Here is a 69,194-nt window from a genome sequence, read left to right as displayed (position 1 = left end):
CAGCCCCCCTGCCCCACGGCCCGCCCCATCCCATGGAACCCAGCCCCCCTGCCTCACGGCCCGCCCCATCCCATGGAACCCAGCCCCCCTGCCCCACGGCCCGCCCCATCCCACGGAACCCCACCCCACGGCCCGCCCCATCCCATGGAACCCAGCCCCCCTGCCCCACGGCCCGCCCCATCCCACGGAACCCCACCCCACGGCCCGCCCCATCCCATGGAACCCAGCCCCCCGGCCCCACGGCCCACCCCATCCCACGGAACCCCACCCCACGGCCCGCCCCATCCCATGGAACCCAGCCCCCCTGCCCCACGGCCCGCCCCATCCCATGGAACCCAGCCCCCTTGCCCCACGGCCCGCCCCATCCCACGGAACCCCACCCCACGGCCCGCCCTATCCCATGGAACCCAGCCCCCCTGCCCCACGGCCCGCCCCATCCCACGGAACCCCACCCCACGGCCCGCCCCATCCCATGGAACCCAGCCCCCCTGCCCCACGGCCCGCCCCATCCCACGGAACCCCACCCCACGGCCCGCCCCATCCCATGGAACCCAGCCCCCCTGCCCCACGGCCCGCCCCATCCCATGAAACCCAGCCCCCCTGCCTCACGGCCCGCCCCATCCCATGGAACCCAGCCCCCCGGGACCTGGCCCGCCCGCCTCACGGAACCCCACCCCACGGCCCGCCCTATCCCATGGAACCCTGCCCCCCGCGGCCCACCCCATGGCCAGCCCCATCCCATGAAACCTCGCCCCCTGGAACCCAGCCCCAACAGCCCGCCCCATGGAACCCAGCCCTGCCCTGTCCCACGATCCACCCGCCCCATAGCCAGCCCCATCCCATGGAACCCAGCCCGCACGGCCCGCCCCCATAGCCCGCCCCATGGAACCCAGCCTCCCTGCCCCACGGAACCCACCCCACGGCCCACCCCATGGAACCCTGTCCCATGGCCCACCCCATCCCATAGAACCCAGCCCCCTTGTCCCACGGCCCGCCCCATGGAACCCAGCCCCCACGGCCCACCCCATCCCATGGAAGCCCACCGCATAGAACCCCGCCCCCTTGTCCCACGGCCCACCCCATCCCATGGAACCCAGCCCTCCTGCCCCACGGAACCCCACCCCATGTCCCGCCCCATCCCATGGAACCCTGCCCCCCTGTCCCATGGCCTGTCCCCCCCATGGCCAGCCCCGCCTGCCTCACAGAACCCCTGCCCCATGGCCCGCCCCATCCCATAGAACCCAGCCCCCATGGCCCACCCCATGGAACCCCACCCATCCCATGGCCAGCCCCCCTGCCCCATGAAACCCCACCCCACGGCCTGCCTCATGGCTGGCCCCCTGCCCCATGGCATGCCCCATCCCACAGAACCGAGCCCCCCTGCCCCACAGAACCATGGCCCATGTGCCCGCTCCATGGCCCCCCACTGCCCCTCATTCTGCCACACCCACTGCCCCACAAAAGCAGCCAGACCTGGTGGGAGAGAGCACTCAGCATGGGCTGCCCCACAGCAGGGCTGGCCCTACATGGATCTCCTGCCCCATGGCCCCTCCTCCACCTGCTCCACTGCTGGCCCCATGGAACCACTACCTGCCCCACCCCATGGCCGCCCCCCACAGGCAGTCAGACCTAGGGAGGGACAGAACTCAGCACTGGCCAGCCCCACCAGCTGCAACAGCCCCACTCCTGTGCCAGCACCCACTGCCTGCCCCCCACCCCTGCCCCCAGTGTCAGCACCCACTGCCTTCCCCACCACCAGTGCCAGCACCCCTTGCCCCCACTGTGGGAGCACCACTGCCCCCTGGAACAGTACCCATCCCCCACCCTGACTGTGCCAGTGCCAGCATCCCCACTGCCACCCCACGGCATCAGTATGCCCCATGCTACCGCCCACACACCCTGCCCCACAGCATCATCCCCTTCCCCACACACATCCAGTCACCACCTCACCACACCCATGCTCCCAGCACCCCCAACAGCACATGCATCCGGCCCCACACAGCCCTGCCCCGGCCAGGATGAGATGTGAAGTTGCCCTTCCCATAGCCCTGCCACGGCTCCACTTGGCTCCCAGGGGTGGCTGAGGCTGAGCTGAACCCAACTAGACACACACACCCCATTCTGTCCCCCTGCATCCCCGCCAGGCCACCCCCCACCTCCCCCACTGTGCTAACGCTGCCTCCTGCTGTGCTAGTGTCTGCTGCTGTCACAGTCCTCTGGCTCGGCCCTTCCGCCCCCCAGAGCATGCAGCTCCCTGCCCCAGGGCCATGCACTCACCAGAAAGCAATCCCTTGCTAGTGCCTTTGCAGGCAGACAGGGAGCCCCGGGGCACTTCCCACCACTAAAAGGAGGGGGCCAGGACTGTGAGCAGTTTGGAGTGTGCAGCGCCTGGCACACAGAGCTGCAGCCTGGGCCTGCTGCAATACAGAGAATAAACAGCCAGGCAGGGAGTGGTGAAGTGAGCTTGCCTCTGTACGCAGCCCTGGTGAGGCTGTAACTGGGACTAGATGTCCGGTGCTGGTCACTGCACGTCAAGCAGGTGGGAGAAATACTGGAGAGAATTCCAAGGAGGGCCACAAAGCTGATCCGGGGGCTGGAAGAGCCTTGTGGCTTAAGGAGCTGGGAAAGGCTGGGAAGCACCTGGATCCAGTTCTCTAGCAGATCTGAGAGTCAGAGGTCTTCAGCCCTCCTGACAAAGGTACACAAGATCCTATGGTGGAAAGTTGGGTAAACTCAGCGTTGAAATGAGATGTGATTTCCTGGCAGTGAGAGTGATCAGACACTGAAACGGCTTTGAGGGGCAGTGGTGGACTCCCCACCGCTTGGAGTCTTTAAGAGAGAGTAGATAATTTTCGAAGGGTTGTGCTTTGATCCAGCTTCTGGGAGACACTCTACAGCTGGTGCATGTGGGAAGCTGGGCTGGGTGGTCACGGGGGTCTCTTCTGGCCTTGCCATCTGTGAGTGCCCCTGTTCAGCACCTTTCTTCCTAAGCTACGGAGAACAGGACCACCTGTCTTGCCCTCCACACCCTCCTAACACTCACAGCTTTGCACCAGACAATAACAATAACCTAATTTCAGGCTTCAGGTGGTCACCAGGAGGGGTCAGGAAGGAATTTTTGCCCCAACACACAACTGACCAGATTCTGTGTGTTCCCCCCTTCCTTCCTCTGCTGCATCAGAGTCTGTATGTACCTGGGGAACAAATCTTTAATAATGGGATTCAGTCGAGCAGAGGAAGGTCTAACATGAGCCAATGGCTGGAAGCTGAAACTAGACAAATTCAGATGGGAAATAAGGGTACATTTTCAGTGGTCTGAGTAATTAGCCACGGGGACAATTTACTTAGGCCAAGGTGGAGTCTCCCTCACGGAGCAGTTTAAATCAGGATTCTCCCAGCTCTTCTCCGGAAATTACTTTGGGAAGTTCTTGGGTCTGTGATACAGACTGAATGATCCATCACAAAGGCCCTGGCCCCATGGCCTGGCTGCCCAGCGTGTTCACAGCCCACCTGGGGGAGGATGAGCTGGGACTGCCCTTGCTGAGCCTTCCCCAGCAGCTCCAGTGATCCCACACCTAGTGTGGATGGAGGAGAGGTGCATGGCAGCCGCCTGCCCTACCCTCTCTGCACATGGGCAGGTTTCTGCCTCTTCCAGGACGGGCCCAGGAACTCCTGCCCTGCAGAAGCGTTCTTGCCGTTATGGCTAAGGGGGCCCAGAGCGCCACTGAAAGGTGCCAACAATGCCCCATGTGTCGGCCTGGTACTGCAGCACCAGCTCCCTGGGAACAGAGAGACGTCCTGCGCTGGCCTGTTCCAGTGGGCCCACATGGACGGGTTCCTTCACAGCCCCACTGGGGCTCCGCTCTGGGATAGCCCCTGGGCATGACAGCCACGACCCAACATCTGTGTCCCAGAGAGCCCTGGCTTTGAGCCCAGCTCGGTCCCGCCCTAGACAGGAGATGGATGCTGTCAGGGCCGGGGCCTAGACATTGGGCCCCTCAGCAAGTAAGGGTCAGGGCTCCCTCTTCAAACTGCTATGTGAGGTCTGGGCTCCCCTCCGGCAGGACAGGGGAAAGAATCAGCCCTCACCACTGTCACTGTGCCATGAGCCAGCTGCCCAGCCCTGCTGCAGCCATGTCACCTCCTTGGCTCCAGGCATGGGGGGCTGGGACTCACAGGCCCAGAAGGTGCTGGAGCGCAGCGGGGGAGAGGAGGGGAATGTGCAGGGGCCCTTTGGAGAACCACCTGGGTTGCCTCTGGAGGTTACCATGGCAACAAATTAGTATTGACAGTGACATTTTGCCATGGCAACATGAGTGAGAGAATCACCCCGATTTGTGGTTGCTAATTATTCCCGGGCTCGGGCTGGTACAAGGATCCCAGGCCCCAGCCCTGTGGGCTTAGGAGCTGGGCCAGAGGAGAGCAAAAGGCAGAGGAAAGACCAAGGTGCGAGTCCGAGGCTCCAGCCACAGGGCATGGGAGCTGGTGACTCAGTGGGCTGCACTGGGCTCATCTCTCAAGAGATCTGGGCTCATGGCTGGGGGGGTCATATCCTGCCTCAGCCACATGCCTACTGCAAAACTATCCCGAGAGCTGGACCTTGCGGCAGCCAGGCAGGACTGGACAGGCAGAGAAAGAGGTGGGGGGTTGGTCAGGGCTGAGACGCAGCAACAGGCTAGTGGGGGACAGGGCTGGGCTCGCAGGGGCTGCAGGTGGGCTGTGGGGGGCACTGGCAGAGCTGTGGGTGGGAGGAGCCAGGGCTGGGCTCGCAGGGGCTGCAGGTGGGTGCTGGGGGGCACCACAGAGCTGTGGGTGGGAGGAGCCAGCGCTGGGCTTGCAGAGGCTGCAGGTGGGTGCTGGGGGGCACCACAGAGCTGTGGGTGGGAGGATCCCAGGCTGGGCTCGCAGGGGCTGCAGGTGGGCTGTGGGGGGCACTGGCAGAGCTGTGGGTGGGAGGAGCCAGGGCTGGGCTCGCAGAGGCTGCAGGTCAATACTGGGGGGGCACCACAGAGCTGTGGGTGGGAGGATCCCAGGCTGGGCTCGCAGGGGCTGCAGGTGGGCTGTGGGGGGCACCGGCAGAGCTGTGGGTGGGAGGATCCCAGGCTGGGCTCGCAGGGGCTGCAGGTGGATGCTGGGGGCACTGGCAGAGCTGTGGGTGGGAGGATCCCAGGCTGGGCTCGCAGGGGCTGCAGGTGGGTGCTGGGGGCACTGGCAGAGCTGTGGGTGGGAAGATCCCAGGCTGGGCTTGAAGGGGCTGCAGGTGGGCTGTGGGGGGCACCGGCAGAGCTGTGGGTGGGAGGATCCCAGGCTGGGCTTGCAGGGGCTGCAGGTGGGTGCTGGGGGGCACCGGCAGAGCTGTGGGTGGGATGAGCCCAGGGCTGGGCTCGCAGAGGCTGCAGGGGATCAGGACACTGCTAGACCTCCCCTTGCCCTCTGACCCCTGCCCCACAAGTTTCCCCGTGCTCTCTGACCCCTTCCCCATGGGCCTCCCCTGGGGCTGGGGGACATTGGTCTGAAAGCAAGGGGAGGGGACTGGTGGGGGGGGCAAGAATTGGCAGGAGACAAAGATTGACAGGCGAGGGAGCCACTGCTGGCTTTGCCCAGGTGGAACAAATGCCCCGAGGGTACAAAGGACAGAACTGTCAGAGTGACACGTGGGGGCAGGGAAATCTCAGTCGCAGCCCGATTCCCAGCCCCCTGGAGAAGTACCTGGCACCTGGTGTTGCAGAGCACAGCCCACAGCCTTGGCCCCTGAAGCTGTGTGGCCAGTCCCGTCCTGTCCTTCCTGCAGCTCCTGCCTCAGATCTGGGCTCTTCCTCCCCCGGTCACCTGCTTTGTTTACTAAATAGCTATTTCTCTTCCTTCCTGAGCTCTACGCTCCTAGGAGACTGGCTACTCAGCCCCTCCCTGCCCCACCTGACGGGCCCATGGGAGCTCTGCACGGGGAGGGTGTTGCCTCAGCAGCGTCCTAGCGGGTGCTGATTCTGCAGGGACTGACTCCCCTGCAGTGGGGGCCTGGGTCCCAGCGCAGAGTTGAGGGGTGCTGCAGCAGAAGGGGTTGGGGCTGTGGCAGTGTTGCAGAGGAAGGGGGTGGTGTGGTGGGGGGTTCAGCTCTGAGCATGAGGCTGGAGTGAGGTCCAACCCCCAGGAGCCTGCGCAGCCCTTGGAGACGCCAGTCAGGGCAGGGCCGTGACCCTGGCACTGAATGGATTTCACGCTCAGCAACTCGGACCCGCCCCCCATTGTCACCCATGGCTGCTGTTAGTTTTTCCCCTCCCTTGATGGCATCATTATTAGAGAGAGCAAGAGCGGCCAGCCAGGAGGGAGTACCTCTGCCATGGGACCTGGGGACTGTGACATCACCACGCGTTGGTATGAGAGCGGGTGTGACATCACCACAGGTTGCTATGGGAGTGGGTGTGACATCATCATGCGCTGCTATGGGAGCGGGTGTGATATCATCACGCATGGCTATGGGAGCAGCTGGGGCATCACAGACACGGGTGTGCCTGGCCACTGTGGCCTGTTCAGCTGTCAGCCTCTGGAAGCTACAGGCCTCCCTGTGCCCTCTTCCCCCTCCCCCACAAACCTCCCCTTGCCCTCTGACCCCTTCCCCATGGGCCTCCCCTGGGGCTGGGGGACATTGGTCTGAAAGCAAGGGGAGGGGACTGGTGGGGGGGGGGCAAGAATTGGCAGGAGACAAAGATTGCCAGGAGAGGGAGCCAATGGGAAGGGGGGAGGGTGTTGACGGGACAGGGGAGGAAGCAAGGGGTTGCCTGCCCCTTCCCTCCCACGCTGGCTGCAGACCCTGTTCCTCCAGCCCAGGCCTGAGCACCGTGATGGGCAGCACCTGTGCATGGGAGGGGAACCATGTGCACTCCAGTAAAGATCTCACCCGAGCGGGCACAGGGGCCTACCCCCCAGAGCTCACTGCAGACTGCGGCACACTCCACGGAAGGCCCACCTCGAACTCGCTCCCTCTGAGCCCCGGCTGGTCCCATCCGCTGGCAGCCAGGCCTGCGTACCACAAGCTCCCATTTATCTCCTCCCCTGTGGTGCGGGGAGGCAGCGGGAGCAAGGGTTCCCAGTACAGATGCGGCACGCATGGCACAGGCCAGGCACTCTCACACATTTGCAAGGCCACATGTTTCTGCACAGTCTCACACATCTGGGCAGCGTAGGTAATGGTTTGTGGGTGTGCACCCAGCTACACTGCCCATCCTGTTTGCTGCAGCTTCCCCACCATGTGGGGTTGGTGTTAGCGGGGGTGGGGGAACATGTGCACACGCCGGGGACCCGTGTCCAGAGATGACATGCATGCACACATACATACACAGATGTGCACAGGCACACACACACTCAGCGCTAGATGTTCAGCATGAGGAATGCTTGATTTGAACAATTAAATGACCTTCCCTGGTGGAAAGGGACTTGCGGTGAAGGAGGAGAGGGGTGGGGAGAGCAGCCTCAGCTAATTTCCAGCCCCCAGCCCCTTGTCAGTCTGGGGCCCAGGAGGGATTTCCAGGCAGCTGGGTAAGAGGAGAGGAAACGCACTCTGAGCCAGGCCCCACAGAGGCTCGTGTTCAGATGGGCAGGGATGGCTGGATGCTGGGGCACTGCTCTCTCACCAGGCTCAGGGCACCGCCTGGGACACACTCACTTCCACTCATAAACAGCAGCTGCTGCTCTGGGGAGAGGCTAACATGGTAGCTGCATGTTGGAAGGGAGCCTGTTGGGAACATCACCCCACGCACCCCCAATACTGGCTCCACCCACAAAAACAAACACATAGAAACCCCTCTGGGATTGCACACGGAGACCGTCCCACGGGACCCTCCAGCACAGCCACATCCTGCCCTCCCCCCAGGGCCTCACATGGAGCCCGGGACCCTCCAGCCCAGCCACGTCCTGCCCTTGTTTTGGGGGTGTAGCCTCTCGCTCTCTGGTCTCCCCAATACCCATCAGATGCTCAGATCATGCCCCTTGCCTGTGTACCTGTGGCCGCCCCTCAAGTCCCCGCACTGGCTCCCTCTGACACAAAGGATGGGTTTGCGACTCTGTGTCAGCAACTCCTCAGGCCTGACGCACTCACTGCACCTCATGCTGTCATGTCCTGTGTCTAACCAGGGTCACGTACAAACTGGTAACACGCAGGTCCTGACAACTACTGTGTGTACGTCCAGGGCTCCCTGTGTCGGCTGGGGCTCCTGGCACCCCAGCCCCCCATTCAGACACGCTCCCCAGGACAAGGGGAGAGGGGATCAGGCTGCTGGGCCCTGGTACAGATGTGTGTGTGTCGGGGTGGGGGGTGTTCTGCACTGACACACTGGCATCTGGAATCAGTCCCACCCCTTTCCTCTCTGGCTGTCTCCATGGTTACCATCAGCTGAGTGCTGGGGGGTAAGTCCCGGGATCTCCCTGGACCTAGACAGACAGACACACCACAGGGCCCCACTGCAGGGTCACAGCTGCACCGAGAACACAGGGCAGGGGAACTCTTCCAGAGCCTGGACACTGCCCTCAGCCCCACAGTCAGAGGCCTCCATTACAAATACACCCCCAGGAGCTCCACCAGTGCCCTGCACACACAGCCCCCAGCACACACAGCCCCACATCCACACCAGCCCCACACACAGCCCCACAGTCAGAGCCCTCCATTACAAATACACCCCCAGGAGCTCCCCCAGTGCCCAGCACACACAGCCTCCAGCACACACAGCCCCACGTCCACACCCCAGCACATACAGCCCCACATCCACACCAGCCCCACATACAGCCCCCAGCACACACAGCCCCACATCCACACCAGCCCCACACACAGCCCTCCATTACAAATACACCCCCAGGAGCTCCCCCAGTGCCCTGCGCACACAGCCTCCAGCACACACAGCCCCACATCCACACCAGCCCCCTGCACACACAGCCCCACAGTCAGAGCCCTCCATTACAAATACACTCCCAGGAGCTCCCCCAGTGCCCTGCGCACACAGCCTCCAGCACACACAGCCCCACATCCACACACACAGCCTCCAGCACACACAGCCCCACGTCCACACCAGCCCCCTGCACACACAGCCCCTCCCCCCAGCGTTCCCCCAGTTCCCCGCACACACCGCGCCTTGCACATAGGGCTGCCCCCGCCCCCGGAGCACCCCCCGCCCGGGTCCTCACCAGCTCGGACGCCTTCGGCCCCGCTGCCCGGGCGGGAATGTCCCCGCTGAGCGCCCCCCCCCTCCGCTCGGCTCCGCACCCGCCTCCTGCCCAGCGGGGCGGGGTCTGCGCGGCCCCCCGCCCGAGAGCGAGGGGCGGCCGCGCTCGCTGCAGACCCCGCCCGGGCTCACCAGCCCCCCAACCTCGGCAGCTGGGGCCAGGCTGGGCCCCGGCCCGTGCTCAGGGGCTGGCCGGGCCGGGGGAGGCAGGGGTCACCCCGCAGGGCTCCGTCCCAAGCCCCTGCCCTGGGCAGCCCCAGCCAAGCTGGGCGGGGGGCGGCGCCCTGGAGCGCTGCCCCCGGGAACCTGGGGACAGGAGCTGGCAGAGCCGGACTGGATGGGCCCGTGTGTCCCGTGTGACGGATTCTCCATCCCGGGCCCTGGCCTGGGGGCTCTGTCCCGAACCTCCGCTCAGGGATCCCAGGGCAGACTCACTGGCTGGTTGGGGGGCTTTGTGTGCTGGGGCCAGGGTAACAAGGCAGAAGGGTGTTCACCCACTTTTAGCTGGGCACCGCCGCATTCCTCGGGTTTGTCCCTTGTCCCTGGCTTTGTTGGGGGTAGGACGGGGGAGGTCACCTCGCAGAGCGCCCCGTGGGTGTGACCTCGCACACACTGTGCACAAGAGGTCATGCGCCAGGCGTGGGATCGCACCGTTCCCAGCAGTACCGGAATGTCCCAGCGTTCTGGGGGTGCGTGAGCGACCCCCTGACAAAGGGGCGGGGAATGGTGGGGCCAGCAGCATTGCAGGCAAGAAGCGTGGGCTTGTCTGGGAGCCAGCAGCAAGTCAGAGCAGAAGGCCCCCAAACTTTCCCGCTCCTGGGACCCTGAGGCACAGAAAGCAGGCATCTCACGTCCAGGTGAGAGCCCAAAGAGGGGTTCTCCATGGCAGGATGTCATAGAATGATAGATTATTAGGAACCTCAGGAGATCATCTAGTCCAACCCCCTGCTCAAAGCAGGGCCAATCCCCAAATGGCCCCCTCAAGGATTGAGCTCACAACCCTGGGTTTAGCAGGCCAATGCTCAAACCACTGAGCTATCCCGCCATGTCACTCCATGACAGGTCCAGCAGCCCCATCGTCTACCTCCAGAGACATCTGGGGCTGCCTCTTCACCCCAGCCCACACCATGGGCCGCAGCTGGTGTTTGCAAGGAGGGGTCATTCTCCCTCTGCCCTTTTACAGTCTTCAACACCAACCCTCCGGTTCCACGTGGGGCCCCATGCCCATGGCACTCGCCCCCTGCAGCACAGTCAGCTCCAAAAACTCTTCAGCATTTCTAGCCCTTGTGGCTGCAAAGGAAAGTTAAAAAGCATGACCCACTTATAAGCAATAGAGGGAAGTCTGCCTGAGTCTGCAGAGAGCCTGAAACCATCTCTCTAACTGGGAAGCTTCTCCAGGCATCTCTACAGGTGCGAAGCCTGCGTGTGCCAGTGGGTGGTGCGTGCAGAAAGCTCCAAACCAGGGGCCAGTGTGAAATACTCTGATTGGAAGGTCATGAAGAACAGGGCAGAGTGACTGGCTTAGCAGGTCCCTCACTTCCATTCTGAGTTCAGTGAACACTCTGGCACTTGAACATCTCTCTGATGCTGCTGCAGCTCCAGGGGGCTCACCCTAGAGCCTGGCTCCAGCTTGCCGCACAGCCCCTTGGCCGTGTCACTCCCAGGCAGCGTCTGGCACGGGGGAAGGTTAGGGCAGGGGTGAGTTTTGCATGGACTCCCCGAGGTTGCAAGGCTCTGGCCCAGTCAGGTCTCCAATGGCAGGGAGTTCTACAGCTGCTTCTCCACCAAAAGCCCCCTGCCTTAGTGGTTCAGAAAGAGAGAGGCTGGGCTTCAGCTAGGCTTTTGACACAGTCCCACAGGACATTCTGATAAGTAAGCTGGAGAAATGCGGCTGGACAGAACTACCATTAAGTGGTCATGTAATTGTTTAAACAACCACAGACAAAGAGTGACTATTAATGGAATGACGTCAGGTTGGAGAGAGGCCTCAAGTGGGGTTCCACAGGGATCTGTTCTGGGTCTGATGTTATGTTAGATGTTTACTCATGATCTGGATGTAGGACTAGCGAGCACACTGATTAAGGCTGCAGGTGACACAAAGTGGGGAGAGAGTTGCCAATATTTTGGAGGCTAGAGCTAAAATTCAGAAAGATCTGGATAAAGTGGAGAACTGGGCTATTGACAACAACATGAAACGTAACAAAGACAAACGTGAGGTGCTCCACTTCGGGGGAAGAAAAACCCAACGCAGAAATACAGAATGGGGGATAACTGGCTTGGCTCAGATCTGGGAGTTGTGGTGGATCACAACCTCAACATGAGTCAGCAATGCGATGCTGTTGCAAAAAAAGCAAATGCAATTGTAGGTTGCTGTTAAGATAAGTTCCTGTCTGCATCCTAAAAACTTGCCCATACCGGTATTGCCCTGGCCTCTTCTTTTGTCATTCAGTGTTAAACGCATTCTGAACTATATGCATTTCCTTACCTTCTGGGGGCGAAGCCAGTCTTTTAGGCACCTGCTCCCCTACTTGGTGTAAACTTTGCTTGTACCTATCAGAAATGAAAACACACAGTTTTTGGGCCCCGTCCCCTATGACACTTCTATGATGTCATAGTGGGTATTTTAGGCTGGTCTGCCATGTGCAGGCAGAAGAGGAGAAAGAAAAACGAATCCTGTGTACCTTGTGCACACCCGTAACCGAGCCTGATCACCTCAAAGCCTCTCTCAGCTCACGTGTTTTAAGCAGAGTTTCTACGTTTGCCGGTCGTTATGAGTTGGTTTGTATTCGTAAGTATTGGTTATTACTAAATGCTGCATCTGTGTTTATAAATATTGTTTACTGCATCTTTGTTTATAAATATTGTTTAATAGTAAATACTTTAGCCATTGTATGTTTTAAGTTCCATTAACCCTATTAGCTAATCATACGCTGCTCCCCTACCCCTTGTAACTATCCCCAATAAAACTTTTAATTAATTAATTTTAGTTGTGTGCGTGCCTGCAGTTTGCATCGTGACCCAGACCCTCCTTGCATCCCTTACCTATACAGTCTATTGCCACGTGCAGCCTGGTAAATAACAGGTCTGCATTTTTCTTTCGCCCCTAAAAGTACGTGGCAATCTACAGTTGCATTAACAGAGGATAGCACACAAGTCACGGGAGGTGATCGTACCGCTTTAGTTGTCGCTGATTAGGCCTCAGCTGGAGAACTGTGTCCAACATTGGTCACCAATGTATAGAAAGGACGTGGAGAAACTGGAAAGGATCCAGAGGCAAGTGACAAAGATGACCAAAGGGACGGAATGCAGCCATGTGAGCAAAGGCTGAAGGAACTGGGTATGTTCAGCCTGGAAAAGAGGAGATTAAGGGGGAGAAATGACAGCAGTCTTCAGCTACTTGAAAGGCTGCCATGGAAAAGTGAGAAATGTGTTCTCTTTTGCCACAGAGGGCGGGACAAGAGGCAGTGGGTTCAAACTCCAGCAGAGCAGGTTTAGATCAAATCTCAGGGAAAACTTCCCCACTGTAAGAACAGTGGAACAATGGAACAGACGCCCAAGGAGGCTGTGGAAGCTCCTTCACTGGAGGTTTTCAAAAGGAGACGTCTGGAGCCACCTGTCTGGGATGGGTTAGAACCAACAAATCCTGCATCTTGACAGGGGCTAGACTAGATGACCCCATGGTCCCTTCTAACCCCATGGCTCTATGATTCTAGGTGTCTCAGGGGCAGCCAGCCCCGAGCCAGCGATGGCTCTAGAGATAGGAAGTGGGTTGGAGGATGGACAGGGAGCTGGGGGAGTGTGCAGAGGCAGGCCATGTGCTCTCTTCAGGCCTTCGCTCTTCCAGATTTACCCCACAGAGCCTGACCCTTCACTGAGCGTGTGGCCCAGTGCAGAGACCTGGAGCCAGAGCAGCACGTGGGGCTCTCTGAGGCAGATCTTGGAGCCAGGTCCATCCGTTGTCTCTTAGTGTCAGTGGTAAGGAAAACCGTCTACCTAAATCCTAAGACTATGAGCAGCCAGCAGCATGGAGGACAAAGCAGGGAGCAGCAGGGCAAAGGCAGCCCTGGGGCAGGGGATGCGGGGATATGAGGTAGGGTGAGGCTTCTGGCACTGGGCCACATGGGTGGTAAAGGGCTGAAGTGCCCACTCCAAGGGCAGCAATGGGAGCAAAGGTGTGCAGGGGGTTGTGTGCTCACGGGGGATATCGCTGAGGCCTGCGGGGTGAAGTCAGGGAGAACCTGTTCCTAGCAGGCACCGTTGGGTGCCTGTGACACTTGGTGTAGCTGGAGCAGGCCGGGCAGAGCTGGGAAATGAAGGAACTCTTCCAGGCGGCTGGCGGGGGAGCAGTTGGGCCAGATGTGCACAGCCCAGGCTCTGCTCTGGCTTAGGGTGATGGAGGGGCAAACCCTACAGGCTAGGCCCTCTCCTGGCACCAGTCACTGCAGTGCCAGGGCTCTGCCTGCAGATGGGCATGTCCATCACAGGGCAGTTGGGTGACCCCTCTGCAGAGCTGCCGGGTAAGAAACCCCAAGCGGCCCCAGCCTGCATGCTGCAGAGCAGCAGAGCCCAGGCCCAGCTCATCCGGCCCTTGGGGCTGGCAGGCAGCATCCCAAAGCCTCCCACTTGCCATGGCATGGGTAGGCTCCTCTGGGCTGACTGTAGTGCACAAGGCCTTATTGGAAATGCTGTGTGGCAGGGGGGCACAAGCTCACCTGCTTCTAAAGGCCCCTTCCCCAGTCTTGCAGGAGGGACCACTGGACTCGGGATCCAAATGAATACAGGGAACAACTAAGGAATAACAGGGAGGGGAGTGTAAGTCACAGGTTCAGAACTAGGGATCCAGAGGGGGACACTGAGCAGAGAACCCCACTGCTGGCTCCGGTCCCCCCACCCTTTGACATTTAAAGCTGGCAGGCACCCCCGGGGCCCTGTGCTAGTTCATGTTAATCCAGCCGCTGCTCTGCAGGCTGGGGCTCCCCTCTCCTACGGGCAGCTCCCTCCACAGGGGGGCTTGTTCCCAGCTAATTCATGTTCCAGCTCTGGTTCTCTGGCCTGCCCCTCACCTCTAGCAAATAGCTTTGCCTGCAGATCCCATTGGAGGCAGCACAGTCTAGTGGTTAGAGACAGGCCTCGTACCCAGGGATCCCACCATCCCTGACATTCCCTCTGCAGCCCTGGGGGGAGCCCTGCCTCCCAGAGGCCTGTGACTCAGAGTTCATGTTCGCTTGGGGTCAGGCAAGGTAAAGGACTGGTACGGAGATTCCTGCAGCTGCTCTGGAATGGCTCCCCGTCCCAGCCTGGCTCTGGCTTGGGGGGAGCGAGCAGCCAGCCAGCCCAGCTGCCCTGACTCATTTGCTGGCAATGTGCAGAATCCCTTGTTTCTATGTAGGGAAGGCTGAACCATCTCCAACCATTTGGCTGAGTTGGCAAGATCTCAGCCGAGATGTGCTGCAGGCTGCGTCCTGACTCCACGGGCCCAGTGCATGGTTGTGGGGGGGAGTGTGGTAATGGCGGCCGACAGGAGGCAGGGGGTGTTGCTGGGGCTCAGGGGGGATCTGGGTACTTATGATCTAAGGGGGCTGGGAGCCTCCTGCTGACATCCTGGCTCCTCAGACTTTGCAAAGAGTTACCCCACTTGCTGCCTGAACAGCCCCTCTGTAGGCCATCAGTCCTGCTCAGCATCACCCTCAGAGCAGCAAACTAGTCAGAGCAGTTCACAAGGCCCTTGTCTCCCCTGGGCTGGTGGGGGGGCTGAGGTTCCCTGGGAGGGGGAGAGATGGGCAATCCCCTGGGACAGGAGTGAGCAGGTGGGTCTGTCCCTGTGCTTTGCAAAGGGCAGGTCCTGGGTGTCATACTACAGCTATAATGCAAGGCCCTCAGTTCCGACAGAATGTTAAACAGCAGCGACTAAAGCTAACCATGCTGTGATCGGCAGGACTGGATACCCACGGCCCCTCTCTGAGCCAGGCTGGGAGGGACTTCACAAGCCCTGCAACACGGGAAGGGAGTGACTCTGCCAATATTTCAAAAGGGTGAACGGGACAAGCTGGGTAATTCTAGCCAGCCAGTGTGACAGTGATCCCAGAGCGTGGAACTGACACGGGACACACTCGGGATGGCAGCACAATGAATGCCACTCGACATGGTTTTATAGAGAACACGGCTTGTCAAAGAAACCCGCTGTTGTTTTCTGATGAGAGTACACATTGGACTAAAGGAGACTGTGCTGGCACAAGATTGCTTAGGGTTCCTTCAGGCATCTGTCTTGGTGCCACACAACACATTGAATACAAAATTAGCCTGGTACAAAATCAATACAGCCCATGTTAAGTGGAGTGAGAACTGGCTGACTTCTCAAGAAGTAATTGTAAGTGGGGACTCACCATCAGTCTGGTCGTGGCTAGCAGGGCTCTGCGGGGGGCTGGTCTTGGTCCAGGGCTAGTTACTATTTTTCTTGATGACCTGGAAGGAAACCTAAAACCACAGCTGGCAAAGTGTGCAGATGACAGGCTCTGGGCTGGGCGCAGGGCCCGCTGCATGGGGGTCTCTGGCCTGCAGAAGGCAGGTCACACTGGCTGAGAATGATGCTCCTGGCTGACGGGGGCGGTCCGGGCTCTGGCGAACACAGCTGTGGAGCTCTCGCTGCAGGGGCTGGCAAGGCAGCAGCTCAGGCGCTAGCCCCAGCTGTGGCTTCAGAAAGCTGCACAGCCCCCAGCCACAGAGAAGGTAACAGGCACGTGTCCCTTCCAGTGGCACTTGGCTGGGTGAGGCTGAGCAGGGAAGAAGGTTTCCCAGCAGCCCTGGGGAGGAGGGAGCTGGGGGTTTTATCCTTACACACCCACTGTCCGGCAGAGCGAGCAGAGCCCATGCTGGTGTGCACCCCTGGAACCTGCTTTCTCACCCCTTAGGGCTGCCTATTTAGCCTTAGTCCTTCCCTCTCTGCAGGGCAGGGGACTGGGGAGTTCAGCTCTGGGCCCCTCTGCCCAGGCAGGCACTGGTGTGGGTTGGGGGAGCATTAGGCAGTCTGCCCCCAAGCTCCTCCCTTTGTACTTGTCCTCCCCCTGCCAGTGCCCCATGCTGCCTGCAGCCTGCCTGGGAATGGGAGTGGAGCCTAGTCCTGGGCTTCTAATGTAACCCCCCAACACTGTACACCGACACACCATGCCCAGCCTCCTTAACCACCAGGTGTAACAACTTGAATATGGGGTGCAGACGTGGTTGCCCCATCTCAAAAAAGATGTATTGGTATTGGAAAAGGTTAGAAAAGGGCAGCAAAAATGATTAAGGGAATGGAACGGCTTCCATATGAGGAGAGATTAATAAGACTGGGACTTTTCAGCTTTGAAAAGAGATGACTAAGGGGGGATTTGATAGAGGTCTATAAAATCAGGACTCATGTAGAAATAGTAAATGAGGATGTGTTATTTACTCCTCATAACACAAGAACTAGGGATCATCAAATTAAATTAATAGACAGCAGGTTTAAAAGAAACAAAAGGAAGTATTTTTTCACACAATACACAGTCAACCTGTGGAACTCCTTGCCAGAGGATGTTGTGAAGGCCAAGACTATAACAGGGCTCATAAAAGAACTAGATAAATTCATGGAGGATAGATCCATCAATGGCTATTAGCAAGGATGGGCAGGGATGGTGTCCTTAGCATCTGTTTGCCAGAAGCTGGGAATGGGTGACAGGGGATGGATCACTTGATGATTATATGTTCTGCTCATTCCCTCCGGGGCACCTGACATTGGCCACTGTCGGCAGACAGGATACTGGGCTAGATGAACCTTTGGTCTGACCCAGTATGGTCATTCTTATGTTAACTATGTGGGGAAAGCAGCCAAAGCGAGGACTGTCTGCCACTCAGTCCTCAGCCACCCCCGAAACCTGCCCAACACTCTCCAAAGGCGAGCCTGGGGGCTCAAAGTCATCCCTTGGCGAGACACTGACAATTACTGACCGAACAGATCCTGGATTTATGGCTTCCGACCGTGATCTGTAGCCCACTGACCCCTCCTTTTTGTCCTCTGACTGCAGAGGTGTTAACAGGCCACAGTTTGCTAACTACTTCTGCAAACCCATCTTTTCCCAAGTGGGAGGCTGTGAGAACCTCTCCCCAGCCTGGAGAAGCACTGGATGGCTCCATAGCTTCCTGCCTCCCCACCAGAAGTTGGTCCAATAGCAGATGATGTTTAAAAAAAAAAGTGCAGGGTACAGAGTTTAAGCATAGAAGTTTCTGGTTATTAAGGAATAACGTTCAGATTATCAAGAGGTGCGAAGTACAGTTTAAGATCGAGTGGCACAAGGAATACATAATCTGCAATATCCCCAACTGGGGGTAAAAGGTTAACAAGTCAAAGTACAGACATTGAGATATGAGGGTATGAAGTTCATAAAGTGGCTATGTTCGGGTGTGGAGTATGAGTGGATATGATTATGTGGATGGACTGACCCTCATTTGGTGAGATTTAATGTTCAGGGAGTTTATGGTTCCAGTTCATATGATCCAACAGAGAAAGTCTCTTGGTCTCTTTTTCATAGTCGATGCACCATGTCGCTCCGGCTCACACCTCCTGGTACTGTCGGTGGCTGGTGATGTGCTCGATGTAGATGTTCCTGGACTATCGGATGGTTTCTGAGACCATGAGTCGCTGCACGTGCCATGCGTAGCATCGACCAATCCCGCAGTTCTGCAGCACATGCTCGTTGCAGGGGTCCCAGGCACCCAGGGCTCCGACAATCAGGGCGTCCATCTGCACCTCGTAGCCCTTTGGTCTCAGCGTGTCGGCCAGGAGGATGTACTTATCCTGCTTACGAGCTCAGGCTTCACAAAAGGCCGGAGTCCTGTTCTCAAAAGGAGACCATGACATCAACGAGGATGATCTTTTTCTGGGCCTTTATTACCTCACCCGCCTTGTCTCTCCTGCCGTAAAACAGGCAGCTGCTGGATCATAGAGGCTGGGCTGCAGCCCTTGGGCAGGACTGGAGAGACCCAGCACAAACATGACCCTGCCTGGCTGGCCCCCTCCCCTCCAGCTGACTGCAGCTCAGCAGGCCTGGGGCACGGTCTCTCAAGGCACAGACCCATCCCCTTTGTGCTGGTGCTCAGTGCTGGGAGGGCCAGACATCCCTGCACCACTTCTGGGACCTTAGAGTCACTGCTGCTTCCCCCATCTCTGGGATTCCCAGATCCAGAGGCCAGGAGTTCAGGGCCTGGGACCCTCCTGATCCTGTTCCTGCCCCTGAGTGCCAGTGTGGATGCGGGGACACAATGCTGCTGTCACACAGTTCACAGGGGCGCTCTGCTCCACTTCTCCCCACTGCACCCTGAGGAGACGGGCAGCTTGGGTGGCCATGAGAACTGGCAGCTATGGCTACACAGGGACCAGTGCCACAAGGCTACTGAACTGTGGCTTGGCGGTGCCAGTCCCCGCAGTCCCATGCAGCCTCCCCGCCTCTGGGCTTCAGCCCTAGCTCTGCCCAGCTGAGCGACTCCCCTCCAGGGATCCGTGCACCTCCACAGGGGTCTGCAGTGAGACCAGGCAGCCTGCTCCAGCCCGTCGGGTTGTGAGTCTCCGGACAGAGCCCGAGCAGGCCTCAGGGAGCACAGAGATGCCAAGGTTGAGACTGTTCAGACTGGCCCACGGCAGGGCTCCCCCTAGCCCCACGGCTCTCCTGGGCTCTTACCCGTCTCCTGTGCCATGCTGAGTTCACTGGCCCACCTGCCTGTGCAGTGTCCCATTGTTAGGTGTGAACTGTCCAGCCCCTCACGGGGCTGTTGTCTGTCTGGCTCCTCCACTACATAGGTGGACTCCAGCCCAGTCACACCACCCCAGACACAGCCGCCTCAGAGCCTCACGGCCAGGCCAAGCGTATCATACACACTCTCCCCCCTCCCCCCCAGTATGTGTCAGCGCCCCACGGCCAGGCCAGGCATATCATACACTCTCTCCCCCCTCCCCCCCAGTACGTGGCAGCGCCCCACAGCCAGGCCAGGCGTATCATACACTCTCTCCCCCTTCCCCCCCAGTATGTGTCAGCGCCCCACGGCCAGGCCAGGCGTATCATACACGCTCCCCCACTCCCCCCTAGTACATGTCAGTGCCCCACCGCCGTGACAGGCGTATCATACACACTCCCCCCTCCCCCCCCGTACGTGTCAGCGCCCCACAGCCAGGCCAGGCGTATCATACACTCTCGCCCCTCCCCCCCAGTACGTGTCAGCACCCCACGGCCAGGCCAGGCGTATCATACACGCTCCCCCACTCCCCCCTAGTACATGTCAGTGCCCCACTGCCGTGACAGGAGTATCATACACACTCCCCCCTCCCCCCCAGTACGTGTCAGCGCCCCACGGCCAGGCCAGGCGTATCATACACACTCCCCCCTCCCCCCAGTACGTGTCAGCGCCCCACGGCCAGGCCAGGCGTATCATACACACTCCCCCCTCCCCCCAGTACGTGTCAGCGCCCCACGGCCAGGCCAGGCGTATCATACACACTCCCCCCTCCCTCCTAGTACGTGTCAGCGCCCCACGGCCAGGCCAGGCGTATCATACACGCTCCCCCACTCCCCCCTAGTACATGTCAGTGCCCCACCACCATGACAGGCGTATCATACACACTCCCCCCCCCACAGTACGTGTCAGTGCCCCATGGCCGGGCGAATCACACGCTAGGCCAGGGCGGGGGTAAGAATGGGGCTGCTGCACAGTCAGCACAAGCAGGGAAATGAGGCCTGATCTGCCAGCTCCGCTCCCTCTCTGATCACAGAGAGCCCAGCCAGGCCCTGGCAGACGCTTTCATCCAGCAACCTGCAATTACCACAACAAAGAGACCTCAGGACTGGAGCAGGCAGGAGCAGGCCTGGATGGCTCCATCCCTCCCAGCTGTGCACACAAGGAGCAGCCCCTTCCGCCCTGCAGCTGTCTCAGGTGTGAGCTCCTGGCAGGGTCCCAGACCCTCAGCCCAGGCTGTGGGGCACACGCCTCCCCCAGCTCTCACACCACTGCCAGGCAGAGCCCAAGGCTGGGGCAGAGCAGAGCCAGCCTTGGGGCCATGGCAGGGCAGGGGTGCGTGAGACGGGGCGTCAGAGCCACTCCTGTGGAGGGGAGCAGAGCCAGCCCGCACTCCCTGAGCTGCAGGACCGAGCTGGCCAGCCCAGGCATGCCTCAAAATACAGCCCTGCCTCTGAGCAAGAGGGGTACTCTGAATCCCCCCCTCTGCCTGGGGCCTGACCCGCTGACTCTCCAAGGCTTCAGGACTTCGTGTGCAGCCCCAGCCAGCAGGGCTGGTTGTTGTATGTCAGAGCTTCCCCCAGCAGGGACTCTGCTGCAGGCTGTAAGGGGAATTTGGCTCCTGGGGGGCCAGCAGCGAGTGCCAGGCCTCAGAGCCCAGGGGCCAGCAGCGGGTGCCAGGCCTCAGAGCGCAGGCTGGGGCCGGGGGCCGGCAGCGGGTGCATGGCCTCAGAGCCCAGACTGGGGGTTGGCGGGGGGGCGCGGGCCTCAGAGCCCGGGCTGGGGCTGGGGGCCGGCAGTGGGGGCCAGGCCTCAGAGCCTGGGCTGGGGTCGGGGGCTGGTGGGGGGGCCAGGCCTCAGAGCCCGGGCTGGAGCCAGAGACTGGCAGTGGGTGCCCTCCAGACGCATTGCCAGTGCGGGGCTCGTTCCCTGTTTGCACTTGGCTGTGCCATGCGTGGGGTCCGGCAGGTCCATCTCCCCAAGGAGAGGGGATCCCAGTCCCAGTTGGCTGCTCCCAGCAAAGCCAAGGCAATGCGGCCGCGCTGGATTCCCAGCTCCCCGGCGGCTCTTGCAGGTGGGTTGCTGGCTGCAGCACTGGGATGACTCCCAGCTGCGGGTGTCTCTGAAACCAGCGGGGCTGGGCAGCTTGGGGAGGCCAGCTCTGGGACCCCCTCCCTGTGGCTGGTGGCTGCTGCAAAGAAGGCGTCAGTGCTGGGCACTTGACAACCCCTGGCTGTAGATGAGATGATGGTCAAACTGCGCCTGTCAGCGCTAAGGACGTGTCTGGGGGATGTTTGCTCTGGGGTGACTGGCTGGGTCACAGGCGCTGCCTCTGGGCAAGCAGCATGAGCAGCCAGGGACAGGGCACCGGGCATGGCAACCCTGTCTGAGAGCTCCAGCCACAGGCCTGCGGAAGGTGCAGCAGATGAATGTTACCAGGCAACGAGCTAGGCCCAGGGAGCCGGGTCCCTGTCTCACACTCCATGAACCGCTCTCCTCAGACCAGCACTGACCCCAGGGTTATGACCTGTGGCCTTCAGCTCTGCTCACTCAGCCATGGAGTGCTCATCCCTGCACGTGCACGCTCGTTAACCTGCTCACATGCACACCCGTTCACCAACACACACACGCAGACACGGGCACCGCTCTTCGGGAGTCCCATTGCAATGCTGTGTGTGCCACGGGCCCATGCAATCCCCGGCTGCTGCACTGCCTTAGGCCGGCATCAGCGGTTGCCGACTCCATCACAAGGAGCCAGTTCCTGGGGACCCCTTGTCTCTCAGGCCGTCGGAGGGCAGAGGGGGCACAGTTCACCCTGGAGCTGCACTGAGCCCTGGGACTTGGCGGCTGCCTGAGGAGCTCTGGGGCGCACGAACGAACAGGGCTGGGGCTGACTCTCCCTGCAGCCAGGGCTGGGGGCAATGAGGAGCCCCGCGGGTGCAGCAGGGGGGGAAGCGGAGGGGAGCAGGCCCCGCTTTGCATGGCTCCCCGGCCAGCCTGGGACCAGCAGGGGAGCAGCGCCCCCTGGTGTGGAGTAGAGGGCTCACCAACTTGGCACCTGGGCTCCTGCTCAACACTTCCAGCTTGGCAGCATGACTCCGGAAGCTGCACACCTGGGTACCCATAGCCAGATCTCCAGAGGGGCCGGCCCTTCCCAAGAAGATGCTGTGAGGGGCGTGTGCCCAGCCCCTCTGGGCATCAGGTCTCTGAGTGAGGTGCCCAACTTCACGTGTGGGCATTCGGCCCTTCGCCTGCAGGACTCCGGGGAGTCCAGGTGCAGTCACCCCCCCGCAGTGGCAGGGCATGCACTGGATCAAAGCTGAAGACCAACAGGGAAAGCCAGGCCAGGCCAGTGGGGCTCCCCCCTCACCTGGGGCGCATGGACCCATCATGGCAGCTCCCCTTGGGCTCTGAGCTGCACTGGTCCTAGGCCGGGTGCCTGGACTGGCTGCAGCCTGCTCCCCTGTGTGTGCCTGGAAAGGCAGCACTGTGCGTCGGGCTCATTCCCTGAGGGAAGGCATGAGTAGCCAGAGCTCCAGAAGGAATGGGCTGGAACTGCCCCAGGGACCTGGCCGGCCCAGACCTGTGCATGCCATAGTGCCATTCCCCAGAGCCCTGACCCTCGGGAGGGGCAGCAGCAGGACCTCTTGCCCCAGAGTCACAAAGGGGCTTGAGGGGCCAGGGGGCTTGGGGGAATGACAATGGGAGCTGGGGGTACCTGGGCCATGGGGGAACCAGGTTGCCTCCCACTTCTCCCTCCCCTCCCAGGGGCTCTGGGTAGGCAGGGGCCCAGCAGGGATCAGGGAGGCACACAGGCCACCTCGCTGCTGCCTGAATCCAGCACTCCAGCATCCCTAGAGCAAAGCAGCCCCTGCTTGAGGCATGGGTGCCAGGCTGCACCACGTGAGCATCACTCCAGGCCTGGGTCCCAAGAAATGCCCCTCCTGCCCCCTCTCCCCATGGTGCCAGGAGGGTGTCAGGCGCCAGCCACATCTCTGCAAAGTGGTGAGGCTCAGGTGGACTCCAGTGCATGCACTCAGCTCCAGCAGCCTGGGACCCAGGGGACCAGCACCCAGAGCCTCCCGCTCAGTCACAGCCACAGCAACCAGCCTCTGCCTGCGGTACTCTGGTCTCTGCCCCGCCCTGCCTCTGCTCAATGGCATGCACGGGTAACATAGGGCGGGGAGTGCAGGACCAGAGCACCAATGGCCCCACGGGGCTCAGGTCCCAGAGGGAGCTGGAGGCCAGTAGGGGCACCACACTGAGAGATCCCACAGAAACAAGCTCCTGCCCCAGAGGGTAAGGAGGTGTCCTGACCATGTGACCATGGCAAGGTGTGGTCACTACCCTGTACCTAGCCCCCACCCTCTCCATGGACTGTGCCCCAGACTGCCTGGGGTGCCCTGAGGCAGTCCTTATCTGGGAAGACATGGGAGACCCCCCAGAACAATCTGCCTTAGCCCTTCCAGCAGCTTGGCCACCCCAGGGAGCACCGGGCACTTGCTCGTTACCCGGCGGGGCAGCGTGGGCGTGGGACACGGTGGCAGCTGGTGACTTCTCACAGATGAGGCACAAGTCACAAGCCAGATACAGCCGCCCCCGCCCAGCGTAGAGCTGAACCAGCTTTTCCAAGCTCACTGCCTTTCATAGAATCATAGACTATCAGGGCTGGAAGGGGCCTCAGGAGGTATCTAGTCCAACCCCCTGCTCAAAGCAGGACCAACCCCAACTAACTTTGTAGCAAAGTGGCAGCGGGCAGCCCTGGGAGCTGGCACTGCTGCTACTTGGGCCAGCATGGGGGCAGAGTTTGAGGCGGGCACACACACAGGGCTTGTCCCATGGGGCTGGGGCCCAGGAGGAATAGGGCCTAGGCCCCATCTCTGCCCTTGGCCTGCAGCCCTGGTTTCACTGCTACAATTCTGCCTCGGCCTCACTTCGGTGACCATAGTAAGGCCCTGATGAAGGGGCTCCAGGCTGGGGTAGGTTGCCATGGTACCCAGGCCGTTTGTGAGGCACCATTAGCTACCCCGGGGTTGAGCCTCACGCGGCGCTAGGCTCTTCTAGCGTTTCGCTGCTGTGGAGAGAGGTGGGGCGTTGGGTCAGAGCCCGGTTTGTCCGAGAGCTGGATCTAGGCAGCAGTGAGAGTAAAACGAACGCGCACCATGTATTCTGTAGCTCTGGGGACTTGCCCTGCTTGCCTGGCTGGTGAACCGCCCTGGCAGAGCAGCTCCTACCCCAGCCTAGATGCTGGGCGCCCAGCCGCTCCCGCTGGCCATACCTCCCTCAGGCAGGGCAAACCACGGGAGCCTGTTGCTCCAGCCAGGCCGCAGGCAGCAAGCAGGGCCAAGGTGTGGGCTTTTGGAGACTGGCTGCATGGTGACCAGCACGGGCTGCAGGGCTGAGTCCCTGCCCCACCATGGGGCAGATGGGTCTCAGGACTCTCAGCAGAGCCCAGCATGGGGCAGGGAGGATCTGTGGAGCAGTGGGGCCTGTGGGGCAGGGGGGGTGGTCTGCAGGGCAGGGGGAGGGGCTGTCAGCAAAGCCCAGAACAGGGCAGAGAAGGTCTGTGGGGCAGTGGAGCCTGTGGAGCAGGGGGGTGGTCTGCAGGGCAGGAGGAAGGGCTATCAGCAAGGCCCAGAGCAGGGCAGGTGGGCCTGTGGGGCAGGGGGGGTCTGTGGGGCAGGTTGGCCCCAGGGCTCTCAGCAAAGCCCAGCACAGGGCAGAGAAGGTCTGTGGGGCAGTGGGGCCTGTGGGGCAGTGGGGGTGGTCTGCAGGGCAGGGGGAGGGGCTGTCAGCAAAGCCCAGAACAGGGCAGGTGGGTTTGTGGGGCAGGCGGGCCCCAGGGCTCTCAGCAAAGCCCAGCACAGGGCAGGGAGGGTCTGTGGGGCAGGGGAGCCTGTGGGGAGGCAGGCCTCAGGGCTCTCAGCAAAGCCCAGCACAGGGCAGGGAGGGGAGGGTCTGTGGGGCAGGGGGGCCTGTGGGGCAGGCAGGCCCCAGGGCTCTCAGCAAAGCCCAGCACAGGGCAGGGAGGATCTGTGGGGCAGGGGGGCCTGTAGGGCAGGGGGGCCCCAGGGCTCTCAGCAAAGCCCAGTGCGAGATGCAGGGGGTATGCGGGGCAGGCTGAAGGGCTGTCAGCAAAGCCCAGCAGCAGCAGCTCTGGCTGGGGCCCCTGGAATTCACAGGCAGCTGCAAGCCAAGGCAGAGCGGCCCAACTGTCAGCAATTCCCTTTCTCAGTAAGGCCACTGCTAAAATTAGAGCAGCTGCCAGGCAGAGCAGAGTGGAACATGTGGGGCTGAGACAGGCACCCAGGCCTCCGGCGTAGGAGTGCAGGAAGCTCCCTTGGAGAGGACACCAGCCAGGAGATACTGAGCATTCAAGCTTTTTCATTCACCTTTTCTGCCCCCCTCCCGCACCCCCAACATGGATGCCTCAGCAGAACAAGGTGGGGACTAGCAGGCAGCTGGTGCACTCCAAAGCCGCAGCCCTCCTGGAAGACCCTCCAGCCACAGCTGTGGCACAACAGGGGCACCTGCCTCAGTTTCCCTCTTTCCGTGTCCCCAGGAACTCTACACAGACTCTCTTGCCTCACTAGCACTCTCCTCAGGGCTAGTTTATTACAAAAACCTTGTGCAAAATAGCCCATAACAAGAGTCCCCAGCACAGGCCATTTCTCACACCCTGATATCTAGTCCCTCAAGACCTGCCACTCCTGCATCTTCACTGGTCCCTGGGCTCATCTGCTGTCCTACTGCCACGCCAGCCACCTCACTCTTCCAGACAGAGAGTAGCCCTGCTCTTCCCAGCAGGACCCCCAGCCCCTCTGCTGGGATCCCTCGCTCCCCCTGGCCCTGCCACTGCTCCCAGCCTCCAGCTCCCTGGTTTCGGAACAGCAGCCTGCAACCCTCCCCGCACTGCTCTCCTGCCTTCCCCCAGGAACCAACTGTACCTACCTACAGGGGTGTGACGAAGTGGTTCTGGCGGGACCCAACTGAGAGTGCCAATTCAGGACCAATTGCTCAGACAGGGCAGTCACAGCCCAAGGCTGGGGTTTTTCCACCTCTAAGGCAAACCTAACCAGCCAGACAAAAATGACTTCGGTTTCACCCCACTGGCTAACCACAAGTCACACAAGCAATTTCCTTAGACACTCCAGTCTCCCAGTGTCACCACCAGTGCCACCCATCCTGGGGATGAACGGTTATGAAAACCAACACCCCAGTAAAAGAAAAAGGTTCTCTCGATCCCAAAGGACCAAGCCCCAGACCCAGGTCAATATACACATCAGCTCTTACCCACAAATCACGTTGTTGCCAATCCTTTAGAATCTAAAATCTAAAGGTTTATTCATAAAGGGAAAAAGGTAGAGATGAGAGCTAGAATTGGTTAAATGGAATCAATTACATACAGTAATGGCAAAGTTCTTAGTTCAGGCTTGTAGCAGTGATGGAGTAAACTGCAGGTTTAAATCAAGTCTCTGGAGAAAATCCCCCGCTGGGATGGGTCATTCAGTCCTTTGTGCAGAGCTTCAGTTTGTAGCAAAGTCCCTCCAGAGGTAAGAAGCAGGATTGAAGACAAAATGGAGATGAGGCCTCCGCCTTATATAGGCTTTTCCAGGTGTAAGAACACTCCTTTGTTCCTGCTGTGGAAAGTTACAGCAAAATGGAGTTTGCAGTCACATGGGCCAGTTTCTGCACACCCTGCTGAGTCACAGGGCGTAACTGCCTTCTCTCGATGGGACAATTGTGTAGGTGATGGTCCTTAATGGGCCATCAAGCAGGCTAAACAGAGCTGACACCAACTTGTCTGGGATCTTTCCCAGTAACACAACACAAGTTTGCAATACAGACAGCATACAGCCAATATTCATAACTTCAACTACCAAAATGCTACAGACATACAGACAGCATAATCATAACCAGTAATCCGTAACCTGGTCTTAGACACCTTATATGACCCCCTTTACCTAGGATTTGGTGCCACTACAGGACCTTGGTTGCAACCCATGTTCTATATGGTCCCAGTTTATATCAATAACGTCACAAGGGGCCTCCTGTACTCTCCAACAGCTCTCACCTGCTGCTCACCCATGCCCAGACAGCCCTGCTCTCCCCTCACTCCCAACTACTTTCAGGGCCCAGGTGTCCCTTTTCGAGTCCCATTGGGAGTCAGCTGAAGAGTCGGAGTCACAGGTGCATTGGCCTGGGCCAGCACTCCTGGTGACATGAGCATGCACAGTGCTCTGTGCTTCTGAGACCTTGGCAGCAGCAAATCTGGGAACCGTGGGTGGAGGGAGCCTCCAGGCCACATGGGGCTCAGGGCTTGGAGCAGATTCCTGGGAGTGGGAGACAGGTGCATGGGTCTTGCAGCATACAGGCTGGAGTTTGGCTTCACTCGAAGGGTCAATGATTGTTTTAAGGGCCAGGATCCCCTTACTCCCTAAATAAAGGCACTCTTGTTGCAGGGATGGGGCTGCCAGCTCTTCCTAGCCTTGGGACTCACACACTGCTGGTCCCCCGAGACACCACACTCCCAGGAACATTCTGCCCTCCTCCCCCCTTTAATTGTGGCCTGGGTTTATGGCCGCTCGCTCTGGAGAGCAGGCAGAGCCAGAACTGATGCTGGCCAAGCCCCTCATGTGGGCAGGCTGGAATCTTGGGCTCCGGGACTCTGGGAAGCTGCTGCAGCCACGTGAGTGAAGCGACACTGCCTAGGATGAGCCATTCGTGGGGTGGGCCTCGCTCCAGCCATTAGCTGAGGGGCCTGGCAGGAGCTATATGCCGGGTGCAGGACGTGTGTCTGGCACCGTGTTACACAGGGTCTGTTCACCTGGGAGCCCCCAGATCTGTGACAGGGAAATGTGAAGTCAAGGTCCCTTGCTCATGCCCGCAGAACACGCTGCACAGAGACTGGCCGTGCCAGATCACTGCATCTACACACTGCTGGGAAGAGTCCAGGCTTAGCTCAGCCTTCAGCAGGCCGGGGTCCTGGCAAGCTGCCTTGTCACTCACCAGCACCACGCTCCCTTTGGAGGACTGGGCTCATGTTCCCTCCACAGGGCACCCCACCAAGTCCTCCTCACCTCCCAATGGATGGAAGCCCCCCACCCCAGCACCAGGCCCACCGCTCTCCTGGTGCCTGGCACTCTGAAGGGTATTCGGATGCCAGCTCTGGGCAGAGCAAGGACAGCACTAGCCACTGGCTTTGTCCTTAGCTTGACAGAGCTCCAGTCAGCAAACGGTGCTGGGCACCGACCCCAAGGACTTTCCAGAGCAAGCCCAGCCGTGCTGCCACGTGTAACCACTCTGCACTGGGCAGGTCACCGAGGAATATCAGATAAGCCAGAGTGCTGCTCCCCTTAGAGCTGCTAACCTGGAGCAGAGCCAAGGGAAGGAGAGGAGGGCGATTTCAGTTCACCCTCAAACAGGACCCAGACCAGCTGCGTCCTTCAGCTTTTATTTTTCTTATTGCTTGAGAAAGCGAAGGTCAGACATGTCCCCGTTAGAGCCTGGCTCCGTGGGGGCAGGTCTGTGCAAGCTCCCTCAGCACAGCTTCGCCATGAGGTGGCAAAGTTTGCAGATGATACTAAACTACTCAAGATAGTTAAGACCAAAGTAGACTGGAACTTCAAAAAGATCTCACAAAACTAAGTGATTGGGCAACAAAATGGCAAATGAAATTTAATGTGGATAAATGTAAAGTAATGCACATTGGACAAAATAACCCCAACGATACATACAATACGATGGGGGCTAAGTTAGCTACAACAAATCAGGAAAAAGATCTTGGAGTCATCGTGGATAGTTCTCTGAAGATGTCCACGCAGTGTGCAGAGGCGGTCAGAAAAGCAAACAGGATGTTAGGAATCATTAAAAAGGGAATAGAGAGTAAGACTGAGAATATATTATTGCCCTTATATAAATCCATGGTACGCCCACATCTTGAATCCTGCGTACAGATGTGGTGGCCCCATCAAAAAAAAAAAAGATATACTGGCATTAGAAAAGGTTCAGAGAAGGGCAACTAAAATGATTAGGGGTTTGGAACGGGTCCCATATGAGGGGAGCAGGTTTAAAACAAATAAAAGGACGTTCTTCTTCACGCAGCGCACGGTCAACTTGTGGAACTCCTTGCCTGAGGAGGTTGTGAAGGCTGGGACTATAACAGCATTTAAAAGGGAACTGGATAAATTCATGGTGGTTAAGTCCATTAATGGCTATTAGCCAGGATGGGTAAGGAATGGTGTCTCTAGCCTCTGTCTGTCAGAGGATGGAGATGGGTGGCAGGAGAGAGATCACTTGATCATTGCCTGTTAGGTTCACTCCCTCTGGGGCACCTGGCATTGGCCACTGTCGGTAGTCAGATACTGGGCTAGATGGACCTTTGGTCTGACCTGGTACGGCCGTTCTTATGTTCTTATGAGATTAAAGAGCTAGGACTTTTCAACTTGGAAAAGAGGAGACTAAGGGGGGATATGATAGAGGTCTATAAAATCATGAGTGATGTGAAGAAAGGGAATAAGGAAAAGTTATTTACTTGTTCCCATAATATATGAACTAGGGGTCACCAAATGAAATTAATGGGCAGCAGATTTAAAACAAATAAAAGGAAGTTGTTCTTCACACAGAGCACAGTCAACCTGTGGAACTCCTTACCTGAGGAGGTTGTGAAGGCTGGGACTATAACAGCATTTAAAAGAGAACTGGATAAATTCATGGAGATTTTAAGTCCATAAATGGCTATTAGCCAGGATGGGTAAGGAATGGTGTCCTTAGCCTCTGTTTGTCAGAGGGTGGAGATAGATGGCAGGAGAGAGATCACTTGGTCATTACTTGTTAGGTTCACTCCCTCGGGGGCACCTGGCATTGGCCACTCTTGGCAGACAAGATACTGGGCTGGATGGACCTTTGTTCTGACCCAGTATGGCTGTTCTTATGCCCTGTCTTGCCCTGTAGCCTCCTGCGATTCCAGCCCCAGACACACACCCCACCTGCCCTCCTGTTGCTGATGCCGAGCCCGGCCCTGCAACCCCCACAATTCCAGCCCCTGACACACCCCACCCACTGCTGATGCCCAGTTCTGCAGCCCTCATGCAGTGAGAGGACTTAAACTCAAGGGACAGTTTCCTTTTTTCCTAGGGTTGCTTCCTCCTCATCCTGCCCAACTCCTCCTGACCTGAACTCAGTCCACTTGCTCGGTTCCACCTAGGCCCTGAGGCAGCTCTGTGGAGGCGCTGGCAGGCAGGCAGCTGCTGTGCCCTGTGCGGATGCCAAGGCATAAGCAATGCAGGGAAAGGGCCCTTACAAACCAAAGGACATTTGTTTAGGACACTGATAGCTGAACTAGCAGCAGCCCCCAGTCCTGGGGAGTGCTGGCTGCCTGGTGGGGGAGGAGGGGCGAGTTTCCACATACTCCTTGCTGTGTGCTGGCTGGCGAGAGCCCAGTGTCTCTTGCTGCGGCGCTGGGTGTTGAGCCTGTGCCCTCTGCCCAAGGCCTCCAGGCAGCCAAGCTCAGTCACACGGCGTGTGGAGGGCGCATGCAGCCACTTGACACGGGTGCTGAGACTGGCCGCCTTGACACTGTGAAGAAGTGGGACTGTTCTGTTTCCTCCGAACGCTGTGTGGGTGCCTCAGCTTCCCCTGTGCATTTCTTAAGTCTCCAGGGGGTGAGATTGTTGCAGAGCAAAGGGCCAGTGCACATAAATGGCCGACACTCTGTCTCCAGGCAACTAATGGCTGGGTCCCTTCCTCGCTCCAAGGAGATAGATAAAGGTGTTGGAGAACAAAGAGATCAGGTCACCTCCTGGCCCGGGAAAGGAACAAAGCAGAGAAGGAGGGGCTGGAGGGGGTTTGTTTGGAGCTGGCTGCGGATGGGAAGTGAGGGCAGATGTGGGTGTCTGGCTCGTTGCCTCCCAGAATGGACCCGGCTGAGGGGTCCGGTTCTCTGTACCTACAAGCTCTGTTTTAGACCATGTTCCTGTCATCTAATAAACCTGTGTTACTGGCTGGCTGAGAGTCACGTCTGACTGTGAAGTGGGAGTGCAGGACCCTGTGGCTTCCCCAGGACCCCGCCTGGATGGACTCACTGTGGAAAGCGCACGGAGAGCCAGAGGATGCTGAATGCTCCAAGGAGAGACCCAGGAGGTGAAGCCATGCGAGCTTCTTGCCCTGGAGACAGGCTGCTCCAAGGGACAGGAGGCTCCCCAAAGTCCTGCCTGGCTTGGTGGGGAGCAGTTCCAGAGCATCGCCCGGGGACTCCGTAACAGACACCCACTTACAGGAGAAGGTGCCCCCCCGGAACTCCTCCTGCCTTCACTTGCCCGTCTGCCCCTGCCCGTTCCCTGGCAGTGAGCAGCACCAAAAACCACAACCCAGCAAGTGAGGGCCTGAGTCTGTCCCTGCAGCTGCCACTCCCCTCCGCCAAGTCCCTGGGTGGGGAGTACGTAGCCAAGCCAGTAGTCACTGCTGGAAGCAGCTCATGCTGCCTGCCCTTTGTCCCCTGCTTTGATGCTGTTTACTGACGGCTGCCTGCGTCCTTGGGACGCTCTGTCTGGCAGCGCACACGCTGGCTCTGCAAAGGCCCCTCCTGCAGCCAGCTCTGAGGCATGGAAGCCCCATTTTGTAGGGGCAGCTCCCCTGGCTGCCCTGCCCAGCCAAGCAGCCTCGGGGACTGAGGAGCTCTGGGCTGGGCCACTGGGGTTCTGGGGAAGTAGGACTGCGTGGTGAAGACTAGCCGGGGGTGGGGGGACAGCCTCCTGGAGACTCGTCCTTATCCCAGCCTCAAACCAGGTGTCGTCTGCACCCATTCCGCCCAAGAACCTTTTTCCTTTTGGTGTGGAGAGCCCCCATTCAGGCTCCCCTGTGCCTGGACATGAACCTCCCTACAGCATCCCCCATTGCGCTCCAACGACACTCCCCGAGCCCCAGCACAGCACCGGCGGCACAGGGGGCCCATGCACATAGCTTGCCGGTAGGAAAGCAGCAGCCCTTGGTGGGAAAGGGTTCCTCGGGGGAGGAGACCTTGCTGGGGAAATGGGGGACTTGCTCCCTCAAGAGATTAGTGACATAGGGACAGGCCATGCCGCGGGCGTACTGAACCCAGCTGCAGACTCTTCAATCCCAGGGCTCTGGACCTGGATAGGGAGAGTCCCTCTCTTAGGGCTCTGGGAAATTTCCGGATCCTGCACTCATCTCTGGGCCCCTCCATCCTAGAGATGCTGCAGCCTGGAGAGCAGCCAGGTGAGCTGGGGTGGCCCAAGGTTTGGGGCCCTGTTCCAGCGGGGGGGGCGGCAAGGGGCTGGGAGGTGGGCCCCCCAATGCCCCTACCCAGGGCTCCTTGCCAGGAAGAGAACCAGAGACAGGAGATGGAAGGGGCTGGGCTGGAGCGAGGCCCTGGGAGATACAGGCAGGGTGGCTCCGAGAAGAGAGCTGGGGGGAGGGGGCTCAGAAGCAGCAGTGGAGGCAGTAGGGGTGGGGGGGGCAGATGCCCACCCTAGGTCCTGGGGGAGGGTTATGAACAGACCGTGAAATCACCTGGCAGAGACGGGGTCATGGTCCCTCTCTACCTCAGCACATCTGGGGGTCTGGGTCTAACTGGGGACGGGGATCAGGGTGTGACTGGGGGCTCGGGGCGGGGCCACTCAGGGTCTCGATCTGGGGGAGGTCTTGGGTCTCCGACAGAGGGGGGTCGGGGTCTGGGTCTCCCGGCGGCGTGGGTCCGGGGACAGAGTGGGCACTCTGGGTCCGGGTCTCCCGCGGGGGTGTCCGGGGAGAGGGGAGTCTCCCGGCGGGGGGGCGGAGGGGGCGCTCGGGGTCCGGGTCTCCTGGCTGGGGAGGGTCCGGGGGAAAGGGGGTGCTCGTGGCAGGCTGTGTGCGCGTGCCCGGGTGTCCCGATGGGGGAGGGTCCGGGGGCAGAGGGGGAGCTCCCAGCGGGGCCGAGTGTCCGGGGGGAGCTCCCGGCGGGGGTGCCGGGGAGAGGGGAGTCTCCCGGCGGGGGGGCGGAGGGGGCGCTCGGGGTCCGGGTCTCCCGGCAGAGTCGGTTCCGGGGGGAGCTCCCGGCGATGGGGGCCCTCGGGGTCTGGGTCTCCCGGGGGGGGGCGCAGCCAGGCCGAAGGGACGCGAGGACCCCAGGGCCGGGGCGGGGAACAAGGGCCGCACGTGGCGCAGGGAGCGGCCGGGCCGGGGGCCGCGCTCCGCCCCGGGGAGGGGCCGGGCTGCGCTGCCCAATGCGCGGAGGCGCCAGGCCGGGCGGGGCCCGCTCACGTGTCCCGGCCGCTCCGAGTGCGCGGCCCGCGCTGCCCGGCCGCTGTCCCGCGATGGCGCGATACCTCCGCGCAGCCCCGGCGCTCTGCCGCGCCGCCCCCGGCCTGAGCCGCCTCCCCGCCGCCCTGGCCCCGGTGCCGGGCGCGCAGCAGCCGCGGCGCCACTGTGAGTCCGGGGCGGGGGAAGGGCCCGGGGTGACTTGAAGGGCAGAGGCGGCTCCGGCCCGGCCGAGGGGAGCCAGGAGGGCCCCCCCCCCACGCGCGTCCCCCGGGTGGGTCCCGGGTCCCGGCTGCTCCCCCGACGCTGCCGGCGACCTGGGCCGCCCGGGCTCTGCCCCGCCTAGCGGCGCTGGGTCCCCCGGGGGCCGCCCGGCCTTGTCCTGCGGGGGGGCTGGGTCTCCCCAGCCCTGCCGCAGGCTGCCCGGCGCTCGGAGCCCCCGCCCGGCCCCCAGCCCTGCTACTGCGCCCGCCGGGGGCCGGGTCCGGATCCGGGTCCTCTGGGCATCCCGCGCTCCCCGCCCGACGTGCGGTGCTGGGAGCTCCGGCCCAGGGCGCGGCCGGCCCGGTGCCCCGCTGTCCGTCCCGCGCGGCTCCCTGGAGCGTGGCAGTGACGCTGGCCCTGGCAGCAGCGGGGCTCCAGGGCGGGCTGGGACCCGCTCCCTCAGCTGGAGTGGGCGGGGTGTTTGCCCTGGGCCCGGCGTGCCAGCAGCTGCCCCCCCAGAATGGCTGCAGCTAGTGTGGGAGCTCAGTGGGTCGGGCCCGCCTGGGTCTTGCGGTGCAGCTGGGGCAGGGGACGTCTCGCTCCAGAGCCAAACGGGTCTGATCCGGCCTGGGAGGTCCCCGGGAGCAGTGGTCTAGACAGGCCCAGGCTGCAGCGCCGGATGCCTGGGTCGTAGTAACCCCCGTAACCTGCGTTCAGAGCAGGACACTGTTCTCCAGCCCCCCGCACTCGGCCGGCCTGGATTCTGGGGGTCCTGCTGGCTGCGTCCTCTGGTGTGACCCGGGGCACCAGGCCTGGCTCTCTGGGCTGCAAATCTCGGGCACTGCTGGCACCCAGCAGCGGGAAGCCGGTTCTGGGCTGTTCAGCTGGTGACCTGTGGGAAAGGAACCTGCTCTGCTAAGGTCATCCAAGGACTTCAAGGGCATCGGACCCTTGGGCCTGGCCTAGAGCTCTGGATTTCAAGGGGCAGGAGGGGGAAGAAAGGGGCTTCCAAAAGCCTTGTGTGGGTGGCCCCTGCTGTGAATTCTGCCTTCGTCCCGTCCCCCTCTGGGCTGTGAAATGGAACAGGCCCCTTTGTGCCATGGCTGGCAGTGGGCCCGGAGCTGCCTGGGAAGGCGCTCGCCCTGCTAATGTAGAGATCAGCCCTGGGTCTCTCTCCCTGTGGCCATGTGGGTGGCTGGGCCTGGGTGCATTCCCCTGCTCTGCCCAGCTGCACTGTGTGCTGGAGGCTGGAGATCAGCCGGCTTCTGCTGCAGCTTATGCTCTGGGAGTGAAAGGGCTGGTTTCTCACTCAGAAAGTCTGTGGCTTAGAGCTGAGAGCAGGGAGCTGGCAGCAGACCCTGGGCTGGAGTCAGGATTAGAGTCTCCCAGCATATGTTTAATTCACTTTCCCTTTAGACGGGATCAGCTGCTGCCCTGAATCCCAGGCAAGAATGAGCCTCACTGAGAGGCCATTCATGTGTCCCTAGGTCACCGCCTGGGCGTGCGGAGCAGCGCTTTGCCCTTGGTGCCAGCTGAGGAGGGGAGGGGAGGCGTGATGCCCCATTTGGCCAGGCAGAGTTTGGGCTGGCTGGGCTCCAGAGGCCCCCATCCCTGGGTGACGCGTGCTGCTGGAGGAGCCTGGCAATGTCTTGATGGGTTCCCTTGGGGCAGTTGGAGCTGGATCTGGCCCCTGACTATGGCGCTTCTCAGTTCAAGGAGCTCTGGCTACAACCCAGCGTGTTTGAATCAGGATGGGAAATTGCAGAGATAAACCCGGACAGGGCTCCCTCGGCTGGAGGCTGGGCTGCCCACCTCCCACGTGGCCACCTGCCCAGCCTGCGCTGCTGCAGGCTGGAGGCGGCTTGGGCTGGGCAGATGGCTGGGGTTGGGGGCTGCCTCTGCTCCCAGGTGGCAGGTGCTCTGACAGCCATGGTGCTTCTGCCTAGATGCTGACAAACGGATCAAGGTGGCCAAGCCGGTGGTGGAGATGGATGGGGACGAGATGACGCGGATCATTTGGGAGTTCATCAAAGAGAAGGTAGTGCTGGGGGCAGTGGATGGTCTGCAGGGTCAGAGAGCTCTGTGGTGGCCCCCAGTGTGGCATAGGACCCGGGCTCTGGGGAGGGGGATGAGACTCGTTTGCCCCCTGATGCTGGGTCCTCTGCGGGCGCGGTGACTGGACACACACCAGCAACTCAGGTCCATGCCCCCATCCTTGCTGCCTGTGGGCGAGCTGTCGGCTCCTGTTGCTGCTTCGGCAGCATAAACGTGGCCAGAACACAGGCTTTGTCTAGGCGGCTGTGGCTGGTGGGAGCGCCGGGGTTTCTGAAGCTCCCAGGAGAGGATGCAGTCTTGCCCCATGGATCTTGGCTTCCCTCGATCCTGCTGCTGTCCCCAGCCAGGAAACAGGTGTCTGAGAACCTGTCACCATGGGCTTTGCAGCTTCCTGTGAGAGAGAGAGAGCCCGGAAGTGGCCCCAGCTGCGGGAGGGGAGCGGCTGCACCAAGGCGGCGTCACTGTTTCCTACCCTCAGCCCCAGCGCGTCTGTACCGGGGCAAGGGCGTGGCTCCAGGAGCAGTGTTCCCAGCCCCTGTGGCAGCTCGGACATAGCCCACTGGGCTGTCCTACTTCCTGGGTGCCAGTGTGTTCTGGGCACCCTGGCTCCCTGGCGCAGTGCCCCCACTGAGCACACCCTCTCCCCACCCTGTCCTCCAGCTGATCCTGCCCAATGTGGACGTGCAGCTGAAGTACTTCGACCTGGGCCTGCCAAACCGGGACCAGACGGACGACCAGGTCACCATCGACTCGGCGCTGGCTACTCAGAAGTACAGCGTGGCTGTGAAATGCGCCACCATCACGCCTGATGAAGCCAGAGTGGAAGGTGCAGAGGGCAGGCTGCCGGGGAGGGGCCGGACAGGGGACCCTGGGCAGCGAGCCCACATCTCACTATGGAGTGGGGCTCGGACTCCATGTGAGCTGGGCTTGGGGGACTGGGCTGCTCTCTGGGGGGCGCTTGCCCCCCCAGCCTCTGAGTTCTCATGCTGCCAAGAGCCCCTGGCTGGGGCAGGCAGAGGCACCTCTGTCTGCTCTGCCTCCTGACTGGGTCCCAGCACTGACCCCAGTCCAGACAGATGCTGTGGTTCTAGCAGTCCCTGGGCAGCATGACACCTACCCGTGCTGCTGCAGGGGCTGGCTTGGGGTTGGGCTGCCAGGGTGCCTGGTGGGGGAGGGGGCTGTGTGTGTGTGTGGGGGGGCAGGCCTATGGCACCTCTTACCCCCCCTTGATTTTAGAATTCAGGCTGAAAAAGATGTGGAAGAGCCCCAACGGCACGATCCGAAACATCCTGGGCGGGACTGTTTTCAGGGAGCCCATCATCTGCAAGAACATTCCCCGCCTGGTCCCCGGCTGGGCCAAGCCCATCACCATCGGCAGACACGCCCATGGCGACCAGGTGAGCCTGCCACTGGGGGTGAGGGTGAGGGTGAGGGCGGCTGGATGGCGGCAGGCACTGTGTGCCCAGGGGGCTGCTGGCAGCAACGGCAGGCGGGGGCTTGGAGTGGGTGGATGCAGAGGTTGCTGAGCATAACTCTTTGGCCTGTTCCTGTTCAGTACAAGGCCACGGACTTCGTTGTGGACCGGTCCGGGACGTTCAAGATGGTGTTCACCCCGAAGGATGGCAGTGCCGTGAAGGAGTGGGAGGTTTACAACTTCCCTGATGGGGGTGTTGGCATGGGGATGTACAACACGGACGAGGTGAGAGGCAGGCGGGCGCTGCCGGGATGTTCTCCAGGCCTGGCACTGCAGCAAGGGCGTGGGCTGGGAGCAGCTGATGCTGGCAGCCCCTCTTGGCATGGGGCTGGGCCCTTCCTGGCTAGCAGGAGCCCCGTCCGACTCCCCTTCTGGCCTAGCCCAGCCCTGCGTGTTCTGCTTGAGGAGCCAGCCCGCGGCTACGATGAGGGGTCTGGGCCGCTGTAGGCTGAGTGTGGGAGCCAAGCCCTGGCTGGGGGATGGGCTCCTCTCTCCCTTGGGCGTTGGCAGTTGGACTGAGTGACCTTAACACCCCCCCGGCCGCCCCCACAGCTGGTGAGTGACGCTGTCCTGCTCCTGCCTCGCCCAGAGCCCGTCTGGGGCTGCCTGGACCAGGCCAAAGGAAGCTGCCAAGAGACTCAGCTGCCCCCTCCCCTTCCCTGTGGCGCTGCAGCTGGCGCTGAAGGAGTCACTGGCCGGCCCTCCCTCCCTTGCAGTCTATCTCCGGCTTCGCTCACAGCTGCTTCCAGTACGCCAGCCAGAAGAAGTTGCCCCTCTACATGAGCACCAAGAACACCATCCTCAAGGCCTACGATGGGCGCTTCAAAGACATCTTCCAGGAGATCTTCGACAGGTACGGCACCACCTGTCCTGAGCCCTTCCCTGCGGAGTCCCTGAGCTGTTCCTCCTGGCCCTGCCCTGCTCCCCACAGTGCCCCCCCAGCCCTGCTCCCTGCAGCGCCCCCTGCTGGGGGGGCTGGCACTGCCCTCTTGCCCCGCTCCCTACAGCGCCCCCTGCTGGGGGGGTTGGCCCTGCCCCGCTCCCTACAGCGCCCCCTGCTGGGGGGGGGGGGGCTGGCACTGCCCTCCTGCCCCGCTCCCTACAGCGCCCCCTGCTGGGGGGGCTGGCCCAGCCCTGCTCCCTACAGTGCCCCTGCTGGTGGGGGCTGGCACTGCCCTCCTGCCCCGCTCCCTACAGCGCCCCCTGCTGAGGAGGGCAGGACCAGCATACTGTATGGTAGCAGCCCTGCAGGAGTGGCTCTCTAGGGGCAGTCCACGCTGGAGGCCAGGCCCTGGTGCTATTATTTCCAAGGCCCATGAAGCTGTTTATAGCCAGTGTCTAGAAGCAGCCGCCCTTGGGGAGATGCAGAGGGGTTTACGGGGTACCCATCACTGCACATCCTGTCTGAGCTGCGGGGGCTCTCTGGGTGGGGGCAGGGGCTCCCGGTGACCCTGCTCTTGGCTCCCCAGGCACTACAAGACAGAGTTTGACAAGCTGAAGATCTGGTATGAGCACCGGCTCATTGATGACATGGTGGCCCAGGTGCTGAAGTCCTCTGGCGGCTTCGTCTGGGCCTGTAAGAACTATGACGGGGACGTCCAGTCGGACATCCTGGCCCAAGGTAATGCTGGGCGGGGGGGCCACCACATCCAGCCCCTGCTGTGGGGAGGGGCTGGGGGTTGGGGCCCTGCCGCTTGGCCTGGCTGAGGAGGGCAGCCTTGTGCCCGGGGCATCTCCCTGCAGGATCTGCCAGTGCGGCCTCCCGGGACTTCTCCTGAGTGGACTCGTGTTCTAGGGTTCGGTTCCCTGGGCCTGATGACCTCCGTCCTGGTGTGCCCTGATGGAAAGACCATAGAAGCTGAGGCAGCCCATGGCACTGTCACCCGCCACTACCGGGAGCACCAGAAGGTGGGTGCCACTCCCCCAGCTCCCAGGCCCAGTGCAGTGTGTGGAGAGTCTGTGTTCACACTCTGGGAGAGGGAGGGGCTGGGGCTGGGGCCGGGGCCTGGGCCTGGCCTGTGTTCCTGCCTGAGCCTGCCAGGTATGGGGTGGGATCCAGGGTCCCTCCCAACAGCTCTGCAGGGGGAGGCGGTTGCACTGCTCATTGCAGGCTGCTCAGAGCCTCGGGGTGCTGGGGTCAGGCCAGTGTCTCCCTGGCGCTAGGTGTTCTGATGCTCCGTCCCCCCACAGGGACGACCCACCAGCACTAACCCCATTGCTAGCATCTTTGCCTGGACGCGTGGCCTGGAGCACAGAGGCAAGCTGGACAGTAACCCGGATCTCATGACGTAAGCATTGCGCTGGAGCACCAGCCTTGGGGCAGGGCTGTAACTGTTTCCTGGAGACTGGAGCCTTGCCTCAGCTGCTGGGAGGCTGACACTCTCTTTGGGGCTAATGGGGCCTGCGACTGTACCAGGCCCTGGGTTGCTTGTGTGGAAGGAGCCTGGCTGGCCCCGTGTCAGGGTAACACGGCTCCTTGGCCAGCCCTGAGACCAGAGGGCCTTCAGGAGGACAGGCTGCAGCAGGGAGGGAAGTGGGGGTGCAGGCTGTGACTGTGCTGTCTCTCCGCCAGGTTTGCTCAGACTCTGGAGAAGGTCTGCGTGGAGACGGTGGAGAGTGGAGCTATGACAAAGGACCTTGCAGGCTGCATCCATGGGCTCAGCAAGTGAGTGACTCACGGGGGGCTCTGATCACACACTGCACTGCTGCCGCTGCTATCCAGCTCCCACCTGCTGCCCTCCAACCCCAGGGGCCCTTCAGCACCACCAAAAGGCCAGTGCTGCAGGGGGTGGGTGATATCTTTGTCCCAGCTGGCTCGGCAGCCCCTGCACCCTGAGCTGTCGGGCTTGTGGGGGTGCTCTTGTGCTGGGAATTGGGACAGGATGGGGCCCCTGTGCTCCATGGCTCAGGGAGGAGCTGGAGGCTTGACTCTCACACAGCAGATACAGTGGGGTCCCTGCTCTTGCTGCCACGTGGGGCAGGAGGCTGCAGGGGCCTGTGGCCTGCCCTGTCAGTCAGGCCAGACTCCCCAGGGGCTGTGCTGGCAGTGGGAGAGGCTGCTGGGGCAGTCCCCCCTGACCCTCTGCCCTTGTCTTTCAGCGTGAAACTGAACGAGCACTACGTGAACACCACGGACTTCCTGGACACAATCAAGAACAACTTGGACAAAGCCCTGGGCAAGCAGTAGAGGCGAGGGGCTGCTTGGTGTGGGGGCGGGGGTGTCCGTCCATCTGTAGCAGCACCAGAGCCAGGCGGTTTACCTCATTTTTAACAGATAGGAGCTAATGCTGCTCTGAGCTCATGGACTGGGCCCAGGAACACTGGGATTAGTTTTTATAACATGTTTTTTAAAGTATTTCTAGGAGCGCGAGGGCCAGGGGCTTGTGGCCAGGCCTGGCCAGCGCTGCCAGTCGTGTGCTTAATTTATGTAACCTCTGACCTCATGGTGCCAAGTGTAGCTAATAAACCTCTTCACCCAGCTGCCCTCCTGCTCTCTGCTGCCCAGAAAGGGTTAACAGGTCACTGGCAAGTTGCAGCTAATCCACACCCCCATGGTTGCCTTGCTGGTCCCTGGTGGCACAGTCCCCTCTGTCCCCCTGGGCTGGGCTGTGAGGCCCTAGCAAGCTCCCACATTCGCCTGCAGGGCCAGGCCTGGGAGATCACTCTGGTAAAGGCTGGTACTTAGAACGATTGTTAAACAGCTCTCCCAGGGAGGGAACTGCAGTGCACCTGAGAGTGTTGCCTGCATGAGACCAGTGCCTGTGCTGTGCACGCAGTGCAGTGACGACAGGAGCTGCACACACTGCTGCTGTCGTCCGCTCAACCTGCATCTCTGCCCATGGGCCAGGCCTGCCTGTGAGGGCTAAGAGCAGCTCACCTAGAAGAGGCTGTGTAGAGCGAGCAGCTGCCTTGGCAGTCAGAGCCTGCTTCACCTTCCCTCTTCTGGGCTCAGCTGTGCTTTAGGGTGAACACTGCAGGCTGGACAGGTGCTGGCTGGTAAGTGGGGACACAGGTAGCTTGCAAGGGGAGAGGAGCACCCCCGACCCTGCAAAGAACATAGGCCAGCAGTGGCAGCTAGGGCTGAATTGCTACCTAGTTCTTGGGCAGCTTTGAGAGTCCCTCAGCATTGTTGTCGCAGGTGGAAAAGCAACCTCAAAGTTGGAGCTGCCAGTGGTTGAGCTCCCCCCGTAGGCCCTGGCCAGGGCATTGCTCAGCAGGCTAGGTTAGCTTGGCTGTGGACTAGCCCCTGCCCCTCCCCCCAGAGCATGGGGGGAGCTGCATGCTCACCCTCCTGCTGGGGCCTGGTCCCTCTGTGCTTGCACCGGGCCAGGGCCACATAGTCCTGAGCTGGCAAAGTCTCTTACCATGTGTTCAGCCCTGGAGCCCTCAAAGAGTGGCTGCCCTGCCTGGTGCCAGCTCGCATGGGGCCTGCCTTGCTTGGACCATAACTCTAGCCTTGAGTGCTGCCCCAAGCCCATGCAGGGGACAGCATGGAGGTAGGGTCTCTGCTTCTCCCCCCAGGCCACCCTCTCCAGCCCAGCAGCCAGTGCTGGGCTTTGCCTCCTCCATTGCTGTTTCCACACAGCTCCAGCCTCTGCCCTCACTCCAGGCCTTACTGGATCTTGCACTTTCGGACAGCGCTGGCTCCTGGGGACACACCCCCAGGGCAGGTTCCTGCACCTCTTGGGCCATTGACTTTAGCAGAGATGTCACTCCTGCTGGGCTGGGCTGGAGCCCGGAGTTCCCCGTAACAGCCCCAGCTCCTGCCCCCAGGGTTAACCTCCTTGACACCACTGCCTGGGGGGGCTGGGCCTCTGCAGTTACTCCAGCCACAGGGCAGAACTCCCCTCCCCAAGCAGCAGACTGGGGAAGTGACAGTGCCTTCCACCCCCACCCTCCCCTCGGGTTCTCTAGGCCTGTCTTCATGGGCAGCATGTAAATATGGTCACTTTCCTTCAGGGAGTGACAGCAACTCAGGGTCCCCGTGCAGGATGTGCTCTCCCCTGGGAGCCCTGCACCCCCAGCTCACACACGCATTATACAGCTTTACAAAGGAAGGTGGTTGGATTTATCCTTTAACCGCTCAGCACACCTGAAAAAAATAAATTACTTTCAAAATACCACCATTTCTCAGCTTTGTACAGATCTGTCCTTTAAACACAGTGCCCAGCCCCAAGCCTCCCCCAGGGGTCGGTAAGAAAATATTGTGTGTGTACAGGGCTGGCCCCAGTTCTGCTTTGCAGCAGCACCTCTCCCTCCCACTCCTGGGTGACACCAGAGCAAGTGTTCCTGGCCCCAGGGAGGAGAGCAAGAGAGCCCCCCTGTGCATGGCTGCTTCATGGGGTGGGCCTGGCTGCAAGGTGAGTCCAAGTGTCTCCTAGGCAGGATTGGGCTGCAGTCCCCACCACAGCAGACTAGGGAGGAGGTAGAATATAATTAATGCTCAGCAGGTTCTGGACCACGTCTTTCCCTACCTGGGGCTTCAAGTATGGGGGCCAGAGAGCATCTCTTCTGGTGCCCCCTGGGGCAGAGCCCAGGAGCCAGAGCTCCCCCAGGGCCCCAGCCTGAGCACTATGCTCACACTGCACCGCAGAGACCGCAGGCAGGAATGAACACAGGGCTCTTGGCTCTTCCCCTGGGGGGGGAGGGGGAGAGAAAGAGGCCCTGAGAGAGGATGACCCAGGTGAGAGGCCTGCTGGCTCACTACAGCCTGGACAGCCTCAGGAGCCAGGGGCTCGGTATGTCACCTCTGTGGGCTGGTGGCTGAAGGCTACTGCCTCCTGCAGCCCAGCTCCGGTCTGGCATGGCCAGGGCTCAGAGCCACCCCCGTTTCCTCCTTCACCCTGGAGGATCAGCTTCCCTGGGCTCAGCCAAGCGCCATGGGGCAGCCCCGCTGAGCCTGGCTTTTGGTTCTGGATGCTGCAATGGGAGACAGGAGCTTGTTTTCCCCATATCACTCCCTCTCACAACCCTGCACCTGGCTGGGCCTGGCCCCCGTCTCTCAGCTACAACATGTTGTAATAGGCCATTTCCTTCATGGCCTGCTCTGTCAGGGCATTCTCGTCCGGGGGGTTGCCCACCCCTGCGTAATCATAGGCGTTCTCCTCATCATACTCCTCCATTTCCTGCTGGGCATCCAGCTCCGTGTGCTCTGCCCTGGTCAGTTCCATCATGGGATCTGGGAACAACACAACACGTGTGTGATGTGGGGTGGAGTGAGCACGGCCCAGCAGCGCACCCAGGGGCAAGGTGTTTCTGGCACCCACCTACCTTGGAGAGCTGGTCCCAAACCCTCAGGACTGCACAGTGGGCTGGGGAGCTAGACAACCGTCTCTGATGCTCCTGGCAGGTGGGGCTTTCACGTTAGCGGACAGCCGGGGGGTGGGGGGGACGCTGTCATGCCTGCCCAGAGCTGGTCTGCCAGGAAAAGGGGGCAAAGGAGGCAGCCCCTCCCCTCACGTCCTGACCCACACCGGCAAGGTCTCTTCAAGGCTCTGGAGCAGTGGCACATGGCTTTGCTCTCTGGGGCCCAGACTTCGTAACACTGTGCCTGAGTGCCAGGCAGCACTGGTGTGCTGTGTCCCAGCTGGCTCACACGCCCAGTGGGACACTGGCTACCCCATGGCATGCTGCTGTCTCTGGGGCAGAGTGATTACAGCAGGAGACATGAGCAAGCCCCCCAGGTATAATGCGCTTCTGGGGCCATGCAGATGGTTTTCCAATTGCAGCAGTATAGCAGAATCTCAGCTTTCGTTAACGGGCGTACAGCACTAGATGAGAACCCATGACCCAGGCACAGCCCATGGAGGGAGGCTGCAGTTAGCTTGAAACAACAGCTCTGAGCTGCAGGGGTCCCACTGGAGGCTAGAGTCTGAACACTAAATACTGACAATTAAATGTCAACATCGTTAGCTATTTCACTGCAGAACCAGCCAGCTAAAGCATCTTGCCATCCCTGGGGGAGGGAGAGTCAGAGCCTGGGAATACAGAATTCCAGCCCCTAACAAAGTCACCTCAGCCCCAGCCAAAGGGAGGGGACGGCGGAGATGCACCCTTGATACTACCAGAAGCCTCAACTGCCTGAACTGCCAGCTTCCACCTGACAGCCTCTGTGCTGCAAGGACGTGTGTAGGGCATTGCACACTCACACACGCTGTGACCCAATGGAGGGCTAGCGACAGCCTGGGTTAGTATGGGACCTGCAGAGGGACCCACTGTGCAGCCCAGCTCCTCAAGCTAGCGGGTTGCCAGAGAGCAGCAGGGTTTGGCCAGATCTCTTGGCAGGTGCCCTGTCAATGCTGGATTCCTCTCCCCGGCCAGGAGCCCCAGCAGGCCGCCACACCCACCTTGGCTATCCAGGCTGATGTCCAGGACCCCGTGTTTGACCTTCATATGCCGGCTCAGGTTGCCTTTCAGGTTGAACTTGCTGGAGCAGTAGGGGCATTTGAAGGGTTTGCTCCCTGCGTGCAGGTGCATGTGTCCCAGCAGGTTGTACATGCGGTTGAAGGACTTCCCACAAACCTGGGAACAGGCCACCGGTTAGCCAAGCCCCATCCCGTCACTGCCCCCACCGCCAGCTGCCTTAAGGGTCTGGGCTTTCCAGCAAGCCCTGCAGATTGGCTACCACTGTCTTTTCCACATAGACCTGAAGTAGCCGCTCACATTCCGTCTCATCCCTCTGCCCGCACCCCCCTTCTGGTCCCAGGCTGGCGAGACTGGGTGTGAATTTTAGTGCTCATGGAAGTGAGGGGCTCAACACGGGTACATGCACGTCAAACTCCCCTCCCAGCTTTGCCGACAGGCCCCAGTGCGGAGCTGCGGCCCCTGCTATCTCGGAAGAGAGACTGCAAGCCAGGCTGAACTGTTGATGCGCTGCAGATATGGGGGCTGCGGCTATGGGGGCACTGGTGACCTTAGCCCAGGCTGGCTGGTGCCCTGCAGAGGTGAAGCATGGGCATGTCAGCCCCAATGAGGGGGCACCCCCCAGAAGGATTTTGGAGGCTCCCAGAGGATACCTTGCATTTGAATGGCTTCACCGGCGAGTGCACGATCATATGAGTCTTGAGGGTCTGCTTCTGCACGAAGGTCTTGAAGCAGATGTGACACTGGTATGGACGGACGCTGGTGTGTATGAGCATGTGACGCTTCATGTTGGCCTGCAGGGTGAACTCACGCCCACACACCTCACACTTGAATTCTTTCACACCCTGAAAGGGTCACAGGAATTGTCAGCATGATGGGAGCACACTTAAGAATACCACACAAATGGAAGCCAACTGTCTGACGTGGAGTGTGCACATTTAGTGGGGACCAGCTCAAAGGACTGCGGGGCCCCCCGCCGCCAGTCCATTCAACAGGAGGCTCCCTGCATGGAGCACAAGAACGCCTCTGACCAGCTCAGGCATGTTCAGCAGCTCATCAGTCTCCCCCAGTGACCGTGAGGGGCACGGAGCAGAGACCAGGGGATCTAAGGACTTGCCTCTGCTCCTGAGAAACTGCTGTACAGGACACAGAGCATAAGGAACAAAGGGTCAGTGCAACCAACTTGTCTGCACTTCCTTCAAAATCTTTCCTGTTTCCTCACCCACCCCAGCCTTCTCTGCCTTCTGCATAAACAGACACAGGGATCCCCCAAAGCCCACCCACCTTCCCTGCGAGCTGAGCCCAGGGGCCAGAGAGCCTGTGTGGGGAATCCTGCCCCCGCCCTTACTCCTGGCTCCCCCTCAGCGGAGCAGGAAGTGCCTCTGGGTACCTTTGGCACCTCCTTTGGCAGGAGAGCAAGAACCATTCCCTTTGGGCCTGGGCTGCAGGTGCCCCAGCTGGCTGGAAGCTCCTGGCCATTCCAGTGAACAGGGCATGATCAGGGCAGAACGCAGACTGCTAAACCCTGCCTGAGCCCTGTGGACAGACCTGGCCGGCTCTCTGGGGAAGGGGCGCTGGGAACGAGGGGCAGACTGGGCTCTAAGAGTGTTGCATTCTGCTTTGCACACAGGCTGAGCTGGGAGAATTGCTCCCCCTACGAGGCAGAAAACACTCCAGTCTCAGGGCCAAGGTCAGAGTGACAGAGTGGTCGGCCAGCCCTCCAGCACCCATATTGCACTGTCCCCGCCCCATAAGCAGGGAAGGCAGACCCCAGAGTCTCCCCCACAAGGGAAAGGAGGTCACACAGGCCCCTGGGAACTCAGATGTCCTTTTGTCCTACCAACCAATGAGTCATCAACGCAAACCCAACAGGCAGCTCGAAGGGCTAGATCCCTGCCTAAGCCCGACCCCCGATCGGGACAGTCAAAGCTCTAAGGAACTGAAATCATCTCCTCCCCTGGCCCCTGCTCTCTGGGGCAGGGAAAGGCCTCGGGCTCAGCGGCTGCTCGCACCTTGTGCGTGAGCGAGTGTTGCTTGAGGTGGTGGATCTGGCTGAATTCCATGCCGCACTCGGTGCAGACGAAGGGCCGGACGTTCTGGTGCTTCAGCATGTGGTTCTGCAGCTGGCTGCGGTAGTGGAAGGACTTGCTGCACTCCAGGCACTGGTAGAGCGTGGGCCCCTGGTGCGTGGAGAGGTGGCGCTTGAGCTGCGTCAGCGTGGAGAAGTCCAGCCCACACTCCACGCACACGTGGCAGCGCCCGTTCTCGTGCTTCACCTCGTGGGCCTTCAGCTCGCTGGGGTAGGCGAAGCCCCGCCTGCAGAAATGGCAGCTGTAGGGCTTGATGTCGCTGTGCAGCAGCATGTGCCTCTTCAGGTGGCTGGTCTGCGTGAAGGCTTTGCTGCACACGTCGCACTTGTGCGGCCGCGTGCCCTGGTGCGTCAGGAGGTGCGTCTGCAGGTGGCTGGGCTGCTTGAAGAGCTTGCTGCAGTGCGGGCAGGAGTGGGGCTTGATGCCGTTATGGCCCAGGATGTGCGTCACCAGGTTGTACTTGGAGGTGTAGGATTTCTCGCACATGCGGCACTGCCAGCGCTTCTGGCGGTCCCCCGCCTCCACCAGGTAGGAGTCATCGATCTGCACGTTGATGTCCAGCCGGTCCAGCTGGGCCTTTTTGTTGCGCTCAGTGTTAACTCCAGCTGTGTCTGCATCAAAATCCACTGGCTCCTGCCACGCAAAGCCCTGCTCGCTCTTCCCCTGCTCTGGCGACTCCGGCATGGGCCCCTCCAGAGACGCAGCGTTCGCCTCGAAGCTGCACTCGCTTCTGAGGGCCTCTGGCCCTGTGCCTGCCGGAGCCCCGCCCATGCTGGCCTCAGCGTAACCGAGCTGGACAGGGTCTGGACACCTGTGCTCGTAACTCCCCAGGCCCACCTCCTGCCGCACGTGTCTGCGCAGATGCCGCAGGCGCCGAGGCTTCCTGCCAAAAGCACTGAGGTCAATCATCTTCATGGCACTGCTCTGCACGGTCTTCTCACAGCTGGACTCCTCGAAGCTGGGCGGGTGGCTGCTCTGCGTCTCCTCCTTGCTGTCGCCAGGGACGGGCACTTCATACACCACTTCCTCCTCCGCACCCACAGGGTTTTCATACTTGACCTTGGGCACCAGCCTCACCGGGGGCCGCTTCCTCCTCCGAGTATGTTTTTCAAATGGAGTCTCTGCCTCCAGCTCCTCCTCCTCTGGTGCCTCGGCTGGGACGCAGCCTTCCTTCTCCAGCCTGTAAGCGCTTTCCGGATCTTCTGGTTCCACAGCGGCAGTGTCTGCAAGCTCATTTCCTAGTCCTGGAAAGAAGCCTCCGGGGCTGATGGTTGCGCCGAAGAGCTCGTTCTCGGACACCAAGCCCAGGACAGCGGCCTGTGCCAGGGACAGCACCACCACCGCATCCGTTTGAGTTCCAGAGTCAGTGAACCGTTCCATCTCTCACCCCACGGCTAGGCTGTCATGGCTGCAGGAACAGAGAGGAGAGCTCGTTAACCTTTGTCAGAGCTGCATCCCACCCCACAAGCCCGGTGCCTCGAGAAGCCGGTCTGCTGTCATTGTGAGTGGCAGCACGGAGGTGCTGGCTAGCAGCCATGCCCTGATCACTGCTCTGGAACAGCAGCTTCGCTAACAAGCAGAGACCAACCTTATCAAGAGCGACCACTGATTCTGGGTGCCCAACTTGGAACACCTGGGCCTGATTTTCAGAGGTGCTGAGCGCTCCACTCCAGATGAAGCCCCTGGGAGCTGTGGCACTGAGCCCCTCAGAAAAATCAAAGCCCGTGTTAAGATGTAGGCCCAAGAGGTAGCAGTCCCTGGGGCAAACTGAGTCCTTTGGGTGTCTCATGAACCCCAGCGCGACCTTTCATTAGTGTTCTGTGCCAGCTTAGCCAGATAGATTGGTCTGAGGTCTGGGCTTCCAGTGATGGGGTGGGGGAGATGCAGTAAAACCTCAGCTTCCCCAATCCCCTTAACACCTCATTCTGACAGGGGACCCCAGGGCAGGGTTCAAGGAAGGGTCAAGAAAGCGAAATGTGTGAACCGTTTGTGAGCTGCCGTAAGGTCCTTTCTCCCACAAGGCAGGGCGAGGGGAACACAGCACTGCAAGGGCCGGGGAGCCAAGGGACTCAGCCCGAACCCACTGGGAAGTGCCCCAGTGCACCCGTACTAGGGGGATTTTCTGTTTAGGTTCCCCAGCATGTTCCTCCCCCAGGGGCCAAGGGGCTGGTGCAGAGGGCAGCATTTCCAGGCAGGACTCTCCGTACAGGAGCCAAGCCGGCCCAGGTTGCTGCTGCCTCCCTTGCTCAGTGGCAGATGTTGTCTCTACTCTCTCTAGCTTTTCAGCCTCTGTTTCCTTGCAGCCCTCTCCACCTCCAGGCTGGGGGCCTCCGCTTTCCCTCTGGCCTTCATTAACTGCCCCTCTCCCTTGGGTCAGAGTTTCCCCAGCAATGAGTGTGCCTGGTTTTAAGGGAAGTTCACTTGTTTATATTTTCTCTGGTTTCCTTCCCCTCAGCTGCATGTCCAGGGCCTGCGCTGGCTGCAGATTGATAACCACTGAACAGAAGACAGAGAGGGTCATAGAGCTAATTACAGTAACCAGAAGTGCTTCTGAAATTAGTAAAATAAAGACAGGGTACTTCTAAGGGTACGAGTGGCTGAGATACAGCAAGACAGCACCCAGCAGGCCCCAAAGTCACCAGGCTTGAAAGGATCCAAACTCACATGGCCCCTGTACTAAAGTGTCTGATCTCTTCCCAAGTATGTATGCTCCCAACACCCCTGCAGGCAGGGCAGGGCTGTGAGCCGCATCGTACAGAGGGGACCTCTGAGGCCCAGAGACAGACTAACCTGCCTAAGCTCACACAGGTTGTGCCAAGGCCTGGCACTGAACCCAGATCGTCTGAGCCCTTGTCCCGTGCCCTGACCTCCAGACTTCCTGGTAAAACTGGCCCAGGGGCTCTCTGAATCGCCTGGGGGCATTTGTAACGAATCTGGGAACACTAGGCAGGTTCTAGAGGACTGGGAAAAAAGCCGATGTGCCAATATTCCAAAGAAGGACAAATGGCTGCTGTGGATAGCAGCAGGCCAGCCAGCCGGGTGTCAGTTCTGAGCACACTCATGGAAAGGCTGATACAGAGGGCAGTCAAAGAATTACATGATGGGAGCATAATTCATGCCAGTCACTAGAGTTTTTATTGGAAAATAGGGTCTCGTCAATCTCTCATTTTTAAGGAGATTACAGTTTGGGTCAGGGGTAGGCAGCCTATGGCATGCGAGCTCAGCATTTTAATTTCATTTTAAATGAAGCTTCTTAAACATTTAAAAAACCTTATTTACTTTACATACAACAATAGTTTTTAGTTATATATTATAGACTTATAGAAAGAGACCTTCTAAAAACGTTCAAATGTATTATTGGCATGCGAAACCTTAGAGTGAATAAAGGAAGACTCGGCACAGCACTTCTGAAAGGTTGCCGACCCCTGGTTCGGGTGAGAAAAGTGACGCTGCTGACATAACATACGTTGGCTTGGTCCCACTGACAAAAAAAATAGAAACAAAAATTTACATATTGAGGTTTATAGTGGGGTCCTGTGAGGTTCCGCTCCCAGCTCAGCATTAGTCTGTCTCTTTATCCGAGAGACGGAAGAAGTTATACAGTAACTGCTTGTCAAATCGGCAGAGGACATAAAAATGAGTGAGTGGTAAATAATGACAGGGACAGGCCAGTTATACAGGCTGCCCTGGATTGCTTGGTAAATGGGGCTCATTTCAGCAACCTGTGTTTTAACCCAGCCATACTCAAATTCATACATCGTGGCCCAAAGACCAGAGGTCACGCTTACAAGACGGGAGGCAGTACCCTGGAATGCAGGACATCGAGAAGGCGTAACGGGAGCTAGCCAAGTGAACACACGCTCTCAGTGCAGTACTGCAGCTGAGAGCAAAACCGGCACTTGGATGCTTGAATATGCAGAGGAATATTAAGGAAGAGCTGGACAGTGGGGTTTGCCTCGTCAACATTAGTGAGCCCACCACTAGATACAGGCTCCAGTTCTGGCATTCACACTTGGAGAGAGCTCAGAAGAGAGTCACTGAGAAGGATCTGAGGTCTGGAAACCTGCTGTACAGAGAGTGAAGAAACTCAGTCTAGTGTAGCCCAGAGAAGGCAAAGAGGGACTTAAGAACATAAGAACGGCCGTACCAGGTCAGACCAAAGGTCCATCTAGCCCAGTATTTGTCTACCGACAGTGGCCAATGCCAGGTGCTCCAGACGGCGTGAAGCTAACAGGCAATGATCAAGTGATCTCTCTCCTGCCATCCATCTCCATCCTCTGATGAACAGAGGCTAGAGACACCATTCCTTACCCTTCCTGGCTAATAGCCATTTATGGACTTGGCCATCATGAATTTATCCAGTTCCCTTTTAAACACTGTCATAGTCCCAGCCTTCACAACCTCCTCAGGTAAGGAGTTCCACAAGCTGACTGTGCGCTATGTGAAAAAGAACTTCCTTTTATTTGTTTTAAACCTGCTATCTATTAATTTCATTTGGTGACCCCTAGTTCTTGTATTATGGGAATAAGTAAATAACTTCTCCTTACCCACTTTCTCTACATCACTCATAATTTTATATACCTCTATCATATCCCCCCTTAGTCTCCTCTTTTCCAAGCTGAAGAGCCTAGCCTCTTTAATCTTTACTTGTATGGGACCCTCTCCAAACCCCTAATCATTTTAGTTGTCCTTTTCTGAACCTTTTCTAGTGCTAGAATATCTTTTTTGAGGTGAGGAGACCACATCTGTACACAGTATTCGAGATGTGGGCGTACCATGGACTTGCTCAGGATCTTTAAATGCCTACGTAGGAAGGAGATTTCTGATAGCAGAGGGCTCATTAATCGAGCCAGAAAAGACAGAACAAGGTCCCCTGGCTGGGAGCTGAAACTAGACAAACTCAGACTAGGAATAAGGTGCTGCTTTTTAAAGTGAGAGGAACTAGCCAATGGAGGCACTTCCCTAAGGAGCTGGTGGATTCTCCAGCACAAAGGCTTTAAATCCAGATTGATGCCTTTCTAAACCAGCGCTCTAGCTCAGCCAGGAGCGATGGGCTCAGGCAGAAAGGACGGGTGAAATTCTGGGCACGGTGTTTTGCGAAATCACACTACAGGAGCCTCTTTACAAAGAGCCCCAGGGAACTCGGCAGCATTCTACAAGGACGGTCCCAAGTCTGCCAGAGATACAACCCAGTCTCAAGTTCACCTTGCTAGAGGCTACAGCCCTGAATGTGACACTGCTTAGGGCCTGATCCTGTTCCCACTGCAACGAGGAGCAGATGCAGGTGCTTTGCTTTTCCTGCTGGACACTACTGTTGCTCGTGCTGTTCCGTGACCACTAGAGAGAAGACGTGTGGAGCCCAGTTCCACAGGCAGGGAGAAGGAAGTGTTCGGAGCACAGAGAGGTGCTCACAACCGGACCAACCCACTCAGGATGGAATTTATGCTTTTCAGCTTCACGTGCATCCATCTTCTTTCATTGCCCCTCCATCCTCCACCCCAAACGTACGTGTCCCTCTTCTCTCCCCAAAGTTTAACTAAAAATCACCACTCAGGAATTCAGCTGCCTTCAAACCAATACAGAAGGTTCAACATACAGTTTGACTATCCAGGGGGAAGACAAGCTGCCTGTGTGCTCGGAGTGCCACAGTCCCAGAGCTCTCTCTAAACTAGCTTGCAAGTCTAACATGCAGCACCTCTCCTCCCTACGTCAGGTCCAGGGCCTGCGCAGGGCTGCCTGCGCACATATGCTCAGAACCCACAGAGGACTGAACTCCTCAGAGCTCTTGCCAAGCCAGGACCCAGAGTCTGCCATCGGAGACGTATGTGCTCTGCTAGTCTCCAGAGCAGCTGGGAGGCTGGTAAATTTGGACCAAGGCAAGTCAGCTGCGGATAAATTTCACCAGAAGTGGCAAAGAGTTTTAAGGGAGTTTGACAGCACCCAGCACTAGTTATCCAGCAGCCTTGCCTTGCTTACACACACTTCAGCATCAAAACAGAGACGGGAACCTTCTTCGAGCAGTCACCCATACACTGCACTTACAGCTGGAAAGACTGAAGGAGGCTGCCAGCTAGTAATTTCATAACTGCCATATGCAAGCCGAGGAACCTGGGATGGTGAAATACAGAGACTCTGCTGCAGAGGAAAGATGTGGGGCAGATGAGACACCTTTGCAGGTGAAAGCAGCAAAGAGTCCTGTGGCACCTTATAGACTAACAGACGTATTGGAGCATGAGCTTTCGTGGGTGAATACTCACTTCATCGGTGCAGGTGGTTTGCTTTGCATTCAGATCCACAAATCTCTTAGCACTCTGCAGCAGCAGCATTCCTTAGGGATTCAGGCCGCAGGGGACCGTGGCTGAGAAGTAGTTAAAGAGGGATAATGCCAAACAAAGCAAGCCAGAAAGTGTCAGATGGGGAAAGGAGGAGACAGCTAGAGACAGAAAAGAGCCAGCCAGCCAGCGAGGCCAACCCTCAGGTAGGCTGGGAAACAGACACATCAACACTCTCTTCAGCTCAAAAGCAGCTGTAACCCCAACCCAGCCCAATATATAATACAACCACCTGCACAGCTCCCCTAAACCTTCCTCATCGGAGCCTGAGAAAACGGTTCCCTGCCCTACGTGCCTGGTTCTTCGAGAAGTGTCACCCTCATGTGCCCCAGGTTTCCGAGATCAGAATCTTCTTGCGTAGCAGTGTCCATTGGGACTATGCCTGCAGCCCAGGTGCCCTCCAGCACCCCATAACTGAAGGTTAAGGGGCCAGGTGGCTGCAACTGCTCCCCGGTTTCTTTGCTAAAAGGACCCAGATTGGCAAGGCCTCTGCAGTAGTGGGGAAGGAGGGCGGGTCATGGAACACATGTAGACAAACACACCTCAATCAGCCTGTTACCTTAGGGTAAGTTAAGTAGTCTTTGAGCGATTGTCCACACATATTGCACCTCTGGTGACTCACATGCAGGGAAGCATGTCCTGCAAGGGGTGCTCGGCATCTGCTGGACTAATGACTGTGGGGCAGTGCTGCCAAAGCAGCTGTCAGATTTGGAGCTCCCACCCACGGAAGATGGGGCCTGGCATGCGGAAAGCCATGAATAAGCCTCTTGAGGACCCTGGCTGTGGTTAGGTGGCAGGAGACTGCAGCCTTCCACCAGAGGAGGGTGAGCAGAGTCCAGTGCACTCTGAGCTAACAGAGCCCCACCTGCCTTCAGGCAAGTGGGTAGTTGAGGATGGCAGTGAGCGGGGCTTCAGAAGGGGAGAAGACAATTCTCTAGCTGAGCTGTAGAGAATCTCTTCCACTGCACAGCAAAGGTGAGCTCACTGGAGTCCTTCCAGCTGTGAGCTGGAAACAGGGTCTGGAGGGTAGGGCCAGGCCTTTTGCCTTGGACTGCAAGAGTCTGCCTGATGGGAGGCCATGTGGACTGGTTCACGAAGTCAAAGTACCAAAAAATGCCTGCGCCATGCAGGGGCTGCCCCAGTCACGAGAGCTGGGTCTTGTTTGATCTTCCTGAGGCGTCTTGGTACCAGAGGAACAGCAGGGCAGGCGTACATGCACCTCAGGCCCCATGGAATGAGAAAGGGGTCCGACGGAGAGTGGGACCAACTGCCCTGTGCCACTCCTTGGTCAGGTGGGATGTGCTGCAGGGTTACAGTGGGGTGTCATGGAGAACAGATCCTAGCGTGACTTGATGGTGCTGGCTGAGGTGGTTTGCTAGGGTGTTCTGCAGATTGAGGAAGTGAAGAGCTACTCCTGAGACTTGGTGATTGCTGCACCAGTGCCCGTGAGGTCGCCTCCTGACACAGTGGTGGCACGTGAGCCCCCCATGTGTGTTGCTATAGCACACCATGTTGGCAGTGAGTTCTTGTCTTGTGGCACACTGAAGACCTGGCAGAATGCCTACACATGCCAGCTGAGGGCCCTCAGTCCTGGAACACTCCTGTGGGGTTAGCCTCCTGGAGAGGCCCGAGCTCCTTGCCTTCTAATGTGCCCAGCCATGACTGCCCAGCCCTCAGCGAACATCTTGGGGTCATGACGAGGCTGAGGGAGCGCGCTCTGTATTGGCAGAGAGACTTCCCCACGAGAAATCTGAGGGGTGCATCACGATATGGAAGTCGAGAGCTCGGATCCAGTCTTGAGGATCCAGCCATGGAATTATGGATGCCAGTCTCACCTTCCAGAACCCAAATTGACAAACGTGTTGAACTGAAGATGCAGGATGGCGTGCCCCCCACCGTTCTCTCAGTTTCCTGGTTCAAGAGAAGTAGAACCCTCAGCCCAGGAACTCTACAGGCACGTCTTCCACTGCTGCAAGTTGCAGTAGGGAGACCACTTCCTTCCTGAACAGGGTCTCATGAGATGGGTCCCCAAGGGGAAAGGGAGGCACTGGAACTCCCTTCTCTAGGATCTCCAGGACCCATTGAGTTGTCACCTACCACCCCACAGTGGAATACATACAGGGCTTCAAAGAATTACTATCCACACTCAATGGGGACCCCACTTTCCTGAACCCCCTCTTCTGGCCTTCAAACAACTCTCCAAGCTCATCGGAAGCCAGCTCCCCACAGACCAGGACCCACCAACTCAAAGCAGCACCAGACCCTGCCACAACAGATGCAAAACCTGCCGACACAGCTCCACTGCTGCGGTGATCAGCATTCCCCAAGACACACCTTTTGAGTTCCCTAGTCCTACACATGCCCATCACAACATGGGGTGTATCCCATCCAGGACGCTAAATGCCCCAGAACAACTGTGTGGGTGAAACCAGACAACACAATGCTCTCCAATGAGCTCACACAGGAAAATGACAAAAGACAAACATCCTGTCACCTGTGGGTGAACACTTCACAAAGTGATCACTGTCTCACCTGTCTGTCCTCACTCGCAACAGAAACCTGCACAAACACCTGACAAAATATGAGCCAGGGAGCTTAAATTCATAACTTTGCTAGACACTAAAAATCATGGACTGAATAGACAGTGGATTTATGGCTTATTACAACAATCTGTAACCCAGTTAACCACCGCCCCCCCCCGCAGCTTTCTCCTCCCCGCCCCCACATGACTGGAGGGGTGTTAACAGGCCACTTCACCTTGCATGGTTCCTTGAAATGTGTTAACTAAACAATCTGTTCCTCCTGGTATTTTGCTGTGATGCCGAGTACCTTTCCCGTCTCTCTCTCACCAACAGGACAGACATTACCTCTCCCCCGGTCTCTCTAGTTTCATGCAGCTGCCGACTAGGTGTGTGGAGAGGCTTCTCCCCTGAGGTGGGACAGCAAAATGGCACCCGGGCATTCGCTGCACCTGTTAGAATTAGCACGTGCTTCTAAGCATGTAGCCAACCTGGCCGAAGTATTAGGCATTTTCTAAGTAATGAGACTGTGCTCAACAGAAGGGGGTGCTGTTCCACTGAGCTAAACCCAGACACACGAATTCAGCAAATCCTCAGTGCCGTGCTGTCCCAAAGCCATGCAGAAGGAAGGAAAATCAGCAGGAAGGATGTGATCATCCCCCTCAAGCCATAGTGAGTCACAGGGTCCATTCTGAGCCACACCAGCATTGGCAAGAAGATAAAGAAAAGGTGCAGGGAATGGGGTGCATGGGGGGGGGCACGCACTGGGGTACAAATCAGGAGAGAGGCTTTAAACAACTAAACCATTTTGTTTAAGCTGGGGAGAGGTTCTAGCCAAGCTGAGCTAGACTCAAGAGTGGCTGGGAATGACAGAGGCAGGTCCAAGGTCTGTCCCAGCCCAGGGCAGGAAGCCCCACTGCAGCCGCCCGCAGGCCAGCATGGCTCTGGAGCACAGCAGCCGCGCAGAACCCACTTCCTTCCAACTCTTTCAGCTCACACAATGCGAGCCACTCACTTGTTCCTTAGAGCCAGGGAGGCTGAGCCAAACAGCTTTGTTAACATTTGGGGAAAGGACTGACCCATTGCCAAGTTCTGCTGCTCTGACCCAGAGAGCCTAGTCAGCCTGTGCCCTGATTTACAGACAGGATCTTCTCTCTTCATGCTGTTTGCATGGTGCCACATCTGGAGGGAGCAGCCTTCTGATGCACCCTAGCACGTGCACATCTGTAGCTCAGGGTCCCTGCAAAAGGTTAAACAGAGCATCAAACATACCTGGTCAGTCTCTAGACTAAGTCTGGCTACTGCTCTCTCCAAAGGACAGCTGGGCACTGCTACAGCTCAGTCAGAATTCCTCCAGAGCGCCTGTTCCTCTAGCATGTGCACGAAATGCAGAGCTGGCGAGCTAGAGGACGCAAAGCAAGCCCAGAGCAAGGATTCACCAAGCCTCCTTTACTCTACCACCAAAGGCACTATGTGACCAGAGCCATGTCAGCCTTTCCTCGGGTTCAGTGTTTGGTGAGGAGGGAACGTCTTACACAGATGTAGCTGCCTGGGAAGAATGTAAAGTCTTACCCTGGGGTGGGGGAGGGTGGCCAGTGCAGAGAAAAGAAAGCCAGACAAAAAGAGAGAGAGAGAAAGAAAGAAGAGACAGAGGGAAGGAGGGGCAGGGAGAGAGTGGAGGCAGAGAAACAAAGAGAGGAGAGAGGGGGGATGGGAGACAGGAGAGAAAGGGGGATGGGGAGGGATGGAAGGAGGAAGGACAGAGCTGGGGGAGGGGGAAGGCAGACTGAGGAGAGAAGGAATAAGAAGCAAGCAGCTGGAAAGCAGGGACAGTGCTGTATGCAGTACGGTACCATCCCCACAAGGCTTCTTGACCAGGATCTGCTCTGACCCGCCCTGGGGTAAATCCAGAGTAACTCCTCCAAAGTGAAGGAAGTTCCTGCAGACCCACAATGCAAAATCTGCCCTTTAGGCTCCAGGGAGTGAAGGATCCCCATTCTCTGACCCACCAGTGCCCACTGACGGTGCTGTTCAGAGGACTCCAGGCAAGGTCACATCAGCAATATCCCTCCAGCTGGACAGAGCAAAATGTCTATTTTAACCATCCCCAATGTCTCCTGACAGAAGGCTTGGAACCTGCAGCTACCGCGGGGTCACAGCCCTTGGGCCTGGCACAACTAGATCTCAGGGCATCAGAGTGCTGCTGGCTCCCAGCGACAGCAAAACCTGGGACCCACAGCACCTGGGCCAGTTCAGCTGCTGCTCCAGAGACAGCCAGGCAGTGTGTGCGGAGAGCACAGAGCACCAGGGAACGGGGCACCTGAGCGATGCAGCCAGGGAAAGTGAACTGGAGATTGCCAGAGACCCACCTTTCCTTCCCCACTCCCACGCTTTCTTCACCAGCTGTGCAACCCACCACCCATCTGAACACTTTCACAGCTGAATGTGTGGTTCATGTTACTTGTGGACCCGCAAGGAAACCCTCTAGCTCCCCATATCACAGCCAATTGCCAATTGGGTTCTCCTCTCAAAATCATTTCCAATTCCTCCTTGCAAAGCCTGGGGAAGAGAACTCTGGCTCCACACCCCTGCTAGTCTCAGGCCCTACAAAGGAGAACCTAGTGCCTGCTTTTAGCTCCATCACTTTCATTGAGAATTATATAGATTAGCCTCTTCAGGCCAGTTCTCTAGATTCTCCTCCTCCCAGCAAATGCCTCGGTTTTGCACTTCTTGTCCTTGCAATCCCACTCTCTGCACTCAGCTTCTGGCACAGATGTTTGGAGACCCTGCCTCCCGTGGTGCATGCTGGGAGGGAGTTCTCTTCCCTTCAAGGAGGGCCAGACTCGCTTGGAAGCCACCAGTCCTGCTCTCTACTCAGCCAAAGGGATCAAAGAAAGCAAGACACTCGCTTCCATGAGAGTGCATGTCCCCCTTGCAGCACCAACTGATACTTGCCAGGCTAGGGAGAGAAAGACCAGGAACCGAACACAGATCCCCAGCACAACGGCATCACCTTTTAGGCCACCATTGTAGATACTTCTCCATCTTCTCCTGGCCAGGTGGCATTTCCAAAGCCATGATCCTTAATGTTTGGAGACTACTGAATATCAAACATCAGATTAGCATTGCCACATGTGCTGTTTCCTCGGTTCTAGCTCATCTTGGGGTTTCACTCAGCAGATTACACCCTTATGCCCCACAGACACACCGGCCATCAAGTAAAAACCCACCACAACCCAGACCTCCTGCCATTAGAGCTAGGAGCCGACAGAATCCAGCTCCCCCCCGCCATTAATCTGTTTGTCAATCATCGCAGAACTCCCTCCCAGCATGCACCACGGGAGGCAGGGTCTCCAAACATCTGTGCCAGAAGCTGAGTGCAGAGAGTGGGATTGCAAGGACAAGAAGTGCAAAACCGAGGCATTTGCTGGGAGGAGGAGAATCTAGAGAACTGGCCTGAAGAGGCTAATCTATATAATTCTCAATGAAAGTGATGGAGCTAAAAGCAGGCACTAGGTTCTCCTTTGTAGGGCCTGAGACTAGCAGGGGTGTGGAGCCAGAGTTCTCTTCCCCAGGCTTTGCAAGGAGGAATTGGAAATGATTTTGAGAGGAGAACCCAATTCCCTGTGATAATCTGGCTTTATTGTCTGGAGTACAATTGAAATCCTGATCCGAGGCCTAGCAGACCGACCCACCTCCCCCTTACAGGCTCATCTCCGGCTTTTGCCATCATGAACAGAGGACTTCGTCCCTTTCCACTGCACACAGGGGAGAGATTCCTGCCAACCTGGTAACGATCATGGACACGTTTTTCCCAGCAGCAGCTTTAAACTGACTCCAGCCATTAACACCTTATTCAGCTTCTCACTGCTCCTGGTGCCACTGAGTGACTGCTAGCATGCATAGGAAGGGTTATGCAAAGCGACACATTCAGACTGGAACAGGTCTAAAGAACAGAGGGCAGGGGACAATCCTGCACCATTCTCCAGGGCCGGGGGAAGAAGGAGTGAGTATAAACTAGAGGAGACCCAGCAGGTTCTCTCTCTCCAGTTCTATGGGAGCGATCCTTTCTCTCTGTGGCTGCAGGGGCACTGGGACAGCCCAAAGACAGGAGGAGGAGAGCAAATGACACACTCACTCGTGCTGACAACAGGACTAATGACTAACAAAACCTTTCAGCGCAGAACAATTTGGGATTCCTACCTCCCAACACTGTCAGGACATGGCTCCCCAGGACATGCAGAACTGACCCAAAAACCTTGCTTGTGTGCGCACAATTCAGTCCTTTGGACTTTTCTATGACACCCGTCCAGGCCCTCACCTGCAAGGTGACAGGTGAGGGAGCAAGACAACTACGGTGTTAGCCACTCAGACAAGGGAAGCAGGTTTTCTACACACACTTCACAGGGGGAGAAATGGGGAATCAGACAAACGCTGTTTCACTTCCTTACTTCACGTTTTTCCTTTTTGTGCAACTTTCTCGATTCTGCCCCAGACAGAAGCCTGGGAATGGCTCTTTTCAGCAGATTGACCGTTTGGGAATCGCCCTCAGCTTGTAGGGTGGCAGAGTGCTGGGAAGGACAGCAGCCTCTCAGCTGCAGAGATCGGACTTCAAACCTCCCTTAGGACCTCCAAGTACAAGTGCAGCTAGTGCTGCAATTCCAGCACAAAGCCGCTAAAACAGGCTGTCAGGGAGTCACTGGGTGATGCTCTGGAACTGCTCCCCACCAAGCCAGGCAGGACTCTGGGGAGCCTCCTCTCCCTTGGAGCAGACTGTCTGCAGGGCAAGAAGTTCACACAGCTTCTCCTTCCTGGTCTCTCCTTGGAGCATTCAGCATCCCCTGCCCCTCCATGTGCTTCCCACAGTGAGCCCGCCCCAGCGGGGTCCTGGGGAAGCCAGAGGGTCCTGCACCCCCACTGCGCAGTCAGACGTGACTCTCAGCCAGCCAGTAACACAGAGGTTTATTTAGACGACAGGAACACAGTCCAAAACAGGTCTTGCCGGTACAGACAACAGGACTCCCTTTAGTTAGGTCCTTCTGGAGCCCCCAGGGAGACCACAGCCCCATTGGGAAGCCCAAGCCCTATTGGGTCACCCCCTCCATTTCCCAGTCAGCTCCAAAACTGAAAAACCCTCCAGCCTCTCACTCCGCCTCCCCCCAGCTTCTCCTCCAGCCTTTGTCCAGTTTCCTGGGCAGAGGTGTTACCTGGCCTTCAACCCCCATCCTGGGTTCTCAGGTGACATGCTCAGGTATCCTCCCTTCCCCAAGGAAGCCGTCCCAGCACAACTCCCCTGCAAGCTTCCCAGGTCAGTACTCTCCACTCAGCATTCACAAAACACTGCAAGAACATTCCCACTTTGTCATACAAGCTGGCTTAGAAATGGCCCCAGTTGAAGCAATGGAGATTTCAGGCCAGGCTCCAGGAGCACTGCCAGAGCCAGGTGGGTGCTCCGCACTGAACTGCACAAATGCTGGTCAGAACAGAGGAGCGTCAGCAGGGATTCTGCTTCACAGTGTCTTGTCCAGCACTTGCATGCACTAAGCCGAGCTCTTGCCAGTGAGGTCATCTGTCGAATGAGTCCTAAAGGGGATCTCTACTTAGAAAGGCCCAAATTGAGTTCTTGATGTTCTTCTCCCCCCTGGCAACTTTCCCAACCCCCATTCCATTCAGGGCTTGAATCTCAGCTTCATTGGTTCCTGGTCCCTCTAGCCCACACATCCAGGCTGTGCCTGGGCCATGGTGCTTCTTCAGGCGGCTCTCTCCAAGACCTGGCCTTTCCTTGCCATCCACACAAATGAAACTCTTGTCTAGGCCCTCATCAGCTTATACCTTGACTATGCCAACCTTCCCCTCTGGCCTTGACAGAGGGCTCTAGCTCCCCTTTGCACTCACTCAGACTGCTGCTGCAAAAAATCATCTGCTGCAGGCACGGTGCACCCCCAATCCCCACCGCTCTCTGGCCTCCACTCCTCTCCCCCCAACTTACCCTTCCTTCTCCCAATCACTGGTACAGCACAAGGATGAAATTTGCTCCAATACTAACCTTTGTGGCAGTGCAGCTCCCTCCCCTCTGCCTAGGCTATGGATCCCTGTCTGCTCGTCATCAGTTCAGATACAGAAATTCTTCCTATAGGCCACACTTATGGATCCTTGTATGGATCTTTTATGGTTCTACACCAAAAACTTTAACGTGCTTCCCATGTCTCTCTGGTCTTCCTGGTCATCAGCCACTTACTTACCAAGACGCTTCCCCATTCCACTCTGGTTAATGTTTCTTGTATCGTCTTCCTTACAGCTGAAGCTACACTTACATGTCTGGAAGATGCCTGCGTCTTCTCTAGAATCCATGAGTGTGTGTTTCACTGTCCTCTCATCAGGATGTCCTTGGTTTCCAAAGAGTTTCTGAATGTACTGGCTGAAGGCACTCTGTTTCTTTGTCTCTTCCTTCGCAATCCTGGGGTGGATGCCATTGCGGCCCGTAGAGGTTCTCATTTCCTGTTCTCATGTGCCTATTTGCTTGGGTCTTTCTTCTCCCTCCCACACAGCCTGTGCTTAGAGTGGACATCTCTTCCCTGCTCTTCTTTATAAAGGCTGCTAAAAATTAAATGTTTCCTCAATCAATATACCTCTTGTGTTTAAAATGCCCCTTCTCAGCCATCTCCTTAAATATCTCCTTTCTGATCTCCTGTTCACTACACATTTGCATTGTTTCCTGTGTAGGTTTTATTTGTTCCCATTTTATTTTTAATCACTCAGTTTACCAGTTCTCACCTGTACCTGATGTCTCAGTTTCTTTCCTATATTTTAGGACACACACACACACACACACACACACGTCTCTCTATACCCTCGGGTGTAGTCCTTGCTAGATGCCAGCACACACATTCTGTGCTGGAGAGAGATTCATTTATCTCTGGACACTTCCTCTTTTCCCTCCCACTCCATTGTTCAAACTGACTGTTTCACCTAGCCCTTCCTCTCAGCTGAAATCCTTCTGTCCCACCCAGCTTGCAGTCCCAGGTGGCTGCTCTGCCAGCCCCAGGTTGGCAATTAAATCACTTGTGTTCCAGAGCAGCCTTAGTCAACCCAATGAAAGTTTGGCACCGACAGTCCTACAGAAGTCCATCACTGGCTTTAGGTCCCTGAGTGCTTCAGAGGTGCTGAACTCCCACCATTACAGCTGAAGGCAATTGCAGCACCTATGGAAAAAAGCCCTTGAGGATCTCAAGTTGAGCGCCCCAAAAAATGAAGACATCAGAGTGAGTGGCTACTTTTAGAAAAATTTGACCCATCTCTGTCTGTGGTATGGAGAGGTTTGGTCCATGGGATTGGGTAAGGGCAGGATGTGTGTAATAAATTCTTCCTTACCAAGTTTATAAATCAAGGCTCATCTGCCCGATTACATCATCTAGTGCTACTACTCTTGGTCAATCTCTCAATGTTACTCAACAGGTCCTTCTTTCCCTCTAGCCCATATTTCCTTAAACTGATTCCTGCTCAATATACTAGCCTGTGACAGTCCACAGGGCTGAGCTGCTGTCTCGTTTATGCTCTGTATTGGCCAGGACACCTTTTGGAGGATTGTTAATCTAATATTGCAATACAATTAAATTACACATGTGCTTAAGTGCTTCCCTAAATTGGGGCCAGAATGAATGCTTTGCCTAGGATGTCTATCTTGTTCCAGAATCACCTCAAATAGAACTCTAGCAGGGATACCAAGACTGTTGGGATGTAGATAGAACACAAAAGATGGAGTGAGTGTGGATACTTAACACAGCCCTATGAAGCAGCGTGGACTAGCTGTTCCAAACATCACACAGGCCTATCAAGCCAACAGGCACTCTAATCCAGCCTAACGCGGGGGCTTGTCCTCACCAGACGCACCTACATCGGCGCAGCTGCATCGGTAGTGCATCTGGTTGAGACGCGCTCTGTTGATGGGATTATTCCACCACCACCAGAGGCGAAAGCCATGGTCGGTGGGAGAGCATCTCCCACCGACTGCGCAATGCAGACACTGCTTTAAGTCAACGTAATTTATGTCACTCAGGAGGGGTGGGTTTTTTCACACCGAGTGACATAGTTACATCAACTTTAGCAGTAGGGGAGACAAGTCCTGGGTCTTCACTGAGCAAGAAAGTGGTGATAAAACTCCTGTACTTGCATTTACTGCGAGACGCTGTCCAGAAACTTGTACCCACCCCCTGGCAAAAGCTCTTCTCTGCCTTTGGGCTAGAACTAGAGAGATAATCCTTTTCCATGACCAGTGATACCTATCCATTGTAAATAAACCAGACCGTGATCTACACTAGGAGAATGGAACAGGAAGGGATTTGTATAGCTAGCCAGCTGCTTAGCAAATAATTATTTTTTTTTCTTTTTAAAGAAATCATTACCTAATTTAATCGGTCCCATTTCCCATGGCACCAGTGTCTTCAAGTTAGGTAACTGTTTTGCAGACAACGTTAACCTTAATAAAATCAATTGCTTCTGGATAATAAGGAAACAACAAAACTAACTTCAGCCTTTGGCAACTTTCCTGACAAGGGACTAGCTCGATGACATTATGATAAAAGGATCTGGAAGGTGAGTTACCAACCACAACTGCAGTATGATGGGGACAGCAGATATGTTTCAGTGGCACCTTACACAGCAAGATTAAAAATATACACAGGTTGCGTAGGGACAGATGTTGGGGAAAGAGGTGATTTTATGTCCACATGGTGGTCACGCTCAGCTAGTAAATACTGTGATGCAACCAGACCATGATACACTGTTGGATGTTTACTACTGAATGATCTTTCAGCAATTCTGGTGGGGATTCCAAGCAGAAATGGTTACACTCCAAAGCGCTAATAGCATGTCTTTTCATAGTCACTAGACTACTAGTAACCTAAAACTGCAAAAGAAAAACGTTTATCCAAAACTAGAGGAATGGTTCCAAAAAAATACGGGAGCTTAATTTCTCTGTAATATTGAGTATGTATACAGAAAATGGACAAATAGATACTTGGTTAGCTTCTTCCCCGACACAATACACTTACCTGCAAAAAAAGGCTACAGATGGCAGGTTTTTTAATGTTAATAAGTTTACTCATTAACAGACCAAAAAGTAAGTCTACTGAAGACATAATTGTCAAGGTTTTGTTTTTTTTGTTTAAAATGTGTAGCAACAGTTCCTGGTGATATAAGGAGGTTCATCCTCTAATACCCTGCCCACAGAATAACGTAATGATCAGCAAAGCACAATGTTTTTCTAAACAAAGTGAAAAGCTCAGTTTTGAAACCATTACTGTTGCATTTCAAATGTGTGTATGGGAATGATTTGTAAGTCTGCTTATGCATCCTACACAGATAGTTTTAAAAAAAAAAATTCTTGTTCACTTTTCTATTTATCTAAGGGCACAAGTTCGTACCAGGTCCTCAAACTCAAGGATAGATGGTTCCTTCTGCTCTGTGTTTTGATAACTGGGATTTTTCTTTACTGTTTGTATGTGTCTTTCATAAATCTTCTTAGATAGCAGACCTGATTAGGCAATGAGTTCTGATAAATCTGTATTCTTGATTTATTTATGGCAGGCATCATCACAATATTCCAAGTTCTTTTTCTTAGTGTGTGAGCAAGTGCTCAGTGTTGGGAAGGTGTGCTGTATCTGTAGTTTTTGAGCTATGCAGGATTCTGTCCTGAGGCAGTAGTTCTAGGAAGTGGGAGCTGAGACACAGCAGGAAAGCAGCTTGCTTTCTGCCTTGGTCTCCAATTCTTAAAGCAGAGTTGTTCTCAGGGACCGGGGCATTGGTACTAGATGAAGATTCCTGAAAGAAGAAGTTGTCCTGTGTGCTACTTAGCAATCTCTGTCCCAGAACTGGTGTATGTCTACAATTAAAACATGCCCAGACTCTGCCCAAACGCTGATTTCTCCTCACTTGGGAATCTGATCTGCAACCCCCAGACACAGGCTACTGCTCAGCGACAGGGCAATGTTGGTGCCAAAACAGGATGCTGCTATGGGAATAAGGAGCAATGGAAGGAGCAATTTCAAGCCATAACGACATCATTGCTCCAGATCCGGGCGAGGCCCATCAGTGAGGCACAGGGGAGGGGTGGGGGTGGGGGGAGAAAGCTTGCATTGCCCCATCAGTCTCCAGACTCGTGCACACACTCAGTGGAACTGTTGCAGTCCGACCCAGGGGCTGCAGCAGTGTCTCTGGACTGCCGACACTGCCAAGGGAAACCTACAGCGCTAAGTCTGACAGACTAGGGCTGAGGCTAAAACAGGCAGACATCCTACTTCGGCATCACCTGGTGAGGAGGAAGGTCTCGGAGCCTGGGCTCCAGCCCAAATGGAAACATCTACATGGCTATTTTTATCCCTGAAGCCCAAGCCCTGTGAGCCCATGTCAATTGATCTGGGTGCTAAGACTTGTGCGGTGGGTTTCTCTCTGCAGTGTAGACATACCTGTGATGCTAGGTCACTTACTTTAGCTTGCCTGTTACCAGAACATGACATTACACATGCGGCCGTCTGGCTAGCTCACCGATTCCTACTGTGGGGAGACCAAAGCTCAGATTGATAGCAAAGACACAAAAATTCCCTTGCCACAGCAGTACTGTACCCAGCCATCGGTTTCCATCTCTACTTGATTCTTCACCTTCCCCTGCCCCAGTAACAAAACCTTCACTTCTAGAGAAAAGATTCATATTCAGCTCCATTTTATTTTTTATCATCTGAAATGTGCCCACAGACAATTATCTGGAAAAGACACACACGGCACCTCCCTATCACCCCAAATTCTGAGCTCTTTGTTCCTTCGCACACTCCTGTGCTTTACCAAGTGTGGCCTCAATGTAGCATCCAGTTTCCAAAGAAAGTTTTCTTGTACTGGAGGAGAAATGTTTCAGATGATGGAAATTCAACTCGTGAGGGGTCAGTGTATGAGGGGTAGCAGAAGGCCTTGGGTGGCAGACCAGTCCTCGCCCACAGGCAACCTGCCAACCTGAAACATATTCTCACCAGTAACTGCACACCGCACCATAGGAACTCTAGCTCAGGAACCAATCCATGCAACAAACCTTGATGCCAACTCTGCCCACATATCTACACCAACGACACCATCACAGGACCTAACCAGATCAGCCACACCATCACCGGTTCATTCACGTGCACGTCCACCAATGTAATATACGCCATCATATGCCAGCAATGCCCCTCCGCTATGTACATCGGCCAAACTGGACAGTCTCTACGGAAAAGGATAAATGGACACAAATCAGATATTAGGAATGGCAATATACAAAAACCTGTAGGAGAACACTTCAACCTCCCTGGCCACACTATAGCAGATCTTAAGGTGGCCATCCTGCAGCAAAAAAACTTCAGGACCAGACTTCAAAGAGAAACTGCTGAGCTTCGGTTCATCTGCAAATTTGACATCAGCAGCTCAGGATTAAACAAAGACTGTGAATGGCTTGCCAACTACAGAACCAGTTTCTCCTCCCTTGGTTTTCACACCTCAACTGCTAGAACAGGGCCTCATCCTCCCCGATTGAACTACCTCATTATCTCTAGCTTGCCTGCATATATATACCTGCCCCTGGAAATTTCCACTACATGCATCTGAGGAAGTGGGTATTCACCCACAAAAGCTCATGCTCCAAAACGTCTGTTAGCCTATAAGGTGCCACAAGATTCTTTGCTGCTTTTACAGATCCAGACTAACACGGCTACCCCTCTGATACCAAAATACTCTTGTGGCATCCCAGGGGAAAATATTCAAGTTTCTTTTTGCTAGTTGACCCAGAACTTCCCCCCTCATTTCCCTTTACTGTTCAGAATTCACTCCCCCTCCTTTACCAAAAACATTCATTGTCTTTAAATCCTTTGTTCCCTCATCCCCAGTATCTTCCATCCTTGTCTCCTCTCTATTTCTCTCTTGCTCTCTCATTCTTTCTGTTTCCCTAGCAACACCTATCTCAGCTCTGTGGATCTGTTCCCTCTCTCTCTTATCTTTCTTTTTTCTCTTTCATCTATCTCCTAATCTCTTTCTCTATTCCAAACCTCTCTGTCCTTTGCTTGCTTTTCATCTCTTCCAACGTCCCCTCTCAGTCTCTGGGTTACAATTATCTGAACCTCACTTAAAAACCTCCCTCCAAAAACACAAAAACCAACTTCATTAGCCACCATGCCACCAATTCAGCTCCAACCCTTCGTGCAGCCTGCACCGTTCAGACCCCCTACAGATGTCAGAATCAATTGGTCTTAACCCTAAACATGCACCCTGCTTGCCTGCCTAAAATACAGACCTCCATCCTCAGGCATGCCCTCTATTCCCACACCCTCAAGGAAGCAAAGGGGAAAGAGAATTTCCATTTCACTTATTGCTACTATGAGAAGTCCAGGATCCAATGAACGGGTATAAATATCTAAAATTGTGCGCAGTCATTTATTAATCCATATCCTTCTGGTCTAGATACATGGCAAAGGGCCATCACTTTGCCTTACTTTCACCATATAAACCAGCCTTGCAAACACACCTCTCCTTTACCAGACCCTCCCTCACAGAAAACCTCCTCCTTCCCCCCCCCCTTTTCTAATCTCAGCCTCAGTGACCGGGTTTTTATGCCCATACAGTATAGGCACCAAATCAACAAGCCCCTGCCCCCGGACCACTCTGCAAGGTGGGGGTTCTATTCCAAAGGGTGTGTGTCCCAGGCCATTCCCGAATTTCCATCTGTAGCTAAAGCAATCCGAAACAGGAAAAACAAAGGGGGTGGGGTGGGGGAAGAGACACACAAATGCCATATGAAAACAAATACAGAGAACTGACTGTACTTGCTATCACTATGGCCCTCCAGGTCACAGAAATGGTGCCACGGATGGAAAACAGCAACCTTCAGGAAGTGGAGAAGCTGTGAGAGGGACTGGGGCTGACTCCGACTCAGCACTGCATAATCACTCTCAGTTGACCAGCATTGTCTAAGCCACGGATGGGCAAAATTTATGGGTATGGAAATTGTATGGTGGGCCACGAATGCTCACGAAATTAACAATTCAGAGATAGTCAAATAAACTTTATTAAATAAAGACACATTTTAGTGGAAACAGACATTAAACCTTACTTATAATCATAAATATACAATCATAAAAGTATTACAATAATTAAACTAAACTTACCTCCTTTCCACACCCTCTTTGATTAATGTGAACAATGCAGCCAGCACTCCCTGGCCAAGTACTCTTGGTTTTATCCTCAACAATGGAAAATTAACACTACTCCAACAGACAGTCCCCTAAGCCAACAAGTAGCAGGCCCATGGGCTGGCACATTCCAGGCTCTGATAGCGCGTTTGGGTTGTGCGGCTGCAGTAATGTGTGTCCTCACGCAGGTCCCACCTGAACATGTGGGAGCGTCGGGTAGGCAGAACAGGGCAAGCTCCTGACCCCACTCCCGGGGGGGGTGGGTTAAAGAGTCTGAAGGGCTGGATGTGGCCCGCGCACCGTTGTTTGACCACCCCCTGGTCTAAGCTGTGCAGCATCCAAGCTGTTAGAACAGTTCATCACCACATGCGTCATCCGCAGAAGGTAAAATGGCTCCACCCTGTGCTGTTGTGCACAGATGGTGCCAACTCAAACCCTCCATTCCTCCCCCAGCCAGTTCTCTGCCTCTGCCCAGGGCTGCCCCAGTTTCCTCTCATCCGCCATGGGGGACAGCTCACCCAAATACTACAAGATTTCTTCACAGGCGTCCCCACTTAACCATGCAGACAGGACCAGTATGCCGGTAACTAGCACGTTCCCATGGGGCACCGTGCTGATCCTCCCTGCTCAGCCCAACAGATTCCTTCATCAGTTCAGCGTTTCCTGTTTTCTGCCACCCACAGGAATGTGGGATCCCGAGAGCAGTCACCACGGAAACACAACCTTTGCTCATGGTTATTGTTCTGAAGA

The 69,194-nt window shown here is 57.3% G+C and overlaps 2 protein-coding genes across 2 annotated transcripts; one reads left to right on the top strand and one right to left on the bottom strand.

The window, feature by feature from the left end:
* The first annotated feature begins 33,278 nt into the window (after positions 1 to 33,278).
* On the top strand, positions 33,279 to 40,417 carry IDH2 (isocitrate dehydrogenase (NADP(+)) 2). Its single transcript, XM_050967352.1, has 11 exons — positions 33,279 to 33,374; positions 35,357 to 35,448; positions 36,126 to 36,291; positions 36,702 to 36,862; positions 37,021 to 37,164; positions 37,656 to 37,792; positions 38,409 to 38,560; positions 38,735 to 38,847; positions 39,130 to 39,227; positions 39,512 to 39,604; positions 40,039 to 40,417. Exons 2-11 carry the CDS (start codon positions 35,398 to 35,400, stop codon positions 40,124 to 40,126), a joined length of 1,203 nt encoding a protein of 400 aa, XP_050823309.1. The 5' UTR covers positions 33,279 to 33,374; positions 35,357 to 35,397; the 3' UTR covers positions 40,127 to 40,417.
* A 1,584-nt stretch (positions 40,418 to 42,001) lies between these two features.
* On the bottom strand, positions 42,002 to 62,032 carry ZNF710 (zinc finger protein 710). The gene is made up of 5 exons (XM_050967335.1): positions 61,557 to 62,032; positions 46,314 to 47,799; positions 44,955 to 45,146; positions 44,286 to 44,460; positions 42,002 to 43,117 (listed from the first exon to the last, which is right to left on the bottom strand). Exons 2-5 carry the CDS (start codon positions 47,769 to 47,771, stop codon positions 42,945 to 42,947), a joined length of 1,998 nt encoding a protein of 665 aa, XP_050823292.1. The 5' UTR covers positions 47,772 to 47,799; positions 61,557 to 62,032; the 3' UTR covers positions 42,002 to 42,944.
* Between the last annotated feature and the right edge of the window lie 7,162 nt (positions 62,033 to 69,194).

The sequence above is a fragment of the Gopherus flavomarginatus genome, chromosome 9, assembly GCF_025201925.1.
Source record: "Gopherus flavomarginatus isolate rGopFla2 chromosome 9, rGopFla2.mat.asm, whole genome shotgun sequence".
Taxonomy (NCBI): domain Eukaryota; kingdom Metazoa; phylum Chordata; order Testudines; family Testudinidae; genus Gopherus; species Gopherus flavomarginatus.
The sequence above is the reverse complement of the archived record's forward strand: the minus strand, read 5'-3'. Positions and strand labels throughout refer to the sequence as shown.

Coding starts and splice junctions, on each gene's coding strand:
- IDH2 (XM_050967352.1), top strand. CDS start 35,398: ATGGATGGGGACGAGATGACGCGGATCATTTGGGAGTTCATCAAAGAG. Junction 38,848..39,129: donor ACTACCGGGAGCACCAGAAG/GTGGGTGCCACT, acceptor GTCCCCCCACAG/GGACGACCCACCAGCACTAA. Junction 39,605..40,038: donor TGCATCCATGGGCTCAGCAA/GTGAGTGACTCA, acceptor CTTGTCTTTCAG/CGTGAAACTGAACGAGCACT.
- ZNF710 (XM_050967335.1), bottom strand. CDS start 47,771: ATGGAACGGTTCACTGACTCTGGAACTCAAACGGATGCGGTGGTGGTG. Junction 45,147..46,313: donor AACACTCGCTCACGCACAAG/GTGCGAGCAGCC, acceptor TGACCCTTTCAG/GGTGTGAAAGAATTCAAGTG. Junction 44,461..44,954: donor TGAAGCCATTCAAATGCAAG/GTATCCTCTGGG, acceptor GCCTGTTCCCAG/GTTTGTGGGAAGTCCTTCAA.